At 38.1% G+C, this 54,705-nt stretch overlaps 1 protein-coding gene and 5 non-coding genes across 6 annotated transcripts; all 6 read right to left on the reverse strand.

Moving 5' to 3' along the window:
• Positions 1–17,774: 17,774 nt before the first annotated feature.
• On the reverse strand, positions 17,775–20,299 carry LOC136227437 (pentatricopeptide repeat-containing protein At5g61800). The gene has a single exon (XM_066016102.1). The coding sequence runs from the start codon at positions 19,905–19,907 to the stop codon at positions 18,180–18,182; it is 1,728 nt and encodes a 575-aa protein (XP_065872174.1). The 5' UTR covers positions 19,908–20,299; the 3' UTR covers positions 17,775–18,179.
• TRNAS-AGA (transfer RNA serine (anticodon AGA)) lies at positions 19,866–19,947 on the reverse strand. The gene has a single exon. It is a non-coding gene; the product is annotated as a tRNA-Ser (tRNA).
• TRNAS-AGA (transfer RNA serine (anticodon AGA)) lies at positions 20,086–20,167 on the reverse strand. The gene has a single exon. It is a non-coding gene; the product is annotated as a tRNA-Ser (tRNA).
• A 4,139-nt stretch (positions 20,300–24,438) lies between the features above and the next one.
• On the reverse strand, positions 24,439–24,520 carry TRNAS-AGA (transfer RNA serine (anticodon AGA)). The gene has a single exon. It is a non-coding gene; the product is annotated as a tRNA-Ser (tRNA).
• Positions 24,521–34,516: 9,996 nt separating this feature from the next.
• On the reverse strand, positions 34,517–34,598 carry TRNAS-AGA (transfer RNA serine (anticodon AGA)). The gene has a single exon. It is a non-coding gene; the product is annotated as a tRNA-Ser (tRNA).
• Positions 34,599–34,777: 179 nt separating this feature from the next.
• TRNAS-AGA (transfer RNA serine (anticodon AGA)) lies at positions 34,778–34,859 on the reverse strand. The gene has a single exon. It is a non-coding gene; the product is annotated as a tRNA-Ser (tRNA).
• Positions 34,860–54,705: the final 19,846 nt, after the last annotated feature.

A 54,705-nucleotide genomic window follows, 5' to 3' on the forward strand; every position in this document is an offset into this window, starting at 1 on the left:
TGAAACTGAGTTTGATTCTGCTCAGCTTGTTCTTTGATCTCATGCTGACTTCGTCCTGTCTTATTCTTTATTTCTTTTTGTATTTAAGTTTATACTCAACATTGAACAAACATATTAGTACAATTAAATCAAAGCACTTAAATTTAATTGTTTCTTAATCATGGATGATTTTGTCAAATCAAAATCTTGTGGAAAGGTGTTTCAACAAACTCCCCCATTTTGATGTTGGCAAAATACATAATTATGGAACTCAGTTTTGAAATTCCCCATGATTGATTTATTTTTCATATTTCTGAAATTTCTCCCCCGTAAGGGTTGCATCTACTGTCCTAACTTAATTCTAAACCTTCCAAGATTTAATCGAATATACTTAAGACATTGCTTATACTGACTTCGTTCAATCCTAGACCTTCCAAGATCTAATTTAGATGAGTCTAGGTCAGATTTCAGAAATGGTTAAATACTCAGTTTGATACACAGATTGCTTTGATGTTTAACGTATACTGAGTATGTTTACTTTTACTTGTTTGTTCAGTTTTGATCGATCAGCTATTAGGCATGGTATTTAGATAATTCAAAGAGAATAGTTCTTAATATAGATTAACAACATATTAAACACAAAAAGAAGATCAAACACAAAGTTCATGCTCAAACACAAAGTTCATGCTAAGTCCTGAAGCTACTTTTTCTTCTTTAAGGTAGCTTAAGCTTGACGCTCAGCTTGACACTTGTCTTTTCCTTTGTCTTTGCTGCCTGATGCACCACCTGCGTGCTGAGTTCCATCTTGTCTTTTCTCCCCCATTTTGCCATCATCGGGAGGAGGAGGAATGAAAGTGTCATTTCTAGCAGCAGCAGACAAGGCATTGGAATAACGCTTCAACCTCTTTGTACTCTCTCTTAGGCCATCTATAGCGGGAACACCATCATCTTGAATGGATCTAGGAACCCGTAAGGAGCTACTCAGTATGCTGATGAGAAACTCATGAGATTTGCTAATCTAGGAGACGGACTCAGTGAGCTGGGCATAGGATTGGTGGTACATTTTGAGTACAGCTGAGTCATAGAATTTGCATTGATCATGGATGGCTTGCGAAAAGCTCAGAAGTGCATCAGTATTGATGGGGTCAATATCCATCGTGTCCTTATTGACATTGAGTAGACGCACAGCTTCACTCAGTTGATCAATGGTGCACTGAGAAGTGGAGGAAATCAATTCACGTGTGCAGTTCAGATCAGAGGTCAACTTTGAGAAGTGTTGGTTCAACTCAGCAGAAGTGGCATACTCAGGATGACCCGTAGATCCAATGTTGGCCAGGTCCGTGGTCAGCTTAGCAAAATAGTCTTTAAGCTCAGTAGAAGTAGCATACCCTAGATTTACGTCAGAGAGACTCTGGACTTTGCCTTCAAGTGCATTCATGTGGTTGACCATCATGAGCAATAGTTCAGTTATCTTTGCAATTTGGTCTTGCTTGGATTGCTATGTCTGGACCGTGGTCATAATACTAATGAGATCTTTGAGGCTCCGAATTTCGTTCAGAAGTGGAGTGATGGATGTAATTTTGGAGGACTCAAGATTTGCAGATCCAGCAGCATCCATATGAATAGGATTCAAATCCTGAAGTAGAGACTGAGCAGAGGCAATGATTCTGCGCCCAGACTCAGTAGCACTCAGATAGGCCAATGTGCCAGCAGGATTGGACTCAGAGGCAGGAATTGAAGTTGAACTTGATGGTGGTGGAGTTGGCTGCTTATCAGATTGGTTTGGTTGGTCACTGGTTGGGCCTTGTGGTAGCTCAGTATGAGGAGCTGAGTGCTTAATATCTTGTGTATTCTGAGTTTGCGGTGAAGGACTTACAGAGATGTTGACCTGCTCAACATGATGTGGGAGTTGAGCAGGTTGTTCCATAGTTTGCTCCCCATCTTGAGCATCTTGGACTTCGAGCTCTTGCTCGGCAGAATTTGGATTTTCCAGAGTCTTGGCTTGTTCCTCAGTATGAGTAACAGAGGCTTGATTTTCTGCAGGTTCCGTAGGAGGAGACTCAGTATTATTTGAAAAGTATCTAAACTGAATGTCAGACAGATCGGTAATTGGGTCCCGAAGTGGAGAATCTCCTAACAGATCAATGACAGGTGCTTTGTAGGCTTTCTTCTTTAGCCTTTTGAGTGTCTTGGCTTTAGGAGGTGAAGGGTCAGCTTGAATATCCTCACTTGAGTCAGAAGAGGAGTTGTCTCTAAGCTCAGCATTGATCTCATCTTCTGCAATGTCATGTTCGGTGAGCTCAACATCCACTGTTTGAAGTGCCATATTTGTATTCTCCTCTTGCTCAGCATTATCCTCAGTCTGTGTTTGCTCAACATGCTCTTCTTCCTCAATATCAGGCTGAGCGTCATCATTTATCTGTTCTTCCTCTTCTTGCTCAATAGGGGTTTGCTCAAGATCAATCCCGAGACTTTTGACGAAGTGTGACTTTGGAGGGACAACCCAGTCGAGGGGGTCAGCTTCAACAATTTTCAATGCAGAGCTTCTTCTTTTCTTCTGCAGAGGTTGTTCTGGAGTTTCTTCACTCTCCTCTTCGAGTTCATCTTGCCCTTTTCGTTTCTTTGCTGACCTAGGTGTTTGGTCAGTATCAACTTTCTTCCCTTTAGATACACCTCATATCTTCCTTGGGACAACATCAATATCCTTTGAGCACGTTTCAAGTGATTTTCTCTTCTTCTTTGTCTTTGCTGGCACAGCAGACTCAGCAACAATTTTCTTTCCTTTCTTTGGTTCCACTTCCTGTTCAGCATCATTTTCTTCTTCATCTTCCTCAACATCTTCAGTCCCCTTCAAAGGCTGGTTGAATCTTAACCCAAACAGCAGAGTCGCTGTAATTTCATTTCCCATACTTTGAGTTTCATTGATTGTTTCTATTTTCTGATCTTCGAGGATTTTAGTGATTAGGGAGCCCAGTCTGAGTTTCTTACCTCCTCGTTGAAATGCACCGACTAGAAATACCGGCATATTGAGTGGGTTGTAGGTTAGCATGTGCCATATGAAGCACTGCTCGAAGTTGGAGGCCGACGATACTGAGTTGAGTTTTGGGAAGATGAAGTTGGTCAATATGTAATGAGCCATCTTCTGATTTTTCCCCATACAGGTGATGGGTATCTCTCCTTTGTGATTCTCTGGTTTGCAAAATCCTTTGACATGGTCAAGCGTTTCTTTGGTTGTCCTAAACTCTTTCCCATTTTCTGGCAGGTTGAGTAAGGTTGCTAGGTAAGATGGGGTGATTGTAATCTTGTGGCCCTTGACGGAAGTTTCCAAGTAGTCAGCATCTTCTTCGTCAATATGAAGATTGGAATAAAATTCCCTAACTAACCTAGGATAGGTTTTCCCAGGGAGAGAGAAAAGTCCTACCCATTCATTCTTCTCAATCCACTCACAGAAGGGTTTTTCAGCGGTGATGAAGCTGGGAGAGAACCATTTACATTTCAGAACTTCCAGATTGTTGACTTTCTTGTGGACCTTGACCATGGTCCTTTTCTTGGGCTTCTTTGACGAGCTTGCTGGGTCAGCTTGAGGGTTTTTGTTCGGAGTTTGGTTAGGCTGAGGAGATTTTGGATTTTCATCGGTGTGATGTTTGCCGGAATCACCACCGGAGACATTCTGAGGGTTTGACATTTTCTTCTCAGAGATTTTCGAGGGATTTTGAAATCCAGAGAGAGAAAGATTTGGAATGCCAAAGGATTCAAGCGTAAGGATGATTAAGTGGGAAATCTTCCACTTATTTATAGAGATTTAAATCGATCCTATTCATTGGACTATCCGTTTTTCCTTGGGATATTCAATCCACAGAGATTCTGTCACATATGACACGTTCGGCGCATGGGCTTTGCCTTTATTGCTTACGTTATCCCAGGTGCCCTTTTTGTTACACGTGTTTGCATTAAATGGTGCAGGTGGGTTTTACTCAGTTTTACTAGAATATGGAACGTTTGTGATGCTAAGTACCTAGTTCTACGTAGATGAGTTTCTTATCTCTTAGTAACTTAGCATAGGATAATCACTCAGCATGTATATCTACTGAGCATAGAGTGATCTTCTACATTTTAAGCCCAGTAAGTGGTAGTTACTAATTTTGAATTCACTCCGCATGGCAATCACTCAACATTCAATTTTTCACATAGAGTTATTGAAGAGGATTAGACATACCGATAGCTCCCATTAGTATGTTGAATTGTTCACGAGCCAATGGCTTGGTGAAGATATCTGCAAGCTGTTCATCTATTGGTACATAAGTCAGCTTGATTTCTCCATTTAGTACATGATCTCTGATGAAATGATGCCTTATGCTGACATGCTTCATCCTACTGTGTTGGATTGGATTCTTGGATAGATCAATGGCACTCTTGTTGTCACATTTGATCTCTATTGTTTCTGTTTTTACTCCATAATCCTCAAGCTGTTGCTTAATCCATAGAACTTGGGCAACACAGCTTCCAGCAGCTACGTACTCAGCTTCAGTTGTAGACAAGGCAACTGATGACTGCTTCTTGCTGAACCAAGATACTAGACAGCTTCCAAGGAAATGACATCCTCCTGAAGTACTTTTACGTTCTAGTTTATCTCATCCATAGTCAGCATCAGTATATCCAATGAGTGTGAAGTCATTTGAGGTTGGATACCATAAACCTGCATCAATTGAGCTCTGCAAATATCTAAAAATTCTTTTTACAGCAATTAAGTGAGATTCCCTGGGGTCAGCTTGATATCTTGCACAATAACATACTGAGTACTGTATATCAGGTCTACTAGCTATGAGATAAAGTAAGGAGCCTATCATACCTCGATAAAGTTTACTATCTATTGACTTACTTTTCTCATCTTTGCATAGGACAGTATCAGTACCCATAGGGGTTGATATGGGTTTACAATCTTCCATATCGAATTTATTTAACATCTTTTTGGTGTACTTGGACTGACTTATGAAGATTCCATTCTTACCTTGCTTAATTTGAAGTCCAAGGAAGAAGTTGAGTTCACCCATCATGGACATCTTGAACTCAGTTTGCATCTGTTTGCTAAACTCTTTACACAAGGATTCATCAGTAGCACCAAATATTATATCATCTACATATATTTGTGCAAGTAGGGTATGTTTCCCCTTTTTCTTAATGAACAAGGTTGTGTTAGCTTTTCCTCTGACATAATTCCTGGTCAGCAGGAAGTTGGTCAACCTTTCATACCAAGCTCTTGGAGCTTGCTTCAGGCCATACATGGCCTTCTTGAGTTTATAAACGTGGTTTGGGAATTTTGGATCTTCAAACCCAGGAGGTTGGTTAACATATACCTCTTCGTTTATAAAGCCATTAAGAAACGCACTTTTAACATCCATTTGATATAATTTAAAGTTCATAAAACTAGCATAGGCACATAATATACGTATAGCTTCTAGTCTAGCAACTGGTGCAAAAGTTTCACCGTAGTCAATACCCTCTTGCTGGCTATAGCCTTGAGCTACAAGTCGAGCCTTGTTTCTGACTACATTTCCATGCTCATCTAGTTTGTTTCTAAAGACCCACTTAGTTCCTATGGACTTTTGATTTCTAGGCTTAGGTACTAAATCCCATACCTCATTTCTTGTGAATTGGTCGAGCTCTTCTTGCATAGCATTGATCCAATATTCATCGTGCTCAGCATCAACAAAGTTCTTTGGTTCATGTACTGATACAAAAGCCACATTGCTTAGATATTTCCGAAGCTGATCTCTTGTCATTACCTTGTTTTCAGCAGCATCAAGAATGGATTTTTCTGAATGTCCTCTTGGAATTCTTATTTCCTTGGGCAATGCTGAGTTATTTGGAACAGGTGTTTCTACAATTTCTGCAGGAGTAGATTGGTCAGCAAAGGTAATTTCAACTTCTTGTTTACCTTTGGTCAGCCCCTGTATTGATAACTCAGGAGCACCATTTTGGTCAGCGGAAGCTGAGATTAGTTCTTCTTCTTCGAGCTGGGTTGACTTCCCTACAGGTTCAGCTTCATCGAACTCAATGTGAACAGAGTCTTCTATTATTTGAGTTCGTTTATTATATACTCTATATGCTTTGCTGTTTGTTGAGTACCCTAAAAAGATCGCTTCGTCAGCTTTAGCATCAAATTTTGCAAGGTTATCCTTTGTATTGAGTATAAAACACTTACACCTAAAGGCACGAAAGTAGCCAATGTTGGGCTTTCATCCTTTCCAAAGTTCATATGGAGTTTTCTTAAGAATATGTCTAACTAAAGCCCTATTGAGAATATAGCATGCTGTGTGGACAACTTCACCCCAGAAATACTTTGGAAGCCTATTTTCACTCAGCATGGTTCTAGCAATTTCGACAATTGTTCTGTTCTTCCTTTCAACAACCCCATTCTGTTGAGGTGTTCTAGGAGCAGAGAAATTGTGGTCAATGCAACTGGTTTCACAGAATTCATCAAACTGTTGGTTTTTTAATTCTCCACCATTGTCGCTTCTAATATGAGCTACTTTTAGGTCTTTGTCAATTTCAAGCTTTTTAATTAATGTGGTAAACATCTCAAATGTTTCATCCTTGCTACTCAGCAAGATGATCCAAGTGTACCGAGAGAAATCGTCTACAATGACCAAGGAAAATTTCTTACCTCCCAAGCTGAGTGGCTGGATAGGTCCGAAAAGATCCAAGTGTAGTAATTCCAATGGTCTCTTGGTTGAGACGATGTTTTTACTTTGAAATGAATTCTTAGTTTGTTTGCCTTGCTGACAAGCTTTACACAATTGATCTTTTTCAAATTTAAGTTTGGGCAATCGCTCAACTAGTTGCTTTCTAGCTAATTTGGCAAGAAGGTCCATGCTTACATGACCAAGTCTTCTATGCCATAGCCAGTAGTTATCCTCTTTAGACACTAAGCATATGTTTTTGGAAAACTGTTTTTCTAAACTCAGCATGTATACATTGTCTACACGAGGGGAAGTTAAAATCAATTCATTTGTATTTCCCTCGAGTATTTGACACTTAGTATCATCAAATACAACCTTTCTGCCGCTTGTGCATAGCTGAGCTACACTTAGCAGATTGTATTTGAGACCTTTAACTAAGGAGACTGACTCAATAGTTGGGTTACCTCCGATAGTACCTGAGCCGACTATCTTACCCTTCTTATTGTCCCCAAAGCTTACACTACCACCTCGTTTAAGCTCTAGTGTGATGAATTGTGTTTCATCACCTGTCATGTGCCTTGAGCATGCGCTGTCTATGTACCAAAGTTTTGACTTCTCCACGCATGTCAAGCTGACCTGCATTTTAAACTATTCATCTTTAGGTACCCAATTCTTTTTGGGTCCTTTCTTGTTAGTATAAACAGGTGCAAAGTCATATTTTAATTTGTGACGGCATACTTTTATAGTGTGGCCATTTTTACCACAGAAGTCACAATAAATTACCCTTTGAGGGTGATGTTGAGTGTGGTCAGCATTGTTATGCTGAGCGTGCCAACATACCTTAGTGGTATGTCCTTTTCTTCCACAGAAGTCACATTGAACAATCCGCTTGTTGAACCAACACACATCTTTTGTGTGCCCCCTTTTTCCACAACAGTCACACTGAGTGAACTGTTTATGATGATTAGTACTTGCGTACTCAGCATGGGGTTTATTTCTATTTGGGCCTTTTACTTGACTCTGTAAGGTTGTAATGTCCTTTCTTAGTTTCTTTGACTCAGATTGGACCTCCGTGACAAACTTATGCATTATTTACATGTTGCTATGTAAGTCTGAGTTGTCTTGGAGGAGATATCGGAGGTCACTCAGCTTGACCTCTTCAATCTCGTCACACCGCCTGCTGAGTGATCAGAAAACGAGCCTAAACAACGAAAAGTTAATAAAACATTTCCAATTTCTAACTAACTCACACAAAAGCGTATAAATGCGAAAATTGCTCGCTTATTCATGAAATAACACTAAAAACCGTCCTAAAACCGTACCCAAAGATAGGGGTTTTTGACCCCTATCAAACCTCCTCGCACTTAAAACTTTACTTGTCCCCAAGTAAACTAAAAAACTAAACCCGCATTCACAAGCAAGCTAGAAAACCTCCTGGTTTGACTAAGTGCTTGACACAATTTCGAGCATCTGTAATTACATGCATTCGGAAATACAAAGTAGAGACACGATATCCAAAAGCCGCATTTCAATTATCACAGGTCATATGTTTAAGAAAAAGGACACATGTTCAATTAAACGAGCTTAAGGGGATAGCTAAGTAAAACACCTCACCATAGGTAGTTCACTCAATTCACACAATTTTGGTGGCTAAAGTGTTTACTCTCGGCTTATGTTCTTGCTTAGGGTTACGTTGATTTTGTACGTTCATCCGAGTTCCTCTACTATGCTATATGACTCCGCTGATATCAAAAACAACCTCGAATTGGGGTTGTAATATGGTTAGAGGGTTAAAAGTACGACAAGGGTTAGGAGTTCTAGCGCTAGAAAAACAAAGTTTAAAATGGCTTTAGCAAATTGTGAAGTGATTGAGCTTTTTATTCACATATTTTTCTGAGACGTTCTAATTTTAGAACTGGGGGATAGAGTTCTCCCTCTTTTGTTCGTCTCTTTTTCTTTTCCTTTTCTGTTTTTCTCACCCTTTTTTTAATTTTTTTTTCTTTTTTGGGTAGTGATGCTCAGTCACTTCTTAGCCTTTGGGCTTGCTACTATGGTGCCATAAACAAGGATAAAGCGCTAGAAGAAAATAAAGGCTTGATACGGGCTTTGTAAAAACTCGAGTCAAGCAACAAACCAAGTGATGGTTTGCGAAAATATGGGTTAGAACGAAAGAAAAATCTATAAACTACAAAAAATACAGGCTCAAAGGGGCTTCCTAGAGTAGATGAAAAAGAGAAAAAAAGGTAAAGAAAAAGGTTAATTCTAATGAGGCCGATTCATCATTTATTATCTCAAATCAACGCATGTAGGTTCAACTCAGTATTAGGTGCAAAATCTGTAATCTTTCCACAAATCAAAGCATTCACACAAAAAATGTCAAGAAAAAGAGCTTTTTGATGTTCGCTCTTGGGCTCAAATTCAACTCACAGTTCTTGGGTTTCAATTTTGTGTTTACTAGTTCTCCCCAAACTCAAGTTTAATATCACATACCTTCAATTCTTAAGTTATCTACCTAAGTAATGATTTTGGCATTTCTTCAAAAGTAGGGTCTAAATGCAAACTTTAGTTCATGCTTTTACAGATACAAGGATTGTGTCCTACACCTAAACTAGTTGTCATGCAATCTTAGATTCGGTTCTCGGCCCTTAAAGACAAATAACGAAGTTTAGATTCGAAGGAGGTTCACGGTTTTAGGTCCTAAACATGCGAAAACATAAATAAAACCCGAAAACGCTAAACTAAACTAGACACGACGCAACAAAAATTTTAAAAATATACAATTTTTGTAAGTTTGTCTACCCCTCCTCCTCACACTAAAAATGTGCAATAAGTTCCAACATTGCATCACAAACCATAAGGTACAAGTGCAAAAAGTTAGGGTGGAGAAGACAACTTACTGATCGTCCTGAAGACGCAGAATTTGTACACCCGAATTGTCTTTGCCAAGATAAAGTTTGAGTCGATGTCCATTTACTTTCTGGGTGATTTCATCTTTTCCCACAATCTCAACCATACCGGAGGGATGTGCGTCAAGAACTGAGAATGGTCCATACCATCTACTTTTGAGTTTGCTAGGGAAGAATCTCAATCGGGAGTTATAAAGTAGTAGTTGGTCGTCTTTATGGAAGGTTTTCCGTTGTACTTTCTTATCATGCACCCTCTTGGTCCGTTCTTTATACAGCTTAGCATTCTCATAAGAGTTATACCGGAGCTCATCCAGTTCATGTAGTTGTGTTAACCGTAGGTCACCTGAAAGTTTAGGGTCAAAGTTTAGAAATTTCAGTGCCCAATAAGCTTTGTGCTCTAATTCAACAGGCAAATGACAAGATTTCCCGAAAACTAAACGGTAGGGGGACATTCCTATGGGAGTTTTGAATGCCGTCCGGTATGCCTAGAGAGCATCGTCCAGTTTAAGACTCCAATCTTTTCTAGCATTCCCCACAGTTTTCTCAAGAATACGTTTTAGCTCTCTATTTGACACTTCTACCTGACCACTCGTCTGAGTGTGGTAAGGTGTTGCAACCCTATGGGCTACGCCATACTTTTGGAGCAACATGTCAAACTGTTTATTGCAAAAATGGGATCCCCCATCACTAATGATAGTCCGGGGGGTGCCAAATCTAGTAAAGATATTCTTTCTCAGGAATTTTATCACTACTCGAGCATCGTTTGTGGGTAGGGCTTCGGCCTCTACCCATTTGGAGACATAATCAACCGCGACAAGAATGTATTGGTTGTTGTGTGACATAGGGAAGGGTCCCATAAAGTCTATGCCCCAAACATCAAATAGCTCACAGACGAGTATGCCTTGCTGAAGCATTTCGTTTCTCCTGGAGATATTTCCTACTCTTTGGCATGCATCACAATATTTAATATAACTATTGACATCACTATGCATTTGTGGCCACCAAAACCCACTTTGGAGGATTTTTGCCACTGTCCTATCTGGCCCAAAGTGGCCACCTGGTTCCCTAGAGTGGCAAATGTAATCACTGACTCTACCTCTTTCTCAGGTATACATCTCCTAATCATGCCATCGGTGCAGAATCGAAATAAATAAGGTTCCTCCCAAAAATATTGCTTGCTTTCAAACAGAAACTTACGTCTTTTGTTTGCATCTAAATCAAGAGGAAGAATGTTACCGACTTTGTAGTTCGCGATGTCTGCAAACCAGGGGAGAGTTTTTACCGAATATAACGTTTCATCCGGAAATACCTCCTTGATTTTCTCGTGTTCTATGGGTTGCTGATCTGACTCCAACCTGGATAAGTGATCCGCTATCACATTTTCCACTCCTTTCTTGTCTCTGATCTCGATGTCAAATTCTTGGAGTAGTAAAATCCAACGGATCAGCCTGGGTTTTGCATCTTGCTTACTCATCAAGTATCTTAAGGCTGCATGGTCAGTAAAAACAATCACTTTAGAGAGCACCAAATAAGATCTAAATTTATCAAAGGCAAAAACTACAGCTAGCAATTCCTTTTCAGTTATTGAGTAATTCTGTTGTGCATCATTCAAGGTTTTGCTAGCATAGAAGATGGGGCGAAAAAGTTTATCCACCCTCTGCCCAAGACAGGCTCCTATAGCCAGATCACTGGCATCGCACATTAATTCGAAAGGACGGGACCAATCCGGGCTTACCATAATAGGTGCTTCAATTAATTTCTTTTTAAATAATTTAAAGGCAGACATACATTCCTCATTGAAATTAAAATTGGCATCTTTCAGTAATAATTGAGTAAGGGGTTTAGTGATTTTTGAAAAATCCTTTATGAACCGCCTATAAAACCCTGCGTGACCTAAAAAGCTCCTAACCAATTTCACATTGGTAGGCGGAGGCAGTTTTTCGATCACCTCAATTTTTGCCGGATCGACCTCAATCCCTTTTTCTGACACCTTGTGTCCTAGCACTATGCAATTTTGGACCATAAACTGGCACTTTTCCCAATTAAGTGTCAGGTTCTTGTCTTCACAACGTTCTAAGACTCGGTCCAGATTTTCAAGACATTGATCAAAAGTAGGTCCTACAACATTAAAATCATCCATAAAGATCTCTAGGAACTCTTCAACCATGTCAGAAAACATACCCATCATGCAGCGTTGGAAAGTGGCAGGGGCATTACATAATCCGAAAGGCATCCGTCTATATGCAAAGGTTCCATAGGGACAAGTGAATGTGGTTTTCTCTTGGTCTAGAGGGTCCACAGGAATTTGCATATAACCCGATAACCCATCTAAAGTGCAGAAAAACTCATGGCCTGCCAATCGTTCCAACATTTGATCTATAAATGGTAAAGGAAAATGGTGTTTTCGGGTGGCTTCATTCAATTTCCTATAGTCTATGCACACCCGCCAACCCGTAACCTTTCTAGGTGGGATTAATTCCCCTTTTTCATTTTCCATTACCGTTGTTCCCCCCTTTTTTGGGCACACATTGCACCGGACTTACCCATTGGCTGTCAGAAATTGGAAAGATGATACCTGCATCGAGGAGTTTTATGACCTCGGCTTTTACCACTTCTTTCATGTTGGGGTTGAGCCGGCGTTGAGGTTGAGCAGATGGCTTAATCTCTTCCTCAAGAAAAATTCTATGTGTGCAGATTTTGGGGTCGATACCTTTGATGTCGTGGATTGACCATCCAAAGGCTCCTTTATGTTGTTCCAGCACCTCCACCAATCTTTCTTCCTGCTCAACTGTCAACAAAGAAGAAATAATAACGGGTAAATCTGTGGGAGGTTGAAGAAAGACATATTTCAGATTGTTGGGTAAGGGCTTAAGCTCCAATTCTGGAGGCTCCTCTAGTGAGGTTTTGGGTTTAGGTTTGATCTCACGATCAAGGTCCTCTTTTCTACCCTTGACCCAATAACATTTTTCAGGTGGGAGGTCTTCGAATGGTTCATTCAAGTTTTCACATTCGTCTATTAGTGCATCCACAAAATTACAACTTTTGGAACGCTCCTGAGGAAATTTCATAGACTCATAAACGTTAAATGTTACCTCTTCGTTCTGCACCCTTAGGACCAATTTACCTCCATGGACGTCTATCAATGTCCTACCGGTTGCAAGGAACGGTCTCCCAAGGAGAATGGGGACGGAGTCATCTTCTTCCATGTCGAGGACCATAAAGTCGACCGGGAAGATCAGCTTATCCACCTTCACCAATACATCTTCAACTATGCCCCTAGCCCGTGTGATTGACCTGTCCGCTAGCTGCAGTGTCATGTTTGTTGGTTTAGGCTCTCCGAGTCCCAATTTCCTGAAAATTGATAAAGGCATAAGATTAATACTTGCTCCTAAATCGCATAGTGCCCTATCTATGTGCATGTTGCCTATCCTACACGGGATGGTAAAGCTCCCTTGATCTTAAAGCTTGGGGGGAAATTTATGAGTGATTATGGCCGAGCATTGTTCTGTTAAAGCCACTATCTCATTCTCCCCAAACTTTTTCTTTTTCGACAACATGTCTTTAAGAAATTTTGCATAGTTTGGCATTTCCTCTAGTGCCTCCATTAATGGAATATTGATTTCTAATCTACTAAGGATTTTCGAAAACCGAGCAAATTTCTTATCTAAGTTAGCCTTTTTCTGTTTCTGGGGGAATGGTAGTTTTGGTGCATAAGGCCTAAGTACTTTTTCTACGGCTACTCCAGGAGCTGAAGTTTCAGATACGGGACCGGGGTTGCTTACCACTTCCGGTTCCCTACTTACCTGAGGCAACGGTTGTGTTTATGATTGAGGTGCTACGAGTGTGTCCACTTCCTTGCCACTCCTTAGGGCGATGGCTTGAACCGTTTCCTCTTGTGAGAGGAAAGCTTCTTGGCATTCCCTTTCCTCTTGTCTGATCGTGGCGAGTTGATTGCTCAGGGTCCTACACGACTCCTCGTTGGCTGCTAGTCGGACGGATATCTCTCTTAAGAGGGTCATTATTCCTCCTGAGCGTTCTGTTTGCCTGTCATAAAAATCAAAATCAGAAGGGGGATATGGAAGGTTATCCGTGGGTGCCACGTATGGTCCCGGTGGATATCGTGTGTGCTCCCGATCATAAAAGTTGTAAGTTGGGGGTTCAGAGTTATACCTTTGACGATTACCCATATAACTTACATTCTCACCTCTAGGTACATAGTGGTTGACATGGCATACCTCACCGGGGTGATTCTGGCCACATCTTACACAAAACTGTGTCCTTGTTGGGCTGTCACGGCTGAGGGAAGCCACAAGGAAATCCATTTTTATGTTGAGATCAGTCATGGACGGTTTTGGAGTTCTGTTGTCCATAATTGCTGGAAGAACGATTTTATAAGTATAAGAAGTATAATACTACAGAAATGAAGTAATAATATATCAATAAGTATTTGTATAGGCAAGTATGAATATAAACAAGTATAAGTATGAACGATATAAACAAGGATATTCACAAACGAATGCCTAAACTAACAAATCGACCTTTGGTTCGATATTGCAGAAGAAATAAATCCCCGGAAACGGCGCCAAAAACTTGATGCGCCTTCAGAGAAGACTCACTAAGGGATAAATGTACCCCGTCGTTATCAAGTAATAAAATTCTGGATAAGTCCAGGTATCGTCCACAGGATTTATTTCTGCAAGTATCAAGCTACTTGGTTTCAGATGTTATCTAGGCTTTGGGGGTTTTGAGTTTGGTTTTGCTTAAGTTAATCTACTCCTAGGTTGAATTATACTACTCCTAGCTAAGTTATCTAATTCTAACTAAGTTATTCTACGCCTAATTAAGTTACTCTACCCCTAATTAAGTTAAACTACTCCTAGGTGATCTTTTACCAATGTAATTATCCGAAGGAACATGAAGGGATACGATGATAATGAAAATAGATTGTTTAGACAACGGAATTAAAACCTAATCTAAGTCACTTGTGTCCGAGGCGATTAACCCTACCTATCCTCCTGAGGTCCCTAGTTCGTGATTCCCTTGTAAGGCCGAAACTAGCTCTAAGGCTCAGCAATTTGGGCTTAATCTTCTATAGGGTCGTCAATCCTATAGGCACTGACTAGGTCAGATTCAGCTCGCAATATGTGTCAACTTAATTTTGGGATTATCGAATGAGTTAAACCAATCAGACAAAGCGTAAGACAAAGATTAAAGCAATAAAACAATTGAATAAACAAAACTATAATATATATCAAAGATGAAAAGTATTGTCACGAAGATACAATGAGCCTAGGATTCATAACATGGATCAGAGGCTAGACAGAATATAAGAGAAGAAAAATCCCTTTCAGGGAACCTGTCTACCAATGCAGGCGTCTTCCTAGGACTTAAGGATGGAGCTTGAGCAATCCTCGGTGAGCGGAGATTCGGAGGTGTCTTCAATGGAGGTTTGAAGGATATGGAGGAGGTGGAGAGGATTTCTCAAGGTGAAAGCTAAGAAAATTACAAAGATAAAAGATATCTAATTTACAATGGAAAAGTTCTATTTATAGATGTAGCTCGGGCCCTCTTTCTGACCTAATTCGTCTCCTTTTGTAGGTAGGAAGTCGTGGGGCCGATCGTGGAGTCATGGGGGCGAAATTGGGATTTTTGACCAATTCCCGCAGGTCAGCTGGCCTAAAAAGGCCAGTCCGACGAGCGGTTTTGCCCTGCACGCCTCCGCGCGGTTGCTCGATGTCCCATGATGTAACTTTTGCCCAAACTTATCCCTGCGCATGCACCAAAACTCCAAATAGCATTAGTCTCAAGGATAAATTGACCCGCCAATCGCTCATTTTGAGCAAACGCTCCGTTTGGTGCGACTTTTGGCGGATCAATTAGCTATAAAAGATAACGGAATTATAACATACATGCCATTTTGGCCATATTTGCCTAAAATGATTAGAAAACGAGCCTAAACAACGAAAAGTTAATAAAACATTTTCAATTTCTAACTAACTCACACAAAATCGTATAAATGCGAGAATTGCTCGCTTATTCATGAAATAACACTAAAAACCGTCCTAAAACCGTACCCAAAGATAGGGGGTTTTGACCCTATCAATGGTCGCACAAAACATCTGATATACAATATTGGCTTCATTATGAATGTTCTAAGGGCTGAGCATGCAACTCAAATGGAAGTATTGAGAATTGAGCTTAAAGAAGCAAGGGAGGCAAACAGGTATGTGGACAGACATGGCTCTACAACTTGTTCTACGGGACATCATGATGTCCAAACTTGCCCGAAGAAAAGAGGATTCTAAGAAGAATCTCAGCTTGGAATAATTCAGGCAAGGTCAAAAGAAAAGCACATTAATCCGTCATACCAAAGACGTTAGGGAAGTTAGAAGTAGTGGGGTAATGTGGCAAGGTATTGGAAAAAGTCTGAGAGAAAAATAAAGATAGTGAGGTGGCTAATTACCTTAATTTATCCTCACCAAATGCTATAAATAGCACCCCAAGTCTCCATTCCAAATCACTCATTCAACACACACAAACTCTCACAAAGCTCTCTTCCAATTTTAAGTTCTTAGTTTTGTTCTTCCTAATTCCTAGTTTCAATTACATTTTTTAGTTTGTTCTATTTTCAATTCAATTCTTTAGTAGTTATTTTTCAAGTTCTTTCCATTCAATTTATCATTCATAAGTCTAGAGTCATCAATTCATTAGCTAGAATCACATTTCAATTATTTTTTTCTAGCTTTTAGCATAATCTGTCCAGTAATTTTCCAAACTCATTTCAGACCATTTAAAGTCTGGTTTTTGCTTTCAATTCCTTCTAAACATTTGTTCATGACTTCCTGAAGTTAAATTTAGCCTTTCTTTTTGCCCGATTCTGTATCCGAAAACTCAGTTTACAAGCTAATCTTTGCACCTCAAATCTTTTTTATAATTTCTGTTTCCAGCTTTTCATACAATATGTCTCGTTTTCATTTGCACGTTCCGAAGCACCTAATGCTCATTTCTGTCCCAGATTTTTACATGAACTCGTTCTTGACTCCCTGAATTTGATTTTAGCCTTTTACTTTACCCAATTTAATGTTCGTAAGCTCTCATACGGGTCCTCCAAAGTTCGGTCCAAATTTGCCTCTACACTTGCCTACTACAATAAGAAATTTGCTAAATCAATTTCGTCCTTGCCAACCGACCGCGATGCTCATGAATCTCAAGCCGGCATCAAATTTAATACTTCGCCGAGATAGCTAATTGCAGCTCCGAATTTGTCCTTGAATTTCATTTTTTTTAGCTATTGCATTTCAATTCATATGTATTGATTTGTGTTTCTCAATTCAATGGATTTAACTCTATGTTAATATAGAATACTTTCAATTGTAATCGTTTTCATTATTTACTTTGAACCTATGTGTTCCAACTTACATCTATATCAATAAATACCCATTTTGCCAAATCCCGTGTCAATCTCGCATTTTAATTTTCTTTATTTACCTGTCTTTTACTTATTCGCATTAGCTTAAATAAAATTAATTATCTAGCAACATTTTTATAACGGCGCTAGAGATCCAAGATGTACTTTTTCAATTCTTGCGTCTCTCGTCAATCGCTTTGTTTAGATTTTAAGTTTTGGCATGCAAATTCCATAAACTTAACCCATTTTAATTGAGAAATAATTTCTCAGGCGCGCACACACACATCCTAACAACACATGACACAATTAAAAATTAGCATTATTCGCAAAATATCGCTAACATGTATCATGATATCTTTTATAAACCTAAATTTAAACTTTTCTTATAGCATGATGTTCATCTTTTTATTCCTATCCAATAAAATTCATGTTTTATTTTATAACCATCACAAGACAGAGTTGAAATCAATATACTTCTCATAAATTATTAAATTTCTATCAAAATTTAGGATTAAACACCAAATATCAATCATTTTTACAAAGTTTTAAACAACTTTCACTTACTTCCACAGGGGTAAAAGTAGATGAAAGTCAAATGTAACTACTTGTAAATTTGTTCAAATCTTTAGGTGTTATTTTATGAAACCTTTGATTTAAATTTTTAAAATAGTTTCAAGCACTTTTACAAAACTTTGATTTTCAATTACTTTCACATGAGGTGAATGTGAGTGAAAGTTGATAAAAATGGATTGAAAGTCATATATAACGAAATGTAAACTGACTTAAACTCGAGTATTATTTTACGAAACCTTTGATTTGATTAAAAAAATTTCATTATAGTTGCATGGATATCTTTTACAAGGCTTTCCACTTTCATAAAATTTGACCTTTTGTAAGACATGCATTCACGCTGCCTTTGGACGCATATATCACACAAACAACCAGTGTTATCAGAATCTTATGGTACGACATTCGTATTTTATGATTCGATTCAATTCTATTTTGAGCCGAATCTATAAAGTGAATCTAAATTATAACAGAATCAGTTGGGATCGGTGGTGAATCAAGAAAATCATTCGAGTCGGTTGATTCCACCCGGTTCAGGAAATATGCTAAATAATCGTGACAATAACTACTGCAGAATGCTACCCTTCTGTAGGATAGTTTCCAAACTGAAGCATATATCATGAAAGTTAAGCAATTTTATCACCGCATGTCAAATTGGTGCTCCCTAATTCCATCTAGAACCATATATATCTCACCACTTTGTGTATGCAAGCTATCTCCTGCAATAAATTCGTGCATAAACCCATCCAACTGAATCAAGCTATAACCAATATTCTTCTTCACTATCCTATTCCCACTCATCAGTCTCCTAATCTTAATTACATCTTCCCATCTCTCTGCATTGGCATAAACATTAGCCAAGATTGAATACACACCACCATCTTCAGGCTTTAACTTCATCACTTCCTTTGCTGCTTTCTCAGCCATTTCAACATTCCCATGTATCCTACAACCTCCAAGCAAACCACTCCACACAAACATATCACCACCATTAGGCAACTTCTTTATCATCTCCACTGCTTCCTTGATCAACCCAGCCCGCCCTAGCAAATCAGCCATGCATCCGTAGTGTTTGAGCTCTCGAGGGACGTTGTAGAACGATTCCATCTCATCAAAGAGCTTCCTGGCTTCATCTACTAAACCCCCATGGCTGCATCCAACTAAAACTCCTAAAAAGCTTACACCGTCAGGTTTGATTCCTACCTCTGTCATTCTGGAGAAGTAATTTAGTAATAACTTGCCATCACCATGCATTGCAATGCCAATTAGAATTGCATTCCATGTAATCAAATTTCTATCAGAGCTCAATTCAAAGATCTCTAGAGCAGTGCCAATGTACCCACACTTGGCGTAAAAATCAACCAACCCAGTTGTCAGAAAAGAATCCATTTTTATCATGTTCTTTTCAATGTAATTGTGGATTTGTTTTCCTCTTTCTAATTCACCTAGCTGTGCACAAGCAGAAAGAGCAGACACCAAAGCAAAATTATCAGGTTTGACCTCTAAATCCATCATATGATTGAACAATTCAATTGCTTCCCTGCAATAGCCTCCATGGGCATACCCAGCAATAAGAGTACCCCAAGACACAGAATCTCGCACAGGCATTTGATCAAACAGCTCCCGTGCTTGTACAACATCACCAGCTTTAACAAACCCATCAATTAACGCATTGTAAGAAACCACATCCGTGTCAGGACTTTCCTCAAACACCTGATAGGCATCTTGCAAACAATCGGATACTGAATACAAACGGATCAGAGAATTACAAACATATAAATCGGAAACAAACCCAAATCGAAAAGCTAGAGAATGAAGAGAACGGGCTAGTGGAAGACTGCGAAGGTGTCCGCAGGCTTTCAGGGCAAAAGGGAAGGAATGAAAATCGGGAAGTAAAGAGAAGCGGAGCATATGCACAAAAAAACGAAGAGCCGGTAAAGGAGAGGAATGGAGAGTGTGGATTCTGATGAGAAGATTGTAGCAAAAAACAGATGGGCTGAGGATTGAATTGAAAACAGAGACCGCATAGTGAAGCAGAGACGAGGACGAATTAGGTGTGGTTTTCGTGGTCAGAGTGTAGAGGATAGTAGTCAAAAGTTGAGAAGAAGAAGAAGAGTGATGATGGAGGAAGCCGCCGGTGAGGGATTGGGCATGGATTTGGTGAAGTTGATTGATGGTTTTGCATTGTCTGATCAGAGAATTTATTGAGATTGAAAGATAATGTGTTTGTAAGTGTAAACGATTGGCGATTCGCATAGCTACTGGTATCTCATCCTCTGGAACCTTGAAGAAGAGGATGATGAAATACCGGGAGGAAAAAAAAACCGTGAGCGGCAGGATTCGAACCTGCGCGGGCAGAGCCCACATGATTTCTAGTCATGCCCGATAACCACTCCGGCACGTCCACCTTTTTGCTATCAATCGGAAAAGCGGATTGACTACGCATGAAAGTGGCTTCCATAAAATTTCTAAAAGCTACTGGCATCTCATCATCTGCAACCTTGAAGCAGAGGATGATCAAGTACGGGGAGAAATTAAAAAAAAACGTGAACGGCAGGATTCGAACCTGCGCGGGCAGAGCCCACATGATTTCTAGTCATGCCCGATAACCACTCCGGCACGTCCACCTTTTTGCTATGAACCGGAACGGTAAAAAAGACTAGGCATGAAGCTGCCTTCCATGAAATTGGGTGATATTGGAGGTGGTGAAGCCGGCCCCGGCGATATAATTCCACGAAATAAATTACCTGACCTTTCCACTACTTGACTACTCATTTCAATCGGATAAAATACTAGTTTGTGGTACCTGTAACCTGTTCAAATTAATTACAAGATTAGGGTAGATATTATATATTTTACATTTTAGGATAGTAAATAGAGATTTCTGTTGTGTGGTAAATTAGAGATAAGTTACATAATAGTTATAATTGATAAATTATTTATATTTTAAAACAAATTTATCTAAAAAGATAAATTTCATATTTGGTTTTTCTTTTAAATATTTTTTTATAAATAAATAATTTAAAATTTGATAGAAATAAAAATAAAATTATTATATTCTAATACGTTAGGACTAAAAAATAAACAATTTTTTTGATAAATTTAAATAAAAGTAAAAATATGATTTTTGATATAATTTTCTCTAAATATTTATTCTTTAAGTTAAAAGCGGACTGGATTCTCACGACAGTTGTGTTTGGAAGTTTTCTCCAAACGACAATTTCAATGTTTGAACCTTTTATAATTTGTACGGTCTGGATTCTCACAACATTTGTGTTTGGAAATCTTATGCAAACGACGATTCTGATGTTTGAACCTTTTATGATCTGCTTATCCAAAATAATGAACTTTTTATTTGGTGTAATTTCATTTGAAAATAGTTTATTCCCTCGTATCGTTCGTTTGTTGGTGTGCCTTCTTAGATTTCCTTCCTACCGTTGATATTTTTCAGAAACGAGATTTCAATTTAGCTTCTCGTTATGAGTTGTGTTTTAATGTTCTAGAGACTATTGACCCTATTTTGATAGTTTGTCCTTTTTAGCATAAGCTATTGGAGTTAAAGATATGTTTGGAGTACCGTAGCAATCAATTTATAAGATTTGGCTAAATTTGTAACAATTTCTGAATTTAGGATAGTTAAAGGAGATTTTCAAGAGTTTGACTCTTGTAATGGTGCATTTGTGACTTAGAGTCCTAGACAACATACTTAATGTAAGTTGTTCATGGCTCAGGACTTAGAGTCGCAAACATACACTGTCTAAGATCTAAAGTGTGTTTGGTACGAGGGATAAATGGGGTGAGATAGAGATAAATAATACAAAAGGTTTCTTTATACCATGTTTGTCTTAAAAATAAGGTAAGGATACGAGTCTTATCCCTCAAATCTTAAACCCAAAGGGGTGGTACAAGAGGGTGAGATAAGCTCTTACGATTTTAATATGATGAAAAATTCCATTTTATCTCTCAAATCAATGTTATGTAACTTAAGTATGAATAAAATAGTAGAATGTATTTATCCAACATACCAAATATAGAATAATAATTCTCAACTGTCTTATTTTTATCCATATCATAATATGTTATCCTTATCCATATCCCAACTTTTATTCTTATTTTTATCTGTCACACTATAGAAAAACCTCCTAGAAAAAATCTTGCTATTAAATCCCACTTGTTTCCATGAATTTTATGTGATGCTAGAAGTCTCCCATCTTCTTCTTTTGTAAATGGTTTTTCGTTTATTATAGGGTCTAGTTGATTAAACCGTCTCAATCTGCAACTCTTCCCTATTTAAGAAAAAAAAATTAATTGCAGCAATCTAAGCCATATCTGATCATTAGAGCTTTGAATAACGATCAAATGTTGGACAGACTCACAACTAAGTAGGTCATGATGTACTAGTAAGAGCTCACTCTTTTTTATTTTATCTATAAATACTGGATGGTGATTTAATTGTTTATGCTGAACTGAACTTACTTATTATGAATTTAAGTCAAAAAGAACATGGCCTAAGACTCTAAATTCCAGACAATCATTTTTTAATCCAAGAAAGACTGTTTGGGACTTATAGTCCCGAAAAACTTAAATTAATTATGTTGTCCAGGACTCTAAGTCCCAAGCGCACCATTGCGGGAGCCACCTCCATTGCAATAACTGAGGCTTATAGTCAAGTTCAGTGTAAGCCACCTCCATTGCACTTTGGAGAGGTCCTAGTGTAAAGTCTATTTTTACTGACCCAGGGTCACACTAGTTCCTGGTAGAACTGCTGGGTTCCGGTTTAGACCCGGATCATTCCGATTTGTTGAAGGTTTAAACCCGGGTAGTTCCGATTTGTTGAGGGTTCAACAAACTGGAGAGTTCGGACCGGATGTCTGGCCGGTTTTTGGTTCAACCGGTCGAATTGGCCAGTCCGGTCCGAGTCTGATAACATTGCTAATACTTATCAAATCAATAATATCAGTGCAAATTATGGTTGTAATGTGAATTGTGGTCATAGAGGATTGGAATTCAAATATTTATATCTTTAAAATTTGAATCACTTTAATTTGACATTTTCTTTTTGTAATTACATTTTTATAAAGTTTAATTTTTAATTTTCAAAATTTGCATAAATTTTATGTTGTATGCTACTCAACTTGTGGAACTATTTTTAAAATTTTAGATTAAAGTAAATTATTTAAAACTTATAAAATTATATATATTAATTTATTTTTTATTTTAACTAGTTAGTATGTGTTAAAACCGAAAACCGAATCGAACCGACTGAAATAATCAATTCGGTTTACTAATATTATTTGGTTAGGTTTGACTCATTTTAGGTGTTATTCGGTTTTCGGTTATTTTGGTTCGGTTCGGTTTTCAGATCGAACCGACCAATGAACACCTCTAGATGAAAGGGAATGAAATTCATATGTAAGAACCTACTTTTTTTTTATTTTTTTTTAAAAGACATATGAACCTACTTAAATTCAAGAATTATTTCATAAAACCTTTGATTTAATTTTTTTTAGAATAGTTTCATGAATAAAATTTACAAGGCTTTCAACGGGTCAGTCACTTTCATAAAATTTGACCTTTAGCCGGACAGACATTGTTCTCTTCATGCTCCCTTCTATACTGCTTTAAGTGAATGTCTTTCTTCTAATTCCGTATGGAACATATAAATCCATGACATTATTGAACAATTCAATTGCTTTCCTATAATAGCCTCCATGGGCATACCCAGCAATAAGACCACCCCAAGACACAGAATCTCTTACAGGCATTTGATCAAACAGTTCCCGTGTTTGTAAGAAACCACACCCGTACCAGGAATTTCCTCAAACACCGAATTAGGGTGTTCAAAAACCGAACCGAACCAAAATAACCGACCGAACTGATTAATTTCGGCTTTTTTTGGTTCGGTTTTCGGTATATTAGGTTCGGTTTCGATTTTAAATATTTAAACAGTAATATCGATTAGTTTGGTTTTTATGATAAAATAACCGAACTAACCAAACCAATCAAAATAGAGATCAATTAGATTTATAATTTAGATATAGACTTTATATTTTCCTCCGACCATCCAAAGAACGTAACTATTTATAAATTTTTTTTGTCAATGTTAAGTCTAATACATTAATATTGTTCTACTAAGAAAAATACATTAATATTGTTCAAACGTTGCACTAATACTGATCAAATCAATAACATTAGTGCAAATTATGGTTGTAATGCGAATTGTGATCGTAAAAGATTGGAATTCAACTATTTATATCTTTAAAATTTGAATCACTTTGATTTGCCGTCTTTTTTTTTTTTTTTTTGTAATTACATTTTAATAAAGTTTAATTTTTAATTTTCAAACTTTACATAAATTTTATGTTGTATGCTATTCAACTTGTGTAACTATTTTAAAATTTTAGATTAAACTAAATTAATTAAAACTTATAAAATTATAAATATTAATTTATTTTTTATTTTAACTAATTAGTATGTGTTAAAACCGAAAACCGAAAACCGAACCGAACCAACCGAAATAATTGATTCAGTTCAGTTCGGTTTACTAATATTATTCGGTTAGATTCGATTCTCATTTTAGATGTTATTCGGTTTTCGGTTATTTCGGTTCAGTTCGGTTTTCAGACCGAACCGACCGATTAACACCCCGACACCTGATAGACATCTTTCAAACAATCGGATCAAAGAATTACTAACGTACAAATCCGAAGCAAACCCAAAATCTAAAAGCTAGAGAATGAAGAGAACGGGCCAGCTGAAGACCGCGAAGGTGTCCGCAAGGAATGAAAATCAAGAAGCACACAGAAGCAAAGCATTTGCAGAAAGAAATGAAGACAGATGGGTTGTGATAGAATTCAAAATTGAGACTGCATATACGAGGACGGGGAGAAAAACAAAACGTGAACGGCAGGATTCGAACCTGCGCGGGCAGAGCCCACATGATTTCTAGTCATGCCCGATAACCACTCCGGCACGTCCACCTTTTTGCTATCAACCGGAACGGTAAAAAAGACTACGCAGGAAACTGCTTTCAATGAAATTGGGTGATATAGAGAGAATCTGATTCTGTAAAATGAAATCAACAACCAAACAAATTAAATTCTGTTTATTGAATTTAAAGGGAAGGATATCATATCCATTAAATGGATATCATCTGAAAACAGAAAAATATTAAACAACACCGAAACCCAAACAAGATTCAGGCAGAGATAGAGAAATGAGCTTGAATTTTCTGAACAATTAACTGGAGTACAAAATTCCTTTGAACTCCATAATCCTCAAGTGTAATCCCATCCAGTGGATCACCAACAAATGACCAATGAATCTTACAGCCATCATCTCCACCGTCCGATTCAACTACTTTAAAAGTGGCAACATATGATTTGACTCCCATGTTATTATCCAACATCTCATAGCTCAGACACCGTTCATCGTCATTAGTCATCACCAATCTCTCCGATGACCAGCTCACGGTCTTCCCTTCGCCGTCGGCCATGAATTCTCGTGTTTCGGTATTAGTAGTGCTCCGGCGGACGAGGCCAGGCTTCCCTTCTTCACCTTCCACTTTAGTGCACTTATCGATATAGGGAAAATATTTCTGTAAATTGCAGAAGTCGGCGAGAAGAGACCATACTTGCTCCGCTGTTACTCCCTTCACCTCCGCCGTCTCCTCGCTTTCCCATTTCGAATCTGCCATTGTTGATCTGGTTTTGGTTCAGTGTGGTATGTAGTTAGTTATATATTAAATTAGGCATCCAAGCATCCTTTCTTTGACTTTTCCACATTTCATATGTTGTATATTATATTTCATGTTAATAAACACATAAAATTACTATCTACAAATTCTATATAAATAAAACTCCACCGGTTTTAGTGACATTTAATTATACTTGGTATATCTATTAAAATAGTAAATTCATATTTGTCATTATTACAAATCTTGTCGCTAACCCCATAATATCACAAATCTTGTCATTTTTTCTTTTCTTTCTCTCTTTGTCTCTCTCTTCTTACTTCGTCTCTCTGTTCTTACGCGGATCGATGGTTTTTTTATCTTCATATTTCTTTTTCGTCTCTTTATTTCTTTGTTCTTGTGCGAATTGAATGTACCGTTCTTCAACGTTCTTCTGCGTTTATCATATGTTTATTGTCAATTTCAATGGCAAATGGCGGAAAGAAAATATCTATTGTATTTATCCTGTTTCATTTTCATCTCTTTCCAGAAATGGATTTGCAGAACGAGTTTGCTTCACATTTTATGAAGTAAAATCATCATCCGAAGTAGTATTTTCTCTAGAAAATAACTTCACATAATGATTTTGCTTCACATTTTGTGAAGCCTGCAAAGAAAAACCATCATTTTCTAACTTGTATTTCTCTTCGCAGACTTCGCAGTTTCGCTTTCTGCGAAACATTTCTTTCTTTATTTTCCTAAAATGACTTCATTTTTTGTGAAGGTTGAATACAAAGGCATCAAATTTAAGTATCCGTTTAGTTTGAATACAAAGGCATTAATTATAGTGAGAGGTGATCGAGATGTGATGATGATGTCGAATACAAATGCATCAATCACAATGAGGGGTAATTGAGATGTGATGAAGATGTTGAATACAAAGGCATCAAATTCAAGTATACGTTTAGCTTGAATACAAATGCATCAATCACAGTAGGGGGCGATTGGGATGTGATGAAGACCAAATGTTCTAGTTCTTTTTACTTGTGAACTTCTTACCAAATATTCTGGAAGCACATTTCCTCCCAAATGTTCTAGAAGCACACTTCCTCCATTGCTGGGGTTTAGGGTTTATGGTTTGAATTATTGTTGCAATCTTGTTGTAAAATTTGATATTGTTATGTCTTTTATGTCATTTTGTTAATTATGGTGTTTACTTCAGTATTTTCCCAAAACTGCAAAGTTTGCGAAGATAAATACTACTTCAGTACATGAATTTGCTTCGCAGTTTGCGGAAACTAAGAAGAAAAACTCATTCTGCAAAGTAGTATTTACCTTCGCAAACTTCGCGGTTTGCGAAACTGCGAAGTAAAATCATATGCAAGAAGTATTATCCAAGAAAAAGCGTACAAAGTACTAAAAAACGGAGTGCAAAATTCACAAGAAGAAAGATTTTACGTATATAGTTCACAAACTAAGAAAGAAACGAAATGAGAATTAAGGAAGAGTAAGAAAGTTATAAGTTGTTATATATATATATATATATATATATATATATATATATATATATATATATATATATATATATATATTAAGGACATTTTGGAAAAATCATAAATAAATAGTCTAGATATGTAATGGTCTGGGTAATTGATCTAAATATGTAAATGAGCCTCCCATTTGACCCAATTTTGCAATTTTCCCGAAAATTTTAGATAAAGAGCCAAAAAGAGGAAATTTACAAAACTAACCCAATGGAAAGACTCATTTATATTTTTAAACTCATTTCAGCACATGCTACCAACCTAGACACCTACAATAGATGTGTTTCAAAAATATATAACTAACACCGCAAAATGAGATTCATTGTCTCTTCTTATCTCATTTCATTTAAGTTTCATCTCCAACATCACTTTCAAGAATCAATATAAGTTTTGATTGATTTCTTGTTAATTTCCAACATCATATAAGTTTTGATTGATTTCCAATATCATATAAGTTTTTCCAAAATCATATTTATATTTCAGACAATATAATGTGCATTTCATACTTACAATTTGCATTTAAGTAAAAACAGTTTTTGTTTCATAAAACATACCAACTTTGCAATTCACTAGAAGGCTTCACAGTTGTGGCACTTCTTTGTGCTTCTCCTAATTCTTTCCAATCCTTTCTTCCTCTTGGCAATAACGAATTCTGCTTACTCAAAGTAGATTTGGCCCTGAAAATGCTGAAATCACCTTTCCTAGCTTCCCCAATATTAATTATAATAGTTGAATCAAATCCTCCAAAACTACGTTTCGAAGATTCTTCCTTCCATCCTTAGTTTTAGAATCTCTATTTATGATCGAAAAACTCGCCTCTAGTGAAATTTGCCTACAAAAATTCCTATGAGGTCTCTTTGTTTCTTTCATTTTGTATTGTCTGCTTGCACCCCCTCTTCCTTTTTCTGCCACTTTCATGTTTCCTTCTTCTTGTTCTGGTTCTTCTCCTTCTTCTTCTTCATCTTCCTCGTGCAGTATTTCATGGATATCTACAAAATGGTTGTTCTGAAGAGAAGTTGGTTTTGCTCTATTTTCCATTGTTTGTTTTGATGTTTCCGAAATTGTTCATGATATGCATTGTGTTGAAGTCTCTATATTTATATTTCAGTGCCAGAATCGACATTGCCACAATTCTGCTTCTTTCTCTGATACATCTTCAGTTTGTAAACACATAGAATGTTTCTATGGCATAGAAACTAGCAGATAAAACATTATGTTGCCACTCATCTTGATTTGCATAATCAATCCTCTTCTAGGATGGTACACTTTACAAGTTCCATCTTGAATTAAAATGGCTAACCCCTTTTCTTACAACTGTCTTATGCTTAATAAATTATTTTTAAGCTCAGGAACATAGTAAACATCAGATAATACTTGGGTTAAGTCATTGATTTGTACCCTTATGCTTCCTTTTGCCACCACCGCCATTTTTGTATCATTGCCAAGCTTTACTGTTCAATTGAAGTCTTCTAAATTTGAGAACCATTCTATGTTCCAAGTCATATGATTATTGCAACCCGAATCAAGAAACCAGATCTCTCCAGTCCTTGTGTCACACCCGACCCTAAACGACCTCAATCGGCATCGGGCGTGAAATAGAAAGATCATAATCAATACTTAAGAGTCTCCAAATTATCCAACGGCATTATATTACAATTGAACTACCAAAGTTCTAACCATAATTCTCACAATAAGTAGCCAACTTCCAAACCTCGCCTAAACGGTCGGTAACTTCCTCTATATCCTGTACTTTCTCACCTAAAAACATTTAAACATTTAAAAACGTGAGACAAAAATCTCAGTAAGAAACTATCAGCTATAAAAACCAACTTTACTTAACATAGTTGTATATATACATTTATAAAGGGATTTAATCAAAACCTTTTATAATGCATCTTATCAAAACAAATAAACGTTTCATCAAACCAATTCATAATCAAATAAATGTTTTATCAAACCAACTTGTAATCAAATAAATGTTTTATCAAACCAAATCGTAAAACCTTACATCAAAATCAATCATAACCGAAAACATAATCCAAATGAACTTAAAACATTGTATCCATCATCGAGTTTCTCCCCGTAAGTATCAATCCATAACCACATATATAGTCGAGACGTCTCTTAACATTGCCTATCCCATATGGTCTTACCCGAAACTTCTTTGCCATACCCAATAGGTCTTTCACACTGTGTACACAGGCCATGTCCCTCACTGAACATGGTCTTCAAATATAAAACCATCGATCCGGATAACTTTCGATGGATATAAAATCATAAAATCATAACGTGCTCAAATTTCCTTTCACAATCAAATTCCAAACTATTTCATAACCATAAATCATTTGGCTTCAATTAGCCCTTTTGTATCATAAAAATCATATTTGGACTTCAATCCAAAATAATAACAACAATAACCGCAACAGATTTCTCAATCCAAAAACAATTCGTAAGAAATCATCAAATTCATTTTGTTCAATATAGATATATATTGTAAATCCAAAAAAAAATATAGATATATATTGAAACCAAAAACATATATGTATATATGTAAATCAACCAAATTAAGCCGTAAATCAACATAATCAAGTAAAATCTGAAATTCACATAGAAGCATAATCAATAGCTTCATTTGAACCGTAATTTCACAATAAAAAGCAAAATCATGAAAAACCCCAATTTTACAAAATTCATCCATAACCCTAAAATATCAATTTCTGAAACTCTTTGATTGTATATATATCTATATACATAAAACTCAAAATATATAGTTGATAGTTACTTACCTTGGCTACTAATTGTAGAAAATACACTCGATCGGTAAGCCGCTAAATTCTGTTTTAAGACGTTTCCCCGCCAAACACTGCCGAAACTCAAAAACTCTTCGGTTAGGACTTAGATCTATGCATAAGGATGCTATGTTTGAAATTTCGAGTGATTCGGACGGTCGAATCTCCGTAAATCAAAGAAACGGTGGAGAAACGGTTCAGGAACAATAAAAATGACGAAGAAAACGAAAAAGGAAAGAAACAGAGAAAAGAAAACAAAAAAAACAAGATGATACTCATCTTCTCCACCTCTTCGCCAGATATATATATCCAAATATGGTGAATATCCAGTTTGATCCTTCATCTTTATATAATCTTTTAAAAATTATTCTAAATTTTTAATTTACACCTAAAATCATCGAATTAACTCCAAACTTTTCCTATAGCGCCGAATAAAAATTACACATCTAATAATTATCATATATATTACTATCAAGGTATAAATTTTAAAAATTTAGACACGGACGTGACACATTGCTTGCTGAACTTCAACATAAGCTCTTCTTCCTCTTCCACGTCCTCCTCTGAACATGTTTCGACCCCTTCCTCTACCCGATCTAATATCATGAGCCACTTTTAACACTCGTTCCTCTTCTTGGTAGCCTTGCATCCTTTGTTCGTGAACGGGAAGACTTATGTGCACTTCATCAATGCTTAAGGTACTTCAATCATTTGACTCCTCTATTGAGCAAACAACATAGTTAAATTTAGGTGTTAATGATCTAAGCACCTTACTAACCAATGTACTTTGCTCTATGGTCTCATCGTTTGACTTCATCTTGGTCACCATTGTCAATATTCTTCCTAAGAAGTTATCTATCTTCCCCCTTTGTTTGATGGCAAACAATTCAAATTCTCTTCTCAATGCTTGAAGTTGTGCCCTTTTCACCTTCGTGGACCCTTGATACTTTTGTTTCATCGAGTCCCAAATTGCTTTTGATGTCCTTTTGTCAAGTATTGCTTCCAGAATTTCCTTATTTCAATGCTCTGATACCAATTGTTAGTTACAGAAGCTTCAACAACAAAGAATATAGCTGAAAGGGATAATCTTATTCAATAGCAAATAGGGGCTATAAATAGCCTTACAGAAAACGGAGAAATAACAAACCCACTAAAAACGTGGAACATATATTTGAAAAGAAACAAATTCTATCTTTCCAACAGAATAGCACTCCCTGTAGACTAGGACTTTATTAACAAACAAAACACAACACACAAAGATACTGTCAACTGAAACTAAATAACCAACATCCTCTACTTAGTGATCAACTTATTATCCCCCTCAACTTAACAAATATAACATTTGGTGCCCCTCTACATTATATTAATTAGCTCCCTCAACTCATCTTGTGCATCCTATTAGCCCATTGCCAAATATAACACTTCGTGTCCTTTAGGTGTTTATGTATGTTTCAAAACAATGAAGGAAAGTTGCACACCAGGATATAGAAGATGTATTGGAATGGACGCAAAATGTGTGTTGAGAGATGTACTCACTGCCATATTGGCACAAAATGGACCAAATGTATTACAATTTTTATATCATAATCCGAAGAACATATTAAATAAATTATTTCCATACTTGATATAAAACAAAGTGTTAGTAATATATACATGAACAAATATCTTCAAAAAGCATTGCATTTAAGTGAAGCTACATTCTTTGAGCTAAAGATTATTTGAAGATATTTTTAAATATTTTTAAAACGTTATAATTTTTATTCACCTCCCTCTAATAAGTATCTAGTCATATTAAACCAACACTTTATTCCTAAACGTTTAGCCTTCTCGTGTTACCAATAAAATAACATACATAGAATTCTTAATTTATATTCCATAGTTATAAGCAATGTTATAAAACTCGTACCGGATCGGCTGGTTTCACCGATCGAATTAGAAACCGGTTAGGAGTTCAATCCGAGCTGGTCTGATTTGTTGAATCTTCAACAAACCGGATTGGGAACTAGTGCAACCCCAGTTTTTTGGTCATTTGTTAAAAAAATTATTAAATTAGAAAGCCAAAAATAAATAAACAAAATGAAAAAGGGCAAACGTAGGCTGGTCTAAGGGACCTCATTTCGGTCCGGCGTTCGCATAATCCTGTGGTGTTTTGACTGCACCTTTGCGCGTAAGAGAGTCTATCCCCTAGTAATTGGCTAAGTAAATATCATTTACTTATAAACTAGTAGGAATTCTTATTTCTTTTCTAGATGGGATGGAGAAGTTTAATTTCATTTTATCCTCTTCAAAACTATTTCAAGTGGTTTACTTTGAATATCAATTTCCCATTCATCATTTTCCGTTTTGAGTTTATAATATTCCATTCCATTAAAAAGATCTAATGACGTATAATACATATTAACGTATTTCAAGTTATTTTAAATTATTTTAAATTCCATTTATTCATTATATATTTAAGCCTCAAATTGACAAAAAATAATAAATAAAAATTTGTTTGTAATTTGTTTTGGATAATATAATTTATAAGAATAATTTTAAATTAATTATATATAGATATTATTTATTTATTTATTACGTCATCTGGTCCGATCAATCCGAGTCATCCAATCTAACTAAATAACCCGTGATCTCTCTATAAATCCAATTTGATGTGTCTGGTCAGTTTGGTTCAGATGTTGCTGTTAGCTGTTGTTAGCTATTACAGTAAGATGTTTGCTGTTAGCTAGTAGCTATTTGTTTGCTGTTAGCTAATTGATAATAAGTATGGTAAATTTACAAAGAGTTGTTGTTGTTAATATATGAAAAGACAAAAATACTCATATTCTTTAACAATATAAAATAATAATATAAATACACATATTGTACAAATATTGATAAAAATAATCCAAATTGACTGTGTGAAACTAAAATAGAGTGTGAGTTAAACAATGAGAGAAAGATGTCAACCTCAAATAAGTTTGTGCAACCATCTATCCCGAAATTCGATGGCCATTACAACTATTGGTCAATGATGATGGAGAATTTTCTGAGGAGCAAAGAAATGTGGAGCCTGGTGGATGAAGGAATTCATGCGGTTACAATTGGGACAACAACAATAAGTGAAGTGCAGAAAAAAACAGTAGAAGAAGCCAAGCTCAAGGATCTGAAAGTCAAAAAGTTCCTGCTAGTTCAAATTAATAGTTATATAGATGTCTATATTATTATTTTTCAAATGCTTATCATAGATAAATAAATAACTCTTAATGTAGTTTGCAACAACACCCACTCCTAAGAAATCAGCCACAATGCAGACGAATGATGGTTAACGATTGGAGCATTCTGATTTATTGAAGGTGATTTTATATTTGTAGAGATCAATCCTTGTAAGGTTAGGATTAATAGGTCATATAGAATTTGAATTAAGATAGAACTTGAATTAAGATGAAAGTAGGAATTAAATCCTCATGAAAGTAGAAATTGAAACCTTTTAAAAACTAAACAGGGATGAAACTTTATATTTGGACAAATCAATGTAAATGTATAAATCGTTCGATAAAAAAATAAAGAAAGAAATAGGCTACCATTTTAAGAATACCTCGAGTAAATATGAATAAAAATTGGACTAATTTTTTCAAAAGCTAAACAGCTAATAACGTCTCCTCAAAAGCTCCAAATTGGAGATTTTCGTGAACTGCTCCTGTTCGCTCCAAAACCGTTAACCGCTGCGGTTTTATAATCATAACCAAACACTATATTATTAACGGTTTGGTGTAAAACCGCTAAACGCTCCTACGAAAAGCTGAAACACACACCCTCATAATTTATACGGAGTGATTTAGCTCCGTTATAAAGAAATATGAGATATCTTAATAGTGTTCACATTGATCCTGAATGGTTAGATCTAGACTCGTTAGAACCATAGGATGAAGATTCAATACATTCTGAAGCTTAGATTTAATGAGTCAAGATCTAACGATTTAATCATTCAGAATCGGTGTAAACACCACGATAAGATATCCAGCACAAACATTAGATGTTACCATCCCATATCCTTAGCTACGTGGTGCATCATGTCTTTGTTGTTCTTACTTTTCACTTTGTTTGCAATGTTATCAAACTCGAATCAGACTGGTCGAACCGGGGAATCGGCTATTTCTCGGATGCATTCCATGTAATTAAACTTCTATCAGGGCTTAATTAAAAGATCTCTAGAGCACCCATACACACTTGGCATAAAAATCAACCAACCCGGTTGATAGAAAACAACCCACTCGAATCCTATTCTTTTCAATAGATAATTGTGGATAGGGGTGTCAATTACGTGTTTTGTTTAAGAAATGACGGAGTGGTTATCGGGCATGACTAAAAATGATTTTCGTGTCAATCGTATCGTGTCAGTCGGGCTATCTCTGTAAATCGTGTTTTCGTGTTCGAGATTGAGACTCCTAATTGTGGATTTGTTTTCCTCTTTCTAATTCACCTAGCTGTGCACAAGCAGAAAGAGCAAACACCAAAGCAAAATTATCAGGTGTGACCACCAAATCCATCATATGATTGAACAATTCGATTGCCTCCACGGGCATAGCCAGCAATAAGAATACCCCATGACACAGAATCTCTCACAGGCATTTCATCAAACAGATCCGGTGCTTGTACAACATCACCAGCTCTAATCAACGCATTGTAAGAAACCACATCCGTTTCAGGAATTTCCTCAAACACCTGATAGGCATCTTCCAAACAAACGGATACTGAATACAAACGGATCAAAGAATTACTAACATATAAATCGGAAACAAACCCAAATTAAAAGCTCGAGAATGAAGAGAACGGGCCAGCTGAAGACTGCGAAGGTGTCCGCAGGCTTTGAGGGCAAAAGAGAAGGAATGGAGAGTGTGGATTCTGATGAGAAGATTGTAGTAAAAAAACAGATGGGCTGAGATAGAATTGAAAATTGAGACTGGATAGACGAGGACGTGGAGAAAAACAAAACGTGAACGGCACGATTCGAACCTGCGCGGGCAAAGCCCACATGATTTCTAGTCATGCCCGATAACCACTCCGGCACGTCCACCTTTCTGCAGTCAACCGGAGAGGTAGAAGGACTAACATCTAACGGCCTTCCATGAAATTCTATCAGTATATTGTAGGGAAGCAAACATTTACAAAGACCATAAACACATTTTCTAATTTTAGGTATTCAATCCATCATAGTATACTGAAGCAGAGACGAGGACGAGCATAAAAAAATAACGTGAACGGCAGGATTCGAACCTGCGCGGGCAGAGCCCACATGATTTCTAGTCATGCCCGATAACCACTCCGGCACGTCCACTTAGATGTTCAAAGGTACTGAAACGTTCTATATCACTAATACCAATATGTAGAATGGTGAATCCATCATATTTCCAAATAAAGTTGGCACTCCATCCATTTTCTGAATATCTCTTTTAAGATTTTCACACATATATTACAATATTAATTAAAATAGTTTAATTCTTAAATTATTTCTTTAAATATCTTGGCATAGTATGTAAAATATTTTTCAAGTTATTTAGATTTGCACTCTTTTTTATCTCTTAATCCGATCTCAATTTTGATATATTTAACCCCTATATTTATAAAATTATTTATTTCATGATGATTCGTGAAACCAACTGAGCTGAATCACAAGCACGGGCCCATCCCAAACTTAAGCTCACGGTTCAAGATTAAATGGGCTCCTAATAAGGGAAAGGGCTAACCGCCCCGAAATCCCAACAAGGCACTAAACCACCCACTCAGAGAAACGGGACCACGTTTGTGACTACGTGGAGAACGTGGCACAGAAAGAGTAACCGCCCTCGGCGGTTACCTAGAAAGGCTTATAAAAGAAATAAGAAAGCCAAGGGAGGGGGAAGTTCACATTTTTTCCTCAATACGATTATCAATCTACTAAAATTCCACATAAAACTGACTTGATCGTCGGAGAGTTTTCCCGGAGATCCTGTCTCCGGTTTTATTTTGCAGGTAACTACGACGAGGATCATCCAATCAAATCCGGCAAGTTATCATTGGTGCGGTGAACGTGAACCTTTTTTACCAACATCTGGTTAAAGGTACACCAAGAACATGTCAGAGCCATCACGAACAACCGGAGTTACAACCAGATCAACTAGTATGAACTCAAGAGGTCCACGGACTGTGAGTTCGCAGCCTGCGAGTACACAGCCTATGATACCCAGCTCGACGAATCCTTCAGGACAGTTGAGTCCATTATTGGAGGTCCAAGTGCAAACTGAGATGGAGATGTCGAATAGTGAGTTTGTGCAAATGGCAGGACAGGTCTTGGCTACGAATATGAGCCAAGCAGCTGGAGATCGAATGATTAGTTTATTAACTGCAATCGCAGATCACAATACCGCTGTAGCGGCTGCCCCACAAGAACCCGTTGTCACTTCGACACAACCATCGACTATTCCTGCCGTATCTACGCTTCCGCAGTCATCTCAAGAGACGAATCGGGTGGGTCCGATTAGTCGCATGACACCACGTAGCCATCCAGGCAACTACTCGCACCAAGATCCTAATATGATGGTCCATCCGACCTGGCAAACATCCCAACCGATGTCAGGAATGCAAGGAATTTTTCCGCTACAACAAACGGAGCCCTTTGTCCACAGACATTCAGAGTTGATGACATCTGGAGCAAATGTGTCTTGGCGGGAGCACACTTGGAATTTTGATCCTATAACTGGACAGCGGTTAGACCCACAGCGAGAACAAGTGTCGACACAGTATGGCAGGTGGATATCACCCAAAATTCACCAGCAGCGGATGGAAGAAGTTCGGCGGGAACCCAATACTCAATTGGAAGATCAACTGCGAAGCATGATGGAGCGAATGGGGTACACCCCTAGGGCGAGAGCGGTGGTGCAGAGTGATTCACCTTTTGCCCCATCGTTGCGGGAATTTATTCCAGATCACAGAATAAAAACACCGGCGATACCTAAATACTATGGGGATCCAAATTCTGACCCTGAGGCGCATGTCAGGAACTATAGAGAGTTAATGGATGTTGCAGGAGCAAGCGAAAGCATAATTTGTCGATTGTTCTCGACCACTTTGGGTGGAGCAGCATCCGATTGGTTCCGATCTCTACCCACCGAATCCATTCACAACTGGACTCAGTACAGTCGTGATTTCTGTCCAAAATTCGTGGGCTGTAAAGCGGCAGATGTGACGGATAAGCAGCTGAAAGAGATCAAACAAAGAAATTATAATTCCCTAAGGGAATTTGTTGTAGCATTCAACGATATTCTGGTGCGGTTGCAGAACCCAGATATCGTGAGCATTCGCAACATAATGGCGGATGGAACCACAGATTGGAGCATGCGGGAGGAAATCATCCGCAACAAGCCACGCACAGTGGCCGAACTCATGAAGATAGCAATGGAATTCATGGGGGTGGATGATGTTAACAGGGAACATAGAGCTCAAACCCGGCGAGAGAGAGATGCGGCTAGATCCACCTGGACAATCGGCGCCATCAAAATCAAACCCAATCTAAGGGTAATTTTGTTCGGAAAGGTGATCGCTCCTTTCAAGGGGGGGATATCAAACACCATTGAACACGACTCGCCATGAGGTGTTACTTTGGATTGAAAAAACCCCCCTGAAGAAGGATGTGCAGTTTCCTGAGGCGAAAGGTCGAACCAGTTTGGGGCGATATCCTAACAAATACTGCAGGTTCCACAGATTGAACGGCCATGACACGAATGATTGCTACGAATTGAAGAGGGAGATTGAAAAGCTGATTGAGAGAGGAAAACTGAGTCAATTCGTTAGAAAAGAAACGATTGAAGAAAAAGCAACACTCCCACGTGAGATAGAAGCAAGACCAGAAAAGAAGCAGAAAAAAGGAGTGATTAACGTAATAGCAGGCGGGATCTATGAGCCTCCAACAAAAAGGGCTCGCCGTGAACAGTGAAAAAGCAACACGAGTAGGGAGGATGCCCTCAATTATTCATTTGTGCGAATCACGGAGCCGCATGCGGATGCGTTGGTGATTACGGTGGCCATTGAAGGATGGGACGTCAAGCGGGTCCTTATTGATACAGGCAGTTCTTGCAATGTTATTACTCGAACTGCATTCAACCAGTTGGGAATTAACGACGAGCGAGTAGAACATACGTTCATGGATGTAACTGGTTTTGGAGGTCAATCATCTCAAACAAGTGGACAGGTGGTGTTGGAGACAGAAATGGGCGATAAGAATCTAAAATGGAGAGGTGATCTGGAATTCGCAATTATTGATCTCCCATTGGCCTATAATATAATTCTGGGGCGTCCGTTCCTGTCGGAAATGGAGTCGCTCATTTCAATGAAGCATTTGACATTGCATTTGCCAACACACCAAGGGCGAGTCATTGTTGACGGTGATCAACTTATATCTCAACAAGCTTATACATTGTCACTTGAAACAAAGCCAGATGAAGAAGATAAAGTTGATGAGAAGTTGCCGGCTGAAGCGTTAGGAGAAATAGAACTATTCGCCATTTCAAATGACAAGAAAGTAAGGATAGCGGCAGGACTTCCAGAGGAAACGAAGAAAGCCATTACCGAGGTGTTGATCCAATGCGAGTCGGCATTCGCCGCTCCAGATGAAGTGCTGAAGGGGATAAGTCCAGAAATAGCAACACATCGTTTGAATGTGGACAAAAGTGCAACCCCAGTGCGACAGAAAAAGAGAGGACATGCTCTAGAGCGGCAGAAGGCGATTGAAAAAGCAGTGGCGGATTTGCTAAAATCAGATGCAATTCGAGAGGTCGCTTATCCGGAATGGCTAGCCAATGTGGTGCTAGTCAAAAAGCCGAATGGAACGTACAGAATGTGCGTAGACTTCAAAGATCTGAATAAAGCTTTTCCGAAGGATATGTATCCGCTACCTAACATTGACATATTGGTAGATGGGACTGCGGGATTTGAAGCTTTATCATTCACCGATGTGAAATCCAGTTACCACCAGATACCAATGGAGAAGGCGGACGAGATCAAGACGTCATTCATAACTCATCAGGCAACTTATTGCTTCAAGGTGATGCCCTTTGGACTGAAAAATGCAGGAGCAACATATCAACGGATGATGAACAAGATATTTTCAGACAAATCAGGCGAGAACTTCTCGATCTATGTAGACGACATGATCATTAAAAGCAAGAAGATGCAAGACCATCCGCAGGATATTAAAGAAATCCTGGAGGTGCTGATCAAATATGGCCTCAAATTGAACCCGGAGAAATGCACGTTTGGAGCGAGAGCAGGGAAGTTCCTGGGTTTCATTGTTAGTGGCAAAGGAGTTGAGGCGAATCCTGAGAAGGTTAAAGCAGTGATGGAGATGAAGACGCCAAGGAGCATAAGAGAAGTACAGAGACTCAATGGGCGGTTGGTGGCATTAGGGCGATTCATATCATGCTCAGCTAGGAGATGTCTACCTTTCTACAATGCCATCAAAAAATCTAAGTCCTTTGAATGGACACCAGATTGTCAAGAAGCATTCGAGGGGATAAAGCGATTACTATGTTATACGCCCTTAATGAGCAGGCCAGAGGATGGAGAAGATTTATTTCTTTATGTATCCGTCACCAGCACGGCGATATGCACTGTAATGGTGCGGGAAGAAGAAGGGCAACAATATCTGGTGTACTACGTGAGTAAAGTCTTAAAGGATGCAGAACTTCGATATTCGAGGTTAGATAAAATGGCCCTCGCGGTGATAACCACGGCGGCTAGGTTGAAGCCATACTTCCAGGCGCATACTATCATTGTGAGAACTGGAATTCCAATGCGAAAGGTACTGCAGAAACCTGACGCATCCGGGCGATTGATGGAATGGTCAATTCGCTTGGGAGAGTTCGATATTCGTTACGAAGGAAGACCAGCTCTAAAAAGTCAAGTACTTGCCGATTTCGTGAATGAGTTCACGTGGGATGAAGACGAATGTCCAAAAGCACAAAAAGAAGAATGGAGTATGTTCACAGATGGGGCATTATCCACAGATGGAGCTGGACTAGGAGTCGTCATCAAGGGTCCGGATGTTATTCGCCTGTACTATGCGGCAAAGTTAACATTCAAAACTACCAACAATGCCGCGGAATATGAAGCAATGATATGCGGATTGAAGTTGCTTAATGAACTTATGCTAGAAAGAGTGGTAATCTACAGCGACTCTAAACTCATGATAAATCAGATCACAAAAAATTATCTGGTGAAACAGGAAGATCTGGTCAAATACCATCAGGTTGTCGGTAGATTGACGCAGGAGTTAACACATAAAGGAATCGTCTGGGAGATGGTGCATGTTCCAAGAGGCCAGAACACAAAGGCTGATGAGTTGGCAAAAGCAGCGGCGAGTAGAGACCCATGGAGTCAAAAAGCATGTAATTTGGAAATAAGGTCGTCACCAGCATTCGAAGCCGATCAGATTATGGTCATCGAAGAGCTAGAAGATGATGAAGATTGGCGGATGCCCATCCGCCAATATCTGGAACATGGAGATTTGTCGGTTGATAAAAGTTTAGCCAGAAAGCTAATCGGGCAGTCAGCGAGATACTCAATTCGGGATGGGACTTTATACAGGAAGTCATATACATGTCCATGGTTAAAATGTATTAGCCGCAATGAAGGAGATTACGTGCTGAGAGAACTCCATGAAGGAATTTGTGGTGCACATGAAGCATCCGCGGCGTTGGCAAGAAAAGTCAAGTTGATGGGATATTATTGGCCGAAGGTGGTGGAAGATTCCCAGAAAATGGTAGCGGAATGTCACAGCTGTCAAATCCATGCTAATGAAAAGCATGTCCCAGGAGCCGAATAAGTAACTATAATGACGGCGTGGCCATTCGCAACATGGGGGATTGATATAGTGGGGCCATTCCCAGAAACAACAAGGAAGAGGAAGTACTTGGTAGTCGCAGTTGACCACTTCAGCAAATGGGTAGAAGCAGAGGCAGTAACCGCTCAAACACCTGAGCGAATGATCGAGTTCTTACGAGAGAACATTATCATGCGGTTTGGAATCCCACAAACGCTTATAACCGACAATGGTACCCAGTTCAACTGTGTCAAATTCAAAGCATATTGCGAAAGCATGGGGATCAAGAATCATTTTTCCTCCGTAAATCATCCCCAATCGAATGGTATGACAGAGGTTACCAATAGGGTCATGATTCAGGGAATCAAGAAGCGACTAGGTGATAAGAAAACAGGTTGGGCGAATGAGATACCTCATATGTTATGGGCATATAGAACTTCTGTAAAGGCAGAAATAGGCGAAACACCCTTCTCGCTGGTTTATGGAGCCGAAGCAGTCCTACCTGTTGAAATCCATTCGCCTACAGATCGGGTAATTTATTACTGCGACACCCAAAATCCTATCAACATTAGAGATGCATTGGATTCTGTTGAAGAACGAAGAGAAAAAGCTTACATGCGAATGGCAGTATATCGCAATAGAATCAAGAAGTATCATGACAGAAGGGTGCGAAAGGTGATAATCAATGAGAGCGACTTGGTCTTGAAAAAAGCAGATAAAATACAGTCCAGAGAAGGCAAAGGAAAATTAGGCGTCAACTGGATCGGACCTTACAGGGTATCCAAGAAGTTGGGACCATCAACTTTTGAAATAGAAGAAATGAGCGGCAAAAAGCTCCCGCGCACCTGGAATCTAGAGAATCTACGCTTATATAAACAAGCCGAGTAGTTCAGGGAAATGACGAGTACTCTTTTTCCTTTTATGAGTTTTTTCCCACTGGGTTTTCTGATAAAAGGTTTTAATGAGGCTTTGATCCCACACAGTTTATGTCCCCATGTAACAAGAAGTCTTTTTTCTTTATCAATAAAGATGTTTATTGGTTACAATTATTCAGTATGCTACGGCTGAATGCAGGTCCTTTTCAAACTGATAATACAAACACATAAGTGTGTTGCCTACAAAAGAAAGGCGGATGCATGATTACGCATCATTCGTAAAACCTTATGGTTAACCTTAAACACATAAATGTGTTGCCTACAAAAGAAAGGCGGATGCATGATTACGCATCATTCGCAAAACCTTATGGTTAACCTTATGATTATTTGAAAAATTATAAGGCATAAAATTAAGCGAATAAATGAGTACTCAAAAAATTGCAAAAAGGGTCTGGCCACCCTAACGAAAACAAAACTAACTACGAAAAATTACAAGTATGAAGTCGGCAAAAGGCAAGGGTCGCATACGAAAATAACTGGCATTAAGGCGACGAAGAATAAAACAGCAATTGCACATATATGAAAAGCGGCGGCAAAGTCGCTCGGTTGATATATATACTGGCAGTTTGTTACATACAACAGTTCGGATATAAATAAAATTATACTATAGTTTCTTCTCCTTCGCCTCTATTGCCCCCTTCGCCTTCAGCGGCTCCTTCATCTTCTCCAGTGGGGTGATCTGCTTCAAGCGAATCCCCAACAATCAGATCAGTAACCGCATCAGAGCGAGGTACCACTTGTTCAACGTGAGAAACATCTTGTGGTGCCCCTTCTTCTACATTCTGATTTGCGATCTCACGGCTAATTGGAGAGTCATGAAAACTCTGCCAATCTAGGAGAAGTACCTCATCCATATCGGCATCCTCGGCCTCCAACTTGTCCCATTTTTCAGCTAAATCCTTTTCAGGAATGGGAACCTTGGGGCGATTAAGTACACGATCTGGATGTCCATGCACATAAGCCGCATGAATCCGCTCTCCATACCAATAGATGCGAGCACCATCTTCAGCTGTGATCTCCTCGGCCCTCCTCTTTTGCATCTCCAAAGCTTCCTTGGACGAATTCAGATCATCAATGGCCTTCTGAAGCTCATCGGACTTAGCCTGGAGGGATTTGAGAGCTTCCTCCTTCTCGCTGATGGCCTTCTGACAAGCGCCTTCAAGGACCTTTACTTTGCCTTGGACATCATCAAAAAGCGACTTCTGAGTCGCCAATTCAGTGCCAAGGCTTTCCAGCTCTCTAGCTCGTTCAGCATCCCTGCAGAGGGCACCCTCCGCGAAATTGATAATCTGCATATAGGACGATACGTGAATAAAAAGAGCGAATGGAGACATGCATTTGAGGGATGGAACATGAGTAGAAAGCAATATACCTCTATAGCACGCTTCTCAATCCCCTCCATGGCAGTTGGAAGCGGCACTTGTTCGCGCACGCGAGAAGCAGAGGGGAGTCGCCCAATGACATTGCATATGGAAGAAACAATGTCCTTACAGGAAAAGCTCACGGCTTTACCAAAGGTCCTAGTCCACCACCCGCTAATGTCAGGAATTGGCTGCGAATACATAAGGAGAGGGATCAGGAGAACAGCAAATAACTGATAAAGGAAAATGAACAAAAAGAGTGAGTAAATCGTGATACATCGTGAAATGGAGTACTGCCCTTTTCTTTGGATGGGGTGGATATGGGTGTACCACCAACAGTTAAGGATACGGAGGTATTTTTCTTCCTAGGGCGAGAAGACTCCGTATCCGCATTACTCTTCCGCTTCCTATTTAAGGGAAGGTCCTCAGAAGCAGAAGCAGGGCCTTGTGAAATGGAAGCAATTGTGGGGGAAGCCGCCTCAACAGAAGGAGTCGCCCCCACAGGAGAATTCGCCCCTGCAACAGAAGTTGTTCCCGCCAATCGCCTCTTCCTCCTCGCCAAGGCTTTCGCTTCCCGATCTGCAGCGAGTTGGGATAAAGGGTCACCCCTGCAAAGGGTTAAGAGAAATCATCAACTAGGAAATAAGCTAATAGTACCTTGTACGAAAACGCGATAAGGGATATAAACAACGCGATCTTCCTTGCGGTAGGCAATCGCTACTCGGCTCCTTAGCATATGGAATGCCTGATCATATATCCATACAAAAGGAGGAGTACTCTTCAAGAATTTTACAATAGCGGATTCTTCCTTGCTTGGATAACCAAAGTTCAAACTCTTTACATTAGGTCGGCCCCAGCAACGAAGAAAGTTCGGATTCCCTTCATGGAACTTGATGAAGAAATAAGACCTGTCCCACTCGCGGATTTTGTTCGACTTCTCATCAAAGCCGTAGTAACCGCTCTGTCGGATGAAAGTAAAATACTCCCCCGAACTTTTAAAATGATGAAGCTTGGAGAAAATCTTGAGCGAGAAGGGAACCTCCAGACAATCTGCCAAAAACTTGTCCAGAGTCAGGTCAGCCCATCCATTGGGGTGCAGTTGCCCGGGTGCGATTCCATAACCTCCAAGGATGGAAGCAATCTCATCTGCCAGCGGATACGTGAAACCGCAGATAATTTGAGCGACAAAAATGGTAAAATACCCCTTCGGGAAGTCGCCGGGTCCTCTATTTTCCCCGGGAATGCTTGTTTCCAGGCCTTGAAGCCAAGGATACTGCTCCCGCAAGTCGTCAATCGTCTCGCGGCAAACTAGGCTTCCTGACCTATCCTTCTTCGGTAATAAACGGGGAGTGGGGACAGGTGGTGGAATCAACTTCTTGGGGTCGAAACCTAGGCCCTCATCAGTCGTATTCGCCAGATGGAGAAAATCGGCAGGATGAGAATCAGACCTAGGAGAGCTAGTTGAAGCTTCATCAACCATCTCATCAACCTCGTGAGACACCTCGCGATCGTAATTTTCGTCGAAGGGTGCGAAATCAAGTTCAGGGTTCGACATATCGGTGAAGGAAACGAACAGAAATAAAAGAAAAAATGGTTGAACGAGTTACGAGTTACAGAAAGGGAAACTTACATGTGAGAAAGAATGCAGAGAAGAACGAACGCAAAAGGGTTGATGCCGGAGAGGAAATGACAGAAAACGAACGAACTACTTTCGAATTTTGAATACCCAGATGAAGATGGAGAGTTGTCTAAGACATATGAAAAGACCCTAAAGGGCTCTTGCTAAACTAGAGGGGAGGCATGTGATGATTCGTGAAACCAACTGAGCTGAATCACAAGCACGGGCCCATCCCAAACTTAAGCCCACGGTTCAAGATTAAATGAGCTCCTAATAAGGGAAAGGGCTAACCGCCCCGAAATCCCAACAAGGCACTAAACCACCCACTCAGAGAAACGGGACCACGTTTGTGACTACGTGGAGAACGTGGCACAGAAAGAGTAACCGCCCTCGGCGGTTACCTAGAAAGGCTTATAAAAGAAATAAGAAAGCCAAGGGAGGGGGAAGTTCACATTTTTTCCTCAATACGATTATCAATCTACTAAAATTCCACATAAAACTGATTTGATCGTCGGAGAGTTTTCCCGGAGATCCTGTCTCCGGTTTTGTTTTGCAGGTAACTACGACGAGGATCATCCAATCAAATCCGGCAAGGTATCATTTCACTTTGTTTTTTTTGGAGCAATTTATTTCACTTTGTTGATATAATTTATTGAAGCCAAAAAAACATAATGGAACATGTAATTTTGCATGTTTTAAAGATCAAATCCTTATATTTTTCCACATTGTGTTCTTAATCATTGATTCTGTTATTGATTCAGTTATTATTTAAATTTTCTATCGAGTTTGGATGACATGAGCTTTTGAGAGATTTGACTTGTTGACGTGGACATTTTCAATTGCGTGTGGATAAAAACAATTAACTTTCTTGATTAGAGAAGAAAAAGTAAAAAAAAATTACAGAAATCGATTTTCGCTAGGTTTTTCTAAGCTGAAAATCAAGTTTGGAAGAACATGTTAGAAATGGATTTTGGTATTAGAGGTGAAGATGGATTTGCGATTCTAATGCTAGAAATTGCGAAATGGGAGAGGAGAATATCGAAATTGGAAGAACTTACTGGAAATTGATTTTTGTAATTTCTTTTTACTTTTTACCTTTTATCTATCTCAGTCAATAAACTCTTATTTTTATTTGTCCACGTCAATAGGCCGAATCGTCCAAACTTGATGTAAAAATTGAATAAGGGTTGAATCCATAATAGAATTAATGATCAATAGCTCAATGTGGAACAATAATTGATCAAGAGCTTGATCCTTAAAACATGTAAAGTCATGGATAAAACTCTCGTACTTGTTAAAGGAGCAAACCACAATGATTTTTTTTGCTTCTAAAAAACCCACAAATACTGATTTGTGCACATATTTTTTTAAATTAACCCTTTAGTTTTTTTATAAATTTAAATATTGATAAACAATTCTAAATATCAAACCATTGGAGAATGTAATTTGATAACACGTGATAAATTGCAAGTAAAATCTTTAATAACAAGTAAATAGTCACGAAGGAACTTATTGTTACAAGGTCATTTCAATCAACCTTAACAATGTAGGATCCATATATCAGAGGTTAATAATAAAAAAAAATATGCAAGGACATCATTAGAGAGAAAATCGAGATCTATGCCGACTTCAATAGCAAAACTAACCGGGTCAAGTCCTTCCTCAAAATTCCTCCCACTCAATTGAGATATCCATTTGAATCAAATTCCCCATATAAAGTCAGATCATGGTCTACTTGCCATAGCTTAGGGAACTCGTTCTCTAAAAAGACAACGTCGCATGAATCTATTTCTGTCACATGGCTTTCATCGTTTTCTCCACTAAGACATATTCTTTTGATACGTCTGGGTAACTTATGAAGATATATTTCTTAGCTCTTAGGCCTAGTTTACCGACTTGCTTAAGATATAGTGGGCGAAAGCGGTGTAACCCCACGATTTAGGCATGCATTAATCTGATTTGCGACTTGTCTATAACTCATATGGAGTTGAGGTGAAAATTTTGGAGGACACTCTGTTTAGGACATATGTAGCTGTGAACAAAGCATTTCCCCAGTAGGAGATTGATAGATTTTCTTCACTCATCATAGACCTAACCATATCAACAAGATTATGATTTCTCCTCTCAGCAATACCAATTTGTTGCGGAGTGTATGAAATAGATAACTGATGTTCTATCCCTTTTCATCACATAAAACTTTAAACTCGTCTGAGAGGTACTCCTGATCACGGTCCGTTATTAAAGCTTTTATATTTCTGTCTAACTAGCTCTTAATAAGGTTCATAAACCTTCTAAAACAACTTAAAATTTTAGACTTGTGAAACATTAAGTAGACATGACCATACATGGTATAGTCATTTATGAAAGCGACGAAGTAGTAGGCACCGTGCCTAGCTCTCACATTCACATGACTACATGCATCTGAATTAATTAATTACAGTGGAAATCCTGCTCTTGTACTTGTTCCAAATTGTTTTCTATGCTTTTTTCCCTTAAGACATGATTCACAATGTGGCAATTCAACTTTACTTAAACTACCCAGTAAATCTTCTTTAGCCAACCGACTCATTCGATCTTCACCAATGTGGTTTAACCTAACATGCCATAAAGTAACATCTTTATCATTCATAGAAGAGGAAGGAGATTTAAGGGAACGACATTCATTGGAATTATCCAAAATAACATCTAAAATTGTTAAACCATTCAAAAGGTATCATAAACCATAATAGACATTATTCAAACACAATTCTAAATTGTTATTGCTAAAATAAAAACTGAAGCCTATCCTCAAGAATGAGTTAACAGAAATAAGATTACGTCAAATCTTAAAAGTAAAGAGGACATCTTATAGGCGAAGAGTTTGACCGCCTTGTAGATTTAATCTACATGTGTCAATTCCTTGGACTTCAACTCTTGAGTTGTCTCCTACATAGATCCACCTTGTTTTGATAGGTATTCGTTGAAACTCAACAAAGGCTTCTCTTTCCTTCGTCACATGGTCCATTGCATCTGAATCAACAATCCACAAAGGATCAAATTCAGTTACAAGAACAACACTCGATACATTTGAGTTTATTGAATGTACCTTAAGGGTAGTGCAGTCTTTTGTATAATTCCCTTTAAGCTGGCGGTTGAAACATTTCACACGTGAGATGTTTGCCTTCTTTTTATTCTTTGCCCTCTTTTCCTTGTTCCCTTTTGCTTTATTAAGCTCATTAGTTTTCTCTTTGCCCTTGCTATTGAAATGCTTGCGTTTCTTGCCTTGGACATTAGACCGCCCCCATTTGAGTGTGAATCAACATAGTGAGCCTCTCCATTGATCTTGATCGATGTAAGGCGGTCCTCCTCAAGTTCGGGGTGGTGAACAATAGCATCAAAGGTTGTGAGACCTTCGGTGTGGGTCAGGTGCATCTTCACATCCTCTCAATTGTTCGACAATGAGCGTATAATAGCATGGATCTTCTGCTTTTTTGTCAATAGATGACCCACTTCACTAGGTTCACTCATTATGTTTGACATCTTTCTTAGATTGTTTCCTCAAAGTATGATCAGCCTTCTTCTTGTAAGTATCAAATTTGATAGTGAGAGAGTGGAGCTTAGTTAGAGACACACCTCTAAACTTCTCCTTTAGGATCGCCCATAGATTCTTTACATTCTCATACTTACAGAATCGTCTGGTGAATTCGTCATGCATAGCACTTAGGAGGATGGTGCGGGTTGTGGAATCCTTTTTCTTCCATGCCAAGTAAGCATATCTATCCATCCTATGTGCAGTAGTACCTTCTTCAAGTTCAACATAATTGCATCCAAAACTTCAAGATTCTCTTATTCTTCTAGCACATACTTTATTTTAATACTCCACACCTCATAGTTATCCACATTCAGTTCCAGGTCCTTGTTTAGTTCAGCTAATATGGGTTTCCTATCTGAGGCCATTGTTCAAACTTGATCTACAATTGAATTCGCACGACTTAGTAAGAAGTTCAGGTTTCAATACACGCAATAGACCTCTAGCAAACTATAACAGATTTTGACTGGAACTATCCTAACAACATAGAAAAACAACTCTTCGGAAACTTATTAAACTCCTTTTTGTATCAAGGTACATAAAGGAGTTTACTCGATCTCAACTCCATACCAGAACATCCGACAGCAGTTGTGGCCAACATACTGTGCAACCTTTCCGTAATTCATCTCAGCTTTAAACCAACTTAAAGCATTCAAACACCTAAGCTTTGGAGTTGTGAATGATCTTTTCAACACATTGAACAGAAGGACGAGCTTCTGAGATTGCACTAGACCACCAACAAAAATGCACTTTTGCATCTTGACCACATGATGCACAATTGCATCGGCATCATCCTATTTGATGTAACATGTCATCTTGCATTTTCTTATCTCCTTTTGCAATCTCCGTAGCTTAGGAATTGAGCAAGAGCCCTGGGAACCACATAAGTGTATTTGGTGGAAACCGTTACTGTAAAAAAAGTATATAAAAAGGAAAAAGAGTTAATGTACATGTACAAAAACGTCTTTATCAATCAAAGCGCATTTTGATTAAGCCATAAATGCTTCCTAAAAATATTTCTGATTCTTAGAATTATTATAAAATTTCTGAAATTTTCATTAAAAATAAAAAAGAATTTTTTTAAGTAATTTTAAAATACTAAATAATTCAAAATAAAATATTTTGATTGTGTATGAATATACCAAAAAATTAGAAAATTTCAAAACACGTATTAGAAAAAATTGGATCGAAAATAGGGTCGGTATAGGCGTTGCACACGCGCTTGGCACGTGGGTTCCACACACACTATGTGGAGCGATGTGGTTGGGTGCGGGCCACCACATGTTGCGACATTATTGCCACACACTCTACACGCGCAACATGTGGTGCTTGTAGGTGGCGCATGATGGCCACATGTTGCCTTCTCATCACCTTCTGGTCTTAAAATTTGGTCTGGTCTAGGATTTTAAGGATCCATGGTCACGATGGTGAAGTTTGTTTGTCCATACAATGAACAGAAAATAGGATTTGACACTCAAACACTCTCAGCTGAGATTGGATTCCGTATTAATCTGAAACAGAAAACCCTCAAACGCAAAATAACACAGTTTTCTATAATTTTGGTGTCGTTTTACACCAAAAAAAAAATCTGGAAAACATGTATACATGCACATTTAACACATATTTACTATAAATATTAATCATAGAATGCAAACACTATGTTTTTCTTCATATTCCTGGATCAAAGCAGACATCACATGAGATCTAAGGCTCTAGATACCAATCAAGGGACTATCCTAATAAATAATCCTAATACATATATGGGTTAAAGATATATCTCTTGTAGAGCAGAACCAGTTTTGAGGATAAACAACGAAAGAAGAGAATCAATCATGATCTCGTATAACCTATTATGAATCATCCACATAAAAATTAGTCACATGAAAACAATGTATTTATAAACTAAAAACGGACGTTAGAAACACAGAGAGGGAATGGTACATGAGGAGGGATGAGGCACATGGGTTGTGTCTTGTCTCTTATTCGATAAAACCCTAACCTAAGTCTCCACCTTTTTTCATGGCTTGGCCCGATTTTCTTCCGCACATATTATTCATTCAGCCCATAATCCGAATAAATCCCAACAATGTCAAACAAAATACATCAATTAGATATATTTCTGAATGAAAAAAACTGAAATACACATGTAGTAATTAATTTGAAAAAAAAATGGATATCATATCACCACAAACTAACATTGTTCCTCATATCATATCATATGAATAGTCAAAAAGATGGGTTTTGACTATTATTATTATTGTTCTACATGTTTCCTCAATTAGAAGAATAGCAAAATTCCCACTTAGATGGATATAATTAGTGCTACGGATTCGGATATCCATACCAAATGGGCAGGTGGACGGTGCAAAAATCAAATCCATATTCTCCAAATATATTAATTTAAAGATAGTGATTACCTCTTTAGGAAGGAGCTCCCCACCTGTCAATCAAGCTTTTTCTCTATACAATGGGAGAGTGACAAGGCTATCCTCTTGTCTACTATATTTTTAAGTAAAAGGGAAAAGTTAAAAAAAAGAACACGTGTTTTAGTGTTTTGACACTTCAAAAATTGTAATTTTTTTTTTTATGATACGTGGCATCTCCTCCAAAAAAAATAGTATACAGTTAAATCTCGATAAATAAATGTTCGATAAAGTAATAATTTCGTTTATATAATAAATTCTTTCGATCCCGACTTGGGTAGATGGACTAAAGTAATAACCTCGCTAAATGAATTAAGTAATAAAAATATTTAAATATTTAAAAGTCCAATGAAAATATAAATTAATAATTATTGAATTACATACAAAAAAAATATATATATATATAGATCAAAATCTTTTAATCAATCAACTAAAAGTCATTTCTTCTAAAAAAAATGCATCTATAGTTGATTGTTTTTTCCTTCCACCTAAACTAAAATAAACACCATCCTTAACTTGGAATATATCTTCTACCTTTTATATCTAAATACTAAACATTTTCATTTGCTATGTACATGAACTTAGTTTTAAATGTATTAAGTTTCACCAAAAAAATTAAACGTCTCTACATTCAAGTAATACTTTAATTGATGTCTTTTGATTTTTCTTACCACATACAATGTATGCATTTTACAATGAAAAATTATCAATAAAATAATAAATATTGATTAATGAATATTTTTTCCGGTCCCAATGATATGCATTTATCGAGGTTTTACTGTATGTGGTATTTTAATTAGCAAAAAAAGATTATTTTTTTATAATGATTTTTATTTGTTTAAGTAGTTAAAATTCCTTCCAATTGTAAAAAAAATATCCTTTATTTTTCTTGTTATAACCACATATATCATTTTTCTGTAAAAATAAATTATAATCCTCAAACTATAAAAGTGCTAGAGGATTTTGTTTTAATTTTTTTTTTAAGTAATATTGTTAGTGGAGGATAAGCATGACCCAATTAGAGAATAATTCCTTTGTGGACCATTATCCTTATTGCTAAGACATTCTTTAGCTTTAGTGATGTATTTATATATTATTTAATTAATTGGGGTCATATAATTGAAGAAAAGTGATTTGTCATCTCTTGGCTGGCTGGCTATTATATAGATTGAGAATTGGCCCAAGAAAACAGATAGAGTTGGGTTGAGCTACTAAGCAAGAAAATGTGGAGGAAAAGGAAAAAGAAGAAGCAAATTGATATGGGTAGTTCCATGGAATATTTAGGGGTTTCTTTGTAAACCCTAATTAATATGGAACTCAAAGTGAAGGCAAGTCATCATATAGGCAAAGGGAAGGTTATGCCTTTCTTCCGGATTTCTTTCTTTCTTTCTTTGTTTGGCATAATAAGCTTATGTCTTTCTTGTATTTATGCCAAGTTTGTTTCTTCTTGTTGTTGTTGTTGTTTTCATTTTCATAATTTGTATTAGATCTAAGCTTCTTTCATCTCTATTTGACTTATAATATCACACTTTCTTTTTCCCCTCTTTCCTATTAGAATGAAGAAAGTTATAAACAAAATGATGCAAAAAATGATGCAAAATATATTACAAATCAATAATGTTAGTGAAAATTCTCACCAAATAGATTCATAGAATATTTGTTTTGAATGTTCCTGCAAAAGATGAGTCGAGATCGAACGGGGACTCTCTGACACTCAAGTTAGTAAAGAGTTTGAGAGAACAATCTGTTAACAAAACAACAATAATGTAGATTATTGAGTAGAATGTATGTAAAGAGCATGAAAATGCTTTTATATAGTAATATGGATATGGGGTTTCCGGATTGACTATCTTCAGTGGTTTACCTCTTGCACCAGAATGCGTCCCTATGGACACTCTGATAATCAAGTTAGTATTCCGATAAGGAGAATATAAGCAGAGAGTGTGTGTGTGTGCGCGTGCACGTGTATCATTCTTAGATCACTTTATCAATAGTGCGCCTTCTACATTTATAGGGGCTAAACATCAAGTTCTTATTTACAATCGTGCCCTTGTTGTCTTGTAGGTTTGATTGCATGGGCTGTGGGTTTGTTTGCACGATAAGGCTGTTTTGATGGGCCTCTTGGGCTTTGTGAGCCCAAGTTCCACTTACCTCATCAATTAGTTTTCCCCCTCGAAAAGGTGACCAGACCATTAAATGTGAGGAAATGAAGAATGTCTTGCTTCTAGTGCAGAGATTGAATGAAAGAAAAAACGTGGTGGGAACGTATGGCGTTTTGTAAAGTCGTTATTCATTCAGAGAAATTAATGAAGCGTGCTTTTATGAGGCATATGTCTTTAAAAGGTTTGGAAATGATGGCGTCATAAAGAGTAATAGAGCCACGTGGTGATTTATGGTTGATCGTGACCTTTGGGTAGCTTGACTCTTTGCCTACCTTTTTATATTAGAATAAAAAGGTAAAAGTTAGCTATTGACCATATTTTAGTTATTACTTCAATCTGCTCAAAGTGAAGAAAAAAGGAGGGAGATAGCTAATTGTTCATTTTTTCTGAGCACTGGACGGGTGTGACAGTGGTAGACCGGAATTCTTGCTGCAAGTATGTGATTCATCAGGGTGACTCTTAAAGTGATGAGGTCGATTCTTTCTTCCTTATTTCTCCTTACTCGTTTTCTAGTATTGTTTGGGTATTTTTTCGGGTGGCTTGAGCTAGTGGGTAAAATTAGCATGTTCTGTGAGCCCAGTGTTAAGAGAGTAGGGCTGCAATGTGTCTCTTTGACGGAAATGACTCTCATGGAAAGTGGGCGAGTTAGGCAGATTAAAAGGAAAAGGGCTGCTATAGAGGGTGATCAATTGGATATATTAGAGATCCAATCAGGTTAGTGCACCTCCCTAATAAACTTAACAACTAAGAGCTTGTTAATCTCAACCTTGATGGCTTCTTATTTATCTTGGGAGTGGAGTCACTTCTTTTATTTGACCGGTGTGTATGAGGAGTCGATGTCGAGCTGATGTGTTGCATGATTGGGGGACACTCTAATGATGTACATCATGGTCCAGATGAAGACTTCCTTGTTTTTTTAAATGACAGCTTAGATTGACTCTAAAGGTTTCAGGGATAGTTGACTCCCCATCTTAATGACGGGCTCTCCGCGAGTAAGAAATGAATGAGTGGCTTAATGGATTGAGGGTTGTATCCACGCATCTCCTCTAGGGTTTCATCAACCACTAGAGTTGTTCTGGGATGATTGGCTTGCTAGTGAATTTTTTTGGCAAGCTGGTGGTCGCTCGTGATGACCAGATTGCCCCAGGTGTTTGGAAGAGTGAGAGTAAGGGTGAAGATATTGATGGTGGCCGATAAGGCTGAGGTAGGGGCCTCCCTAGAATTGCATTATATGCGAGCAAGATGTCCACCACCACCCAGTCAGCTTGGAGCTTAACTTTTTTGTTTCCCTCTATGAAGATGACGGGCAAGGAGATGAGGCTAAGGACCGGTACCTTAATGTGGGACAGTTAGACCAGAGGGAAAGTGCTTTCCCAAAGCTTGCTCTTGCTACACTTCATTGCCTCCACTACCTTCCAGGTTATGAGGTTGACTAAGTTGCATTTGTCCACCAAAATTATGTGGATGTTGAAGTCTTTGATGGCTAGCGTGACCACTAGAGCTTATGAATATGGAGTACGGAGAAGAGGCTTTATAGCTAGTGATCCCTTGTATTCTTTTGCTGGAGGAGCTTCTCATATAGTATATTAGTGCTCCCTCTTTGATTACCTGAATTTCCCCTTGATAATGGGGCCTTTTAACATCTTCCTGTCTCTACGGGGGCTCAAATGGCCTTTGGTTATTCGCTTGGCGGATAACTCTTGGTGCGGCTCCTCGCTCAAAGAGCCTGTTAATGTCCTTTTGTAATTGATTGCAGTTCTCTATGGAGCATCAGGAGGACTTGTGATATTTGTAGTATTACTCATTATTTGTCCGAGGCTTGGGAGATTTGTCTGAGGAGGATGGGTTGCTCAGATGTGTTGGCTTATGGGGTAGGGGTTGTGTTGGCCTATCAAAGTATTGCACTTCACAGCCTATTGAATGGCATGCTTTTGCAGCATCCATGGAGTCACTCCGCTTTTTCTCTCACCTTGGGCGGTAAGGAAGAGGGTCAGATTCTCTCTAGACCTAGAGGTGTGCTTTGATTCGGTTTCCTGCTTGGCTTTTTCTTTTATATTGTCATCATCTTTGCCCTTGTGTTTTTTGGACTCTTCATAGCCCGTCGATTTGTCGATGTCATCATAGGTCACAAAGGTTTGCACCATGGTCATCAGGTCCTCGAAAGAACGGGGAAGTTTACAGAAACATTTCTACTTTAGGGGTTCGTAGGACGTCCCTTTTGCCAGAACGTCATGGGCTACCTCCAAGTTGAGGCACTTGACT

Source organism: Euphorbia lathyris, chromosome 1 (assembly GCF_963576675.1).
Source record: "Euphorbia lathyris chromosome 1, ddEupLath1.1, whole genome shotgun sequence".
NCBI lineage: Eukaryota > Viridiplantae > Streptophyta > Magnoliopsida > Malpighiales > Euphorbiaceae > Euphorbia > Euphorbia lathyris.

Bases quoted from the DNA above. Each gene is read 5' to 3' on its own strand.
- LOC136227437 (XM_066016102.1), bottom strand. From the start codon at position 19,907: ATGTGGGCTCTGCCCGCGCAGGTTCGAATCCTGCCGCTCACGGTTTTT.